The 71,421-nt window shown below is 47.6% G+C and overlaps 3 protein-coding genes across 4 annotated transcripts; 1 reads left to right on the top strand and 2 right to left on the bottom strand.

The window, feature by feature from the left end:
• The first annotated feature begins 48,742 nt into the window (after window positions 1–48,742).
• LOC125514281 (transcription factor bHLH137-like) lies at window positions 48,743–50,912 on the top strand. 2 transcript variants are annotated; one of them, XM_048679592.1, is made up of 6 exons: window positions 48,743–49,255; window positions 49,377–49,577; window positions 49,665–49,799; window positions 49,917–50,249; window positions 50,338–50,416; window positions 50,875–50,912. In XM_048679592.1, the coding sequence occupies exons 1-6, from the start codon at window positions 48,965–48,967 to the stop codon at window positions 50,910–50,912; spliced, it is 1,077 nt and encodes a 358-aa protein (XP_048535549.1). In that variant the 5' UTR covers window positions 48,743–48,964. The 2 variants fall into 2 exon arrangements, with proteins under 2 accessions (XP_048535549.1, XP_048535550.1); XM_048679593.1 differs by lacking the exon at window positions 50,875–50,912 and having other exon boundaries at window positions 48,745–49,255; window positions 50,338–50,750.
• Window positions 50,913–51,029: 117 nt separating this feature from the next.
• LOC125514282 (universal stress protein A-like protein) lies at window positions 51,030–54,672 on the bottom strand. Its single transcript, XM_048679594.1, has 5 exons — window positions 54,152–54,672; window positions 53,543–53,622; window positions 53,171–53,289; window positions 51,984–52,060; window positions 51,030–51,321 (listed from the first exon to the last, which is right to left on the bottom strand). The coding sequence occupies exons 1-5, from the start codon at window positions 54,390–54,392 to the stop codon at window positions 51,296–51,298; spliced, it is 543 nt and encodes a 180-aa protein (XP_048535551.1). The 5' UTR covers window positions 54,393–54,672; the 3' UTR covers window positions 51,030–51,295.
• A 1,118-nt stretch (window positions 54,673–55,790) lies between these two features.
• LOC125514280 (tubby-like F-box protein 5) lies at window positions 55,791–58,964 on the bottom strand. Its single transcript, XM_048679591.1, has 4 exons — window positions 57,865–58,964; window positions 57,701–57,788; window positions 56,819–56,951; window positions 55,791–56,738 (listed from the first exon to the last, which is right to left on the bottom strand). Exons 1-4 carry the CDS (start codon window positions 58,255–58,257, stop codon window positions 56,063–56,065), a joined length of 1,290 nt encoding a protein of 429 aa, XP_048535548.1. The 5' UTR covers window positions 58,258–58,964; the 3' UTR covers window positions 55,791–56,062.
• Between the last annotated feature and the right edge of the window lie 12,457 nt (window positions 58,965–71,421).

Raw genomic sequence — 71,421 nt, 5'->3', positions numbered from 1 at the left:
AAATTACAGTAATGGCAGCCCATGCATTATTTGTAACAGTAAGACCCTAGAAGACACAGCTCAGCTGCATCGTCTATACCTGTTCTTGGACAAGGTCTTTTCCGACGTATGTCTGCCGGGGCTCGTCTCACTCGACTGTGCCGCTTGACTGCCTGCTCGTGCTCGCTCATCCGGTTCCATGCATGCATACCTCCGGTTGGTGCGCAGTGGCGAACCTCCAGCTGCCGTGTCCAGTGCGGTGCAGTGTGACGATATGAACCAACTTTGTTCAGGAATCTGCAGCTGGCAGCTGTATACTTTGCATATACAGTATGCGGATTAGTGGTGGTTTCATCCATGTTCAGTACTGTGACGGTCCGTAGTTAGCCTCACATTGCGCACTAGTCATCTTTTCTCTGCCTGTTCAAGCCCCTGGTGATGCAAAGCAGGTGTAGCTAAGCCGCGGAACTAATCTTGAGCCTCCTCTATTCAGAACTAGCTAGTACAGCAAAAGAAAAGAAAAAAGGGGGGAAAATGCAGAGTTGAGAAAAATAATGTTGACAGTTGAGAGTGGCGCACACCGCACAGTGGTGCCTTTGGATCCTGCTCTGCCCGGGCCATGTGTCGCCCGGTCAAGATTCTGCAAATAATTCGTTCATCGCTCATCGGCTGCTGTCCCTGCTCCCCGATAGCTGGAGCGCAGAACGCTGACAGAGAGACAGACAGATAGATACTCGATCCTGTAAATTAATTGATCCCACAACGGGCTGGTTTGGCTGCTGCTGCCTCTCTTTTCGTCCACTCCTCCAGTGGCAGCGGCAGCGGCAGTGGAGGCCGATCACGCGCGCGCACGCTGGCCAAGTTCATCGCACCGGGGAGCCGGAGTCGGCCCGAGAAAGGGGCATCCCTTTCATTGCCGTGTGCGCGGCGAACACGCTTCGCTTTCGTGTTGGCGCCTGCGTGCCTTGCGGCCTTCGCCTTCCCCCTCCCACTCCCCCTCCCACGCTGCAACTGCATGCGACTGCGAGTGAGTGGCCATCGGGTCGGGGGCGCTTAGGCAGATTAACAAGCAGCTAAGCTAAGAAGGCTTTGTACAATGAGAGATGCTTAGGGAAGGTGCTTAGAGAAATAAACTAAGTTTTTTTAAGCATCAGTGTTTATTTGTACAGGATAGACACTTAATTAAGTGTCTCTCTTGTAGAAATAGGCACCGGTGCTTCAGAAAAACCCGGTTTATTTTTTTAAGCATTTCTTTAAGCACCTTCCATTGTACAAGGCCTAATGGAAGCGTGAGTCAGTGTGTGTGGGAGCGAGTGGCGACATGTTCTGTCTTTGACGGCCACTTAGTTCGGTTAAGTGAAATGCAGGCTTCCATCGGGTTCTGATGGATGTGGTGTGGGTGCAGGATAAGGTTTTTAGTGATTCGCCTGCTGTGCAACCAGTTAATGGCTGTGCCGACACCCCATGGAGAAAGAATTTTTTTTTCACTTCCTTTTCTTTTGCAATGAGATGAAGATGTTGATGGAAGCTTGGCGCCTCCTACGGAATGATGACTTGCAATGCATGCGATATCAAATGACCACGTCCGGATTGTGTTTGAAATTAGACCGGTAGAGTTACCTGCTTGTAAAAGCGCGCGGTAGTCAAGCCTCAAGAAATACATGCATGGGGTGGATGGTTAGCTCGTAATCCATGTGTGGTTCGGTACTTGGGTAGTACAGTATACGTAGGAGATGCATACTGGTATTCATGGGGGACTAATCATCAACAACTTGCTGGTGACTACTGTAGTAGAGTGTTACATTCGCTAGTACAACACCATATTAAAAGAGCATCTCAACATCATTAATCTTCAGACTTGAAGCACGCTAAGCTCCAATAATGCGTTCAGATGACATTTTTATTCCCCAAGCTGATCATTTTGGACGTGTACCCATCATCGTCTTAACTTTTTTATTTCTCCTGAAATCCGAGTAATGTGTACAGAAATTCCGAACGGACCCCATGCATGCATGGGAGCTCTTTGAACCGAAATGATATGGAATCGGATGCCTTGAGACCTGCTGCACGCATTGCTGTTAGTAAGTTTATTTGCCTTTTGAGAGGCTTGACTTCCTGTTCCCGTGGCCTGTGACATTGTACCTTGCCCTTATCTTCACAGCTGTGTAGAGGTAGAGGGAAGGAAGGCATCCGACACAAGCGAATGGAAGAGCGAACCACCCGAAAAGGATACCTACCAGATATCTGTTCTTCTCTCGGGGGGCCTATCCATCGTTCTGGGGCCCTAGCTAGCTCTTGGGAGCCAACAAACCTGATAAAGACCAGATGCCGCTTGCATTGCTTGCCCTATGATTGATTTAGTTACTCCATGCATGTTTCTCATACTCCACCTCAGCCCCTTGAGCAAGCTCAAACGATTGGTCATTAACTGTGTGGATGATTGCGTGTCTTATTTAGTACTCCCTCCGTCTCATAATCTAAAAGCATTTTTCTAGTAGTACAAAAACAGTCTTATATTATGAGACAGAGGGAGTATTTTAAAGGTTGGGGTTGCTATGTTTATCGGAAGAGAATCATCATAATCCTTGTCTGAAGAGTCCACCCAAAATGATGGTCATAATCCATCATTCTCATCGTTGTACTTCCTCCGTTTTAAAATAAATGTCTTGAGCTCAGTACAAATTTGTATTAGAGCTAGTACAGAGTTGATATACTTATTTTGGGACGGAGGAAGTATATTTGTTCTTCATGATCATTACCATGCAAGTTGTGATCGGATCTCTTTCAACCATCAAGAGCTAGTGGATTAATATTACGGGAATCACAAATTACCCTAGAAGAGTTATCAATATCACCTTCATTGTATTGTTGGTATGTTGAGAAAAATGCATGAGTCTTTCGAAACAAATCTTCAACCATATAATAAATATTGGAAGAAAAGCATTTGGGTTACATCGTACTGTGAAAGTAATCGACTTGTAGCAGCTGTCAGCCTTTAGTTTGTATATATAACTCCTTAATTAATGAAAAGGCAAAACTTTTGCCCGCAAAAAAATCGCTTTCAACCATATTGAGTCTAATTTCTGAGAGAACTAATTTTCCGTATCTCTGTTGTATAATACTAGTATGGGAGTGTCAATTTGTTTTTGGTGTATAAGTGTGAGGAAGTCCTGAATTAGGGGGTCTCCGGACAACCGGACTATATCCTTTGGCCCGACTGTTGGACTATGAAGATACGAGATTGAAAACTTCGTCCCGTGTCCACATGGGACTCTATTTGGCGTGGAAGGCAAGCTAGACAATACGGATATGTATATCTCCTCTTTTGTAACCAACCTTGTGTAACCCTAGCCCCTCCGGTGTCTATATAAACCGGAGGGTTTTAGTCCGTAGGACAACATACAATCATACCATAGGCTAGCTTCTAGGGTTTAGCCTCTCCGATCTTGTGGTAGATCAACTCTTGTACTACTCATATTATCAAAAATAATCAAGCGGACATAGGGTTTTACCTCCATCAAGAGGGCCCGAACCTGGGTAAAACATTGTGTCCCCTGCCTCCTGTTACCATCGCCTTAGACGCACAGTTCTAGACCCCCTACCTGAGATCCGCCGGTTTTGACACTGACATTGGTGCTTTCATTGAGAGTTCCTCTGTGTCGTCGCCGTTAGGCTCGATGGCTCCTTCGATCATCGATAGCGATGCAGTCCAGGGTGAGACTTTTCTCCTCGGACAGGTCTTTTTATTCGGCGGCTTCGCACTGCGGGCCAACTCGCTTGGCCATCTGGAGCATATCGGGAGTTACGCCCCTGGCCACCAGGTCAGGTTTGGAAGCTTAAACTACACGGCTGATATCCGCGGAGACTTGATCTTCGACGGATTCGAGCCCCTGCCTTGTGCGCCACACGGTCACGATGAGTATGATTTAGCTCTATCATCGGACAGTGCTCAGGAGATCGCACCTGCAACCGCTCCGACCCTCAATTCGGAACCTGTTGCGCCATCCATGGACGGGTGGATAGACCCCACCACGGAGGCCGTATCCTCAGCGGCGATCGAGCCGAATATCGACCTTACCCTTCACGAGAGCCGTGATGCAAAACTGTCAGATCCTTCTCCGGCCACGGACTCCGAACCGCCTGCGCCTGTGCCTATCGAATCCGACTGGGCGCCGATCATGGAGTTTACCTCCGCAGATATCTTTCAGCACTCGCCCTTCGGCGACATACTGAACTCATTAAGGTCTCTCTCCTTGTCAGGAGAGTCCTGGCCGAACTATGTCCGGTAGGATTGGGATGCGGATGACGAAGAAATTCGCCGCCCACCCACCACCCACTTAATAGCCACTGTCGACGATTTAACCGACATGCTCGACTTCGACTCCGAAGACATCGACGGGATGGACGATGATGCAGGAGGCGAACAAGAACCACTGCCCACAGGGCACTGGACGCCCACTTCATCATATGATGTATACATGGTGGACACACCCAAAGAAAACGACGACGAGGAACGGAAGGACGCAGCGAAGGGTTGTTCCCTCGAGAAGCAGTCAAAGTGGCGGCGTAAGCGCCGCTCCAAATCCCGCATCGGCAGAAACAGCGGTCATATAGACCCAGCGATAGAGCAGGGTGAACCATCACCCGACCAGGGCAACACGGAGAATCAAACCGAACAACCCGACCCCGTCGAAGATAACAGTCCGGACGATATCACACCGGATAGGCACCCAGAGTAACAGAATGCCCATCAAAGGCTGGTTGCCACTGCAAGGAGTCTAAAAAAGCAGAAGCAAAGGCTCAAGGCTGCACAAGACACACTCAGAATCAGATGGAGTGAAGTACTCAACACTGCAGCAAAGTACAGCGGTAATCGCCACACCAAGAGCTACCCGAAGTGAAAGTTGCTACCTGAATTCGATGAGGAGGCCTTAGATCCCCCGCAATCAAAAAACAAAACGGCCATCCAGTCGGATAGACGACCTCGTGGCCAACATAGAACAGCAAACGATGCCGCACATAAGCCGGTACGCGATCCACGTAAGGACTCGCATCAAGAGTACGGCGCAACCAGATCCATCTACGGGCCACGCAAGCGTGCTCCAGCACGCAATGCAACACAACAGACATCCGAACACCACGGTACACCCAGATACAGGGGTGCCGCACACCCCCTATGTTTCACCGATGAGGTGCTGGACCATGAATTTCCAGAGGGACTCAAACCCGTAAACATAGAGGCGTACGACGGAATGACAGACCCTGGGGTCTGGATTGAGGACTACATCCTCCATATCCACATGGCTCGAGGAGACGATCTCCACGCCATCAAGTACTTACCCGTCAAGCTCAAAGGACCAGCTCGGCACTGGCTTAAAAGCCTCCCTGGAAACTCCATTGGAAGCTGGGAAGAGCTCGAAGACGCCTTTCAGGCAAATTTTCAAGGGACCTATGTCCGACCACGGGATGCAGACGATTTAAGTCATATAACTCAACAGCCCGGAGAGTCAGCCCAAAAGTTTTGGAACAGGTTCCTCACTAAAAAGAACCAAATAGTCGACTGCCCGGACGCTGAAGCCTTAGCCGCTTTCAAGCACAGCGTTTGAGACGAATGGCTTGCCAGACACCTTGGCCAAGAAAAGCCGAGAACAATGGCAGCATTAACAAGCCTCATGACCCGCTTTTGCACGGGCAAGGACAGCTGGTTAGCCCGATGCAGCACTAGCGACCCAAGTACATCCGAAGTCAGGGACGAAAACGGGAAATCACGACGCAGCAAAAACAAGCGCTGGAATAAAGAAGATAGCCTGAAGAGCACAACGGTAAACGCCGGATTCAAAAGCTCACGGCCAGGTCAGCAAAAGCTGCCCTCCAAAGGCAACAGAGACGAATTGTCCGGCCTAAACAAGATTCTGGACCAAATATGTCAGATCCATAGCACCCCCGATAAACCTGCAAATCATATCCATAGAGGATGTTGGGTCTTCAAGCAGTCCGACAAGCTTAACGCCGAACACAAGGGGCAGGATACACCAAGCGAAGACGAGGACGAGCCTCGCAAGCAAAGCACTAGGGAACAGAAGAAGTTCCCACCAGAAGTCAAAACAGTAAACGTATTACACATGACAAATGGAAGAAACAAAGCGGCACTCCTAGAGACACATGCCCCAGGAACTATCACCGCGGAGTCCTGCCACTGGTCGTTCCAACCGGTCACCTTTGACCATCGAGATTACTCGGCAAGTATCCGACGTGCAGGATGGGCTGCCTTGGTATTAGACCCAATAATTGACGGATACCACTTCACTCGAGTCCTGATGGACGGTGGCAGCATTCTAAACCTGATATATCAGGACACAGTCCGCAAAATGGGGATAGACCCAACAAAAATTAGCCGCAGCAATACTACCTTTAAAGGAGCAATGCCGGGCCTAGAGGCCAATTGCACGGGCTCCCTGATAACTTCTGCAGCGAAAATTTAACCTTCCACATCGCTCCGTTCCAAAATGGCTATCAAGCACTACTCAGACGCGAAGCTTTCGCTCGCTTTAACGCAATACCGCATTACACTTCCCTCATGCTTAAGATGCCCGGTCCATGCGGCATCATTACAGTAAATGGAAATATTGAGCGCTCCTTGCGCGCGGAAGACCGTGCGGGTACAGCTATGTGTAATTGATACAGGTTTGATGGTTATACCTGTCGGTGTCAAAACCGGCGGATCTCGGGTAGGGGGTCCCGAACTGTGCGTCTAGGCGGATGGTAACAGGAGACAAGGGACACAATGTTTTTACCCAGGTTCGAGCCCTCTCGATGAAGGTAAAACCCTACTCCTGCTTGATTAATATTGATGATATGGGTAGTACAAGAGTAGATCTACCACGAGATCAAAGAGGCTAAACCCTAGAAGCTAGCCTATGGTATGATTGTCCTTCGTCCTATGGACTAAAACCCTCCGGTTTATATAGACACCAGAGAGGGCTAGGGTTACACAGAGTCGGTTACAATGGGAGGAGATCTACATATCTGTATTGCCAAGATTGCCTTCCACGCCAAGGAAAGCCCATCCGGACACGGGACGAAGTCTTCAATCTTGTATCTTCATAGTCCAAGAGTCCGGCCAAAGGTTATAGTCCGGCTATCCGGACACCCCCTAATCCAGGACTCCCTCAGTAGCCCCTGAACCAGGCTTCAATGACGACGAGTCCGGCGCGCAGATCGTCTTCGGCATTGCAAGGCGGGTTCCTCCTCCGAATACTTCATAGAAGATTTTGAACACAAGGATAGTGTCCGACTCTGCAAAATAAGTTCCACATACTGCCATAGAGAGAATAATATTTACACAAGTCTAATCTGCTGACGTATTCCGTAGTGTGTCATCACGCCACAGCCAAGCCTTTATTTGAACCGTTTTTACTGTCCCACCTCAGCGCGTTTTGCGAGGCGGTTTCCTTCGCACGTCTTGTCGAAGCAGAGATCGTGTCCCCTTTATTTACGGGATTCTCATCAATACGGACGTGGGTAACCCAATCGTGCCCGTTGGTGTGTCTCCTCGATCAAAGGCGAGTCCCAAATGGTCACGGGGAGGGCTCTTGGTATTCAACCTCTTATAAAGAGACCAAGGCCTTACTCCTTTCTTTTGATCTCAATCGAATTCGCCCTTCGCCTCGAGTTCCAACACCCAAGGCCCCAGATTTCAGGCGCTTCGGACCTTCGACGATGTCCGGCTCCGACCTTCGAGGCCGATGGACGCCTTCCTCCGTCACGGAGGAAGACGAGCTAAAGTTGAGAGAGGCCAGGTTTTTGACCGGCGAAATCTCGCATAGGCTGCCTGCTCACGGGCAGGTTATTCCTACTCCCAAGCCTGGTGAGAGCGTGGTGTTCGTGTCTCACTTCCTCCGAGGGCTAGGCTTCGCAACGGATCCCTTCGTGAGGGGGCTCATGTTTTATTATGGGCTGGAATTTCACAACTTAGCCCCGGAGTCCATCCTCCACATCTCATCGTTCATTGTCGTGTGCGAAGCCTTCCTCCATATTACTCCTCACTTCGGACTGTGGCTTAAGACCTTTAAAGTAGAGCCGAAGATGATTGAGGGACAACACGCGGAGTGCGGAGGCGCTGTTATAAGCAAGAATGCTGACGCTCCATGGCCCGAGGGCTCTTTTCAAGAGGAGTTCAGCTTATGGCAACAAGAGTGGTTTTATATCACAGCTCCCAGGAGCACCACGTGGGTGGCGCTGCCTGCTTTCCGCTCGGGTCCCCCGCCACGACTGGCGTCATGGGTCAATAAGGGGCTGGACTCGGGGTCGGCAAAGGACGTGCCCCTGTTGCAGGGCCGCATCCGAGATCTCCTAGAAAGAGACATCAGTCTGGTCGTGGTGACGCGGGTTATGTTAATTCACCGAGTTCTGCCCTGCAAACGTCGCCCCCTCCACCTGTGAGAGTTCAACCCGGAGGGACCATGAGTTCTCCAACATTTTCTTGGCATGACGCCCGTGGAAATGTACAAATTGTTCTTCGGACCACAAGTAGTGTGTCCGGATTCTACGGAGGACGCAGGTCTGAGCTGCAATCATCCGGATACTCAAGTAAGTAGCCCTGTGCCCGGACACACCATCTGTTCATTTATCACAACATCACCCTTAAAAGAGTTGTATTTGAAACAGGTGTGGGTAGCGAAGGCGAAGTTAATCAGGTGTTCGGCCCCCCTTCCCGAGACCTCGTCGGATCCCGTGTTAACCAGGATGCTGGAGATCGTGCCTTCGGAAGAAAGCGAAGGGGGGGACAAAGAAGTTGCTGCCTCCCAGAAGGAGGCTATCTGGAAAGGAGGAATTGAAAATTCCTCTACTCAGGGGAGGAAGAGGACTGCCTCTGAAGACCCGGAGTCCATGGTCTCAAAGCGGGGGAAGAAATCTTCGCCAGAGGGTCCTGTGCTGGGGGATGCCTCGGCCGTACTATGCCCTCAAGGGGATCAGCCCTCCACCGAGCCGTAAGTAGAGAGGGGAGGTTTAAAATGAGAGAAATCCTTGTTTTATTTCTGAGGAAAATAACCGAAATTTTACCTTGTAGTTCGGATCTCAGCCCTTCTCAGCAGAGCTCATCTTCGGGGGATCTTCTTCCGGAGATGATGGAGAGCGGAACGCCTCCCCCTGCCGTACCGCCTTACAAGGCGGGCGATCCTGAGATATCGTCGCTGAGGGTTTCTCCGAATTCGGCAGGGCTGGAAGGCAGTCAAATGGCCCCCCAAGGCCATCCGTGTCCGGTCTTTGAAAAAGGCCATCGAACGAGTCCGGCACTGCCTGGTGCTCGGTCGGATGAACTGAAGGATCTTTTAGGGCGAGCGTCTATCTCAGAGGAACACCGTACGTTGATGGGTACAGTAATTGAAAGGATTTCGTCCGCTGAAAGCGGGTTGCACAAGGCCGTCAGGAGTTTACTGACAGGCTTTGAGGTACGCGAGGTGATGTACCTTTTGACAGTTCTGCATATAAGATGCGCCCTATGTAGATAGTAGCCCCTGAGACTCTGTGTGTTGTCGAAGATGACAGCACGCAGAGGATCATAGTCCCAGGTGTAATTTTGCCGCCTTCCTATGTAGGTGGCGAAGTGTTCGGTGGCCAGCCGGACTGATGAATTTGCCAAGCTAACGCAGCAACTTGACGTGGCAGATGCCGACATCGCGCTTGTCAACAAGCGGCTTGACGAGGCACAAGGTATGTAATTTCTCCGGAGACACCTGGTAAGAGGAGCTTGATGCCAGTATCTTACAACGTGTGCGCTTGATGCAGATGGGGCCGCTGCCATGGAGAACCTTCGGGCGGAACTTGCCCGAGCCAAGGAGCAAGCCAAGAGAAGTGATGCGGCTGCCGTAAAGGCAATTGAAGAGCTGAAAGCCGAACAGGCTGCTCACTGCCGAAGCAAGAAGGAAATGGCCGAAATGGCTGTGAAGTTAAAGAACGCTGCTGACCGCTGCAAGCTTCTTGAAAAAGAAGATCGGGCGGAGCGGACAGACCTGGAGAAGGCCACTACAGCGGCCAAGGATGCTCGTTCTGCGATGAGAGCGATGAAGGAGGAGCTGCGTCAGGCCGGAGATATCGCGGCTGGAAATCCCTTTATGCTGTGGATGAAGTTGGGAGATCCTAAATACGCTCCGTTGGACCGGATGTGGAGTTCGGCGGACGCATATCTGGATTTAGCTGCGAGTGCCAGTGATGCGGCCGAACATTTCCGAGATCAAAAAGATAGCGAAGTGGAGAAACTCTTCTGGTCACAATTCAACAATCCGGAGCATCTGCTTCCATTGATCGATCATTTGGCCGAATGGGCGGAACTGAATAGGTTGTCCGGACTCGCCATGAAGGATGTCGTTAATCATCTGTGGCCGGAAAGGCCAAAGCCGAACAGTTATTTTAGCTTGGTGCAACAGTTCTTTGGTGCCATGCCGCATATCAATGCGATGAAGAGGTCAGCATGCATAGAGGGTGCGCGGATGGCCCTTGCCCGTGTCAAGACATACTGGGCGAAGATGGAGGCCACTGCTGTTGCATCCCAAGATTTGGACGGAGGCCGAATACCTGCTGAGCACTATTTTCAGGAAGTTCTGCAAGGCGCTCGTTTAATAGAGACGCAGTGCTCGAAGGATATTATGTTCGAATAACGTGTATTATTGTAAAACAATATTTTGATGAATTGTAGAAGCTTTTTATACTTGTGCCTGCAAGTATTATAATGCCTCCTGTGCGGCCGTTGAGGTATATGTGTATATAATCTGAAAGATGGCAGTCGTCGGCTTCAGCCCCCACGCATATAGTGCGGGGGTGTTCGCAGAAGGCGCATTCTCACACTTGATCCAACGTCTTGGTCTATGAAGGAGGTGATAGCGCAGCGAACTAGGCAATCGGACTATAATGGTTTATCACTTTCACTTAGCCATAGGAGTTTGACAGGGGGGCTACTATATAGCCCCTGGTGGCGCCGCGCTCGCCTGAACTCGGGGTGCGTGTGTGCCTGGCCAGGAAACGACCCTTCGTTAATGCGGAGGAATCCTGAAGACTCCGATAGGTCATCGAGTGGTTGACCAGTCTCACGCTATATCATGACAGTCAGTTTTCGGCTTTCTCTACTGAGGTACTCGCCTGGCTGAACCGGGGCACAATCGCAGTAGTTCTCCTGGTGCCGCCTTAGCCGATAGAGCAGAACGTAAGGCAGCAAAACACAGGAGCCGGGCAAACCCAACATTTGACCAAAGACATGATTCAGAGCTGATGCATATAAGGCCAAACTCGCGACGCCGAACACTCCCTAAGGTATTCGGTCTTTATAAAAATGGGCTGAGCAGTGCCCATGATAATAAGCCCCTGGTGTCCAGGTACGTGCGAAATTCTGACGTGGCCACATGCCAAGACGCCAGCCTCCTCCTCGGTTATACTGTGAATCCGGGGGATGTGCATCAACAAGAGACAGTGAAAAAGGTTTACGCAGGGTCTTAATCTAAAGAGAATCCTTGGGACGGGTCCCTGCTGCGCCTGTGTCTCCATTGCGCCGTGTCTTGGACAGGTGTAGCACGGTGTTCATCTGTAAAAGAGAGGAACTTAGTTGAAAGAACAATAGCCGTGCGAAATATATGTTAAACTAAGTAAACAAAGTATAATTCAAGATGGGGAAATTTGAGCCTTATTGTCGCTTATTTTACATATGCGGAGCCCCTTGTATAGGGGTGTACGGCTACAAAAACCTTTATCAATTATAAGTTTTCTCCGGACTCGCCTAGCCGTGTCCGTGGTCATAATGACCTGTTAGATGCTTTTTTGGTGAAGCTGTTTTAATGTGTGGCTGTCAAGGCAGCCGTATAGTCTTCTGCGCGCGAGGAACATTCAATATTTCCCTTTAGTGAGATGATGCCTCGTGGGCCGGGCATCTTAAGCGTGAGAGATGCATAATGCGGTATTACGTTAAAGCGGGCGAAAGCTTCGCGTCCCAGTAGTGCTTGATAGCCACTTGAAAATGGGGCGATGTGGAAGGTTAGCTTTTCGCGGCGGAAGTTATCGGGGGAACCGAACATTACTTCTAGAAGGAGAGAACCCGTGCAATGGGCATCCGGGCCTGGCGTTACTCCTTTAAAGGAAGTGTTGCTATGGCGAATTTTTGTTGGGTCCATCCCCATTTTGCGGATTGTGTCCTGATATAGCAAGTTTAGACCACTACCGCCGTCCATCAGGACTTGTGTAAAGTGGAATCCGTCAATTATCGGATCTAATACCAAGGTGGTCCAACCTGCGTTTCGGATACTTCCGGCGTGATCCTGATGGTCGAAGGTGATCGATTTTAACAACCAGTGGCGAGACTCCTTTGTGATAGGCCGCATGGCGTGTATCTCTATAGGCGCCACTTTGTTTTTCCCTTTTGTCACATGAAGTAAGTTTACTGTTTTGACTTCTTGTGGGAAATTCTTTTGTTTCCTGGTGCTCTGCTTGTGGGGTTCGTCATCGTCCTCACTTGGTGTATCGAGCCCCTTGTGTTCGGCGTTGAGTTCGCCGGATTGCTTGAAGACCCAACATTCTCTGTGGGTATGGTTTGCAGGCTTCCCGGGAGTGCTGTGGATTTGACATATTTTGTCCAAGATTTTGTTTAGGCTAGATAGCTCGTCCCTATTATCCTTGAGGGGCAGCTTTTTCTGACCCTGCCGAGAGCTTTTGCATCCGGTGTTGACTGCCATGCTCTTCGGGCTGTTTCCCTTATTTCGGCGCTGGTCCTTGCTGCGACACGGTTTCCCGTTTCCGTCCCTGACTTTGGATGTACTTGGGTCACTGGTGCTGCATCTTGCCAACCAGCTGTCCTCTCCCGCGCAAAAGCGGGTCATGAGGCTTGTTAATGCGGCCATTGTTCTTGGCTTTTCTTGGCCGAGGTGTCTGGCGAGCCATTCATCTCGAACGCTGTGTTTGAAAGCTGCTAAGGCTTCGGCGTCCGGACATTCGACTATCTGGTTCTTTTTAGTAAGAAATCTGTTCCAGAGTTTCCGGGCTGACTCTCCGGGCTGTTGAGTTATATGACTTAAATCGTCTGCATCCGGAGGCCGGACATAGGTCCCTTGAAAATTTGCCCGAAAAGCATCCTCGAGCTCTTCCCAACTTCCAATGGTGTTTTCGGGAAGGCCTTTAAGCCAATGACGGGCTGGCCCTTTGAGCTTGAGGGGTAAGTATTTTATGGCGTGGAGGTCGTCTCCTCTGGCCATATGGATATGGAGGATATAGTCCTCAATCCAGACTCCAGGGTCTGTCGTTCCGTCGTACGCCTCTATGTTTACGGGCTTGAATCCCGCTGGAAATTCATGGTCCAGCACCTCATCGGTGAAACATAGGGGGTGTGCGGCACCCCTGTATTTGGGTGTGTCGTAGTGTTCGGATGTTTGTTGTGTTGCATTGCTTACTAAAGCTTGCTTTCTTGGCCCGTAGATAGATCTGGCTGGGCCATCTTTTTGATGCGAATCCTTGAGTGGGTCGCGTGCTGGCTTGTGTGCGGCGCCTCTTGCCGCTCTATATTGGCCATGGGGTCGTTTATCCGACCGGGTGGCTTCCTTATTTGTTGATTGCGGAGGTTCTAAAGCCTCCTCATCAAATTCAGGCAGGAGCTTTCGCTTCGGGTAGCTTTTTGTGTGGTGACTGTCGGCGTATTTGTCTGCGGTGTTGAGTACTTTGCTCCACCTGATTTTGAGTGCATCTTCCGCAGTTTTGAGCTTCCGCTTCTGCTTTTTCAGGCTACGCGCAGTGGCGACGAGCCTTTTGTGGAGGTTCTTCTGCTCCAGGAACTTGTCCAGCGTGAGGTCGTCCGGACTATTATCTTCGCCGGGGACGGGTTGTGCGGTTTGTTTATCCAAGTTGCCTTGTTCGGACGGTTGCTCGATGCCATGTTTATCGTTCGCCGGCTCACCCTGCTCTGTGGATGGGTCTGTATGACTGCTGTCTCTGTCACGGCGGGGCTTGAAGTGGCACTTACGCCGCCGCTTTGACTGCTTTTCGGAGGAACGACCCTTCGTTGCATCCTCCCGTTCGTCCTCGTCGTTTCCTTTGGGTGTGTCCACCATGTATACATCGTAGGATGGGGTGGCTGTCCAGTGCCCTGTGGGCGCTGGTTCCTATTTGCCTCCTACATCGTTGTCCATGCCGTCGATGTCTTCGGAGTCGAAGTCAAGCATGTCAGTTTAATCGTCGACAGTGGCTACGAAGTGGGTGGTGGGTGGGCGTCGAATTTCTTCGTTGTCCGCATCCCAATCCTGTTGGCCATAATCCAGCCAGGGCTCTCCTGACAAAGAGAGAGACCATAGTGAATTCAGAATGTCGCCGAAGGGCGAGTGCTTAAAGATATCTGCGGCTGTGAATTCCATAATCGGCGCCCAATCGGATTCAATTGGCAAGGGCACGGAGGGTTCTGAGTCCAGAGCAGGGTCCGGCACCTTGGAGTCATGGGCTTCGCAGAGGATAAAGCTGGTGTTTGGCTCGATCGCCGTTGAGACTGCAGCCCCCGAGGCGGTGTCTAGCCACCCGCCCTCGATCGGCGCAGTTGGCTCCGAGGGTCGGAGCTGTTGCGGGTGCGGCCTCCAGGGCATTGTTCGGTGGTAGAGCTAAGTCATGCCCATCGTGACAGTGCGGCGCGCTTGGTTGTGGCTCGGATCCGTCGAAGATCAAGTCTTCGCGGATGTCAGCCGTGTAGTTCAAACTTCCAAATCTAACCTGACGGCCAGGGGCGTAGCTTTCAATCTGCTCCAGATGGCCAAGCGAATTAGCCCGCAGTGCAAAGCCGCCGAACACGAAGATCTGTCCGGGGAGAAAGGTCTCACCCTGGACCGCATCGTTGTTGATGATCGGAGGAGCCATCGGGCCTAAAGGTGACGACACAGAGGAACTCTCAATGAAAGCACCAATGTCGATGTCAAAACCGGCGGATCTCGGGTAGGGGGTCCCGAACTGTGTGTCTAGGCGGATGGTAACAGGAGACAAGGGACACAATATTTTTACCCAGGTTCGGGCCCTCTCGATGGAGGTAAAACCCTACTCCTGCTTGATTAATATTGATGATATGGGTAGTACAAGAATAGATCTACCACGAGATCAAAGAGGCTAAACCCTAGAAGCTAGCCTATGGTATGATTGTCCTTCGTCCTATGGACTAAAGCCCTCCAGTTTATATAGACACCAGAGAGGGCTAGGGTTACACAGAGTCGGTTACAATGGGAGGAGATCTACATATCCGTATTGCCAAGCTTGCCTTCCACGCCAAGGAAAGTCCCATCCGGACACGTGACGAAGTCTTCAATCTTGTATCTTCATAGTCCAAGAGTCCGGCAAAAGGTTATAGTCCGGCTATCCGGACACCCCCTAATCTAGGACTCCCTCAATGCCCCTATTACAATACAAGGGGCTCAACGCGCGCACAAGTGGCAGTCAGGCTCAACTTTACTTATTTTGAACTATATATTGTTTATTTAGTATAACGTACCTTTTGCATGACAACTTGTCAATTAAGTTCCTCTCTTTTTCAGATGACCATCGTGCTACACCCGTCCAGAATACGGCACAACAGAGACACGGGCGCAGACGTGCAGCAGGGACCCGTTCCAAGGATTCTTTTTAGATTAAGACCCTGCGTAAACCTTTTTTACTGTCTCTTGTTGATACACATCCCTCGGATTCTCAGTATAATTGAGAAGGATGCTGACGTCTTGGCATGTGGCCACGTCAGAATAATGCACATACCTGGACACCAGGGGCTTATTATAAAGGGCACTGTTTAGGCCCGGTTTACACCATAAAGACCGAATATCTTAGGGAGTGTTCGGCGTCGCGAGTTTGGCCTTATATGCATCAACTCCGAATCATGTCTTGGGTCAAATGTTGGGTTTGACCGGCTCCTGTGTTTTGCCGCCTTACGTTCCGCTCTATCGGCTAAGGCGGCACCAGGAGAACTACTGCGATTGTGCCCTGGTTCATCCGGACGAGCACCTCAGTAGAGAAAGCTGAAAACTGACTGTCATGATATAGCGTGAGACTGGTCAACCACTCGATGACCTATCAGAATCTTCAGGAATCCTCCGCCTTAATGAAGGACCGTTTCCCGACCAGGCATGTACGCACCTCGAATTCGGATGAGTGCGGAGCCACCAGGGGCTATATAGTAGCCCCACTGTCAAACTCCTCTGGCTAAGTGAAAGTGTTAAAGCATTATAGTCCGGTTGCCTAGTTCGCTGCGCTATCACCTCCTTAATGGATCAAGACGTTGGGTCAAGTGTGAACACGCGTCTTCTGTGAAGACCCCCGCATTATATGCGTGGGGGCTGAAGCCAACGACTGCAATCTTTCAGGTTATATACATATATCACTGTTCAAGATATCTTCCGATATTCTGATAAATCGGCCGATTTATCGCTTACCGTGGTCTGACCAATAAGATAAATCAGGCGATAAATCAGCCGATATGGCGATAAATCGGCCGATATGCCGATAAAATGGCCGATTTACCCCTTATCATAGGTCGATCGATATATTCCCGATAAGCGATATCCCCAACATTGACATATATACATAAACAGCCGCACATGAGGCATCATAATACTTTCAGGCAAAAGTATAAATACAGCCTTGATAAACTTAATAAAACATTGTTTTTACAATGGGTATAAATGTCACTCAAATATAATATTCTTCGAGCACTGGGCCTCTATCGAACGAGCGCCTTCAAGAACTTCCTCAAAATAGTGCTCGGCAGCCACTCGGCCTATGGCCGAACCCTGCGCCGCAACAGTGGTGGCATCCATCTCCGCCCAGTATGTTTTGACACGGGCAAGGGCCATCCGCGAGCCTTCTATGCACGCCGACCTCTTCATCACATTAATGCGCGGTACCGCACCAAGGAACTGCTGCACCAAACTAAAATAGTTGTTCGGCTTTGGCCTTTCCGGCCACAGATGATCCACAACAGACCTCATGGCGAGTCCGGACAATCTATCCAGCTCGGCCCATTCGGCAAGCCAATCAGTCAATGGAAGCGGATGCTCTGGAATGATAAATTGTGACCAGAATAGCTTGTCCACTTCACGATCTGTTTGATCTCGGAAGTATTCGGCCGCATCGATAGCACTCGCCGCCAAGTCCAGATATGCGTCCGCCGAACTCCACAGCCGGTCCAGAGGGGCATACTGAGGATCTCCAAACTTCCTCCGCATCATAAAGGGTTTTCTAGCCGCGATATCCCCGACTTGACATAGCTCCTCCTTTTTCGCTCTCATCGCAGAGCGGGTATCTTTGGTCGCCATCGTGGACTTTTCCAGGTCCGTCGCCTTTGCCCGGTTTTCTTCTTCAAGAAGCTGGCAACGGTCGGCAGTATCTTTTAACTTTACAGCCATTTTGGCCATTTTCTCTTTGCTCTCGCAATGCGCGGCCTGTTCGGCCCTTAACTCTTTGGCCGCTTACAAAGCAGCCGCATTGCTACTCCTTGCTTGCTCCTTGGCTCGGGCAAGCTCCGCCCGAAGGGTCTCCACGGTGGCCGCTCCATCTGCAGTCACAACATATTAAAGATATTGGCATCATGCTACTCTTATTATGTGACGATCACCAGAAAGGCCACTCACCATGTGCCTCGTCAAGCCGCTCGTTGACAAGCACGATGTCGGCATCTGCCGCATCCAACTGCCGCTTTAGTTCGGCATACCCATCAGTCCGGCTAGCCACCGAAGCCTCCACCACCTTCACATAAAGGCAGTCTGGTTATTACCTGGGACTATGATCCTCTGTTTGCCGCCATTTTCGACGATAACCAGAGTCTCAGGGGCTACTATCTACACAGGGCACATCTAAAAATGTGCTGTACTTTCAAAAATATACATCATTTCATGTACCTCAAAACCCGTCAGTAGACTCATAAAGGCTTCATGCAGCCCGCTTTTGGCGGACGAAATCCTTTCAATCACTGTACCCATCAATGTGCGGTGCTCTTCTGAGATAACCGCCTTCTCCAGCAGATCCCTCCGTACATCCGACCGCGCACCAGATGATGCCGGACTCTTTTGGTTGCTCTCTTCGAGAGCCAGATACTGAGGACTTCGGGTGGCCATAGGATTACCTTCTGGCCTTGCCGGATCAAGAGAAGCCCTCCGCAACGACACCTCAGGGTCGCCCGCTTCGTAAGGCGGTGTGGCAGGGGGAGGCGTTTCGCTCTCCATCATCTCCGGAAGAAGATCCCTCGAAGACGAGCTCGGCTGAGAAGGGCTAAGATCCGAACTGCAAGATAAATACTTCGGTTATTTTCCTCAGAAGTAAGGTAGGATATCTTCACTACTAAATACCTTTTGATTACTTACAGCTCGTTAGAGGGCTGATCCCCACGGGACATTGTGCGGCAAGTACACCCTCCGAGGCAGGACCCTCTGGCAGAGATTTCTTCTCCCGTTTGGAAACCTTGATTTCCGGATCTTCGGAGGTAGTCCTCTTCCTTCCCTGGGGTGAGAGAATGTCAGATTCTTCCCCTGGGTTATCCTCCCTCACGGAGGTGCTCATTCCCTCGGTTGGAATAGGTAGCGGTGGAGGCCCGCTTTCGCCATCTTTATTCCCCCCCCCCCTTCATCTTCCTTTGAGGGCACCAGGCAAGGTGCTGGCTCGAGCATCTTTTTCAGCACCGGATTGTCCAAGCCTTCAGGAAGGGGGGCCGAACACCGGATCATCTTTGCCTTTGTTATCCAATCCTGGTCAAAGAGTGATTCTTCAGAATGATGTCACGATAAATAAAAGGACAGTGTGTTCGGACATGGGATTACTTACTTGGGCCGCGGTGCGGTTGCTGCTCAGGCCCACGTTCTCGGTAGTGTCCGGACACTCTATTTGGGGTCCGAAGAACGATTTGTACATCTCCTCGTGCGTCAGGCCGAGGAAATTCTGAATAGTGCGCGGTCCTTCCGAGTTGAATTCCCACAAGCGGAGGGGCCGACGTTTGCAAGGCTGGACTCGACGAACCAGCATGACTTGCATTACCATAACCAGACTAAAATCTCCCCCTGCTGATCTCGGTTGCGGCTCTGCAGTATGGGCACATCCTTGGCTGGACCCCAGCTCAGCCCCCTGCTGATCCATGACATCAGTTGTGGTGGAGGGCCCGAGCGAAAGGTGGGGGCGGCTACCCACTTGGCACTTTGGGGAGTTGTGACGTAAAACCACTCCCGTTGCCACAATCCGGACACCTCTGGAAAGGAGCCCTTCGGCCATGGAGCGCTAGCAATTTTGCTTATTAGAGCACCTCCGCATGCTGCGTACTACCCCTCGTCCATCTTCGGCTTCACATCAAAGGTCTTGAGCCACAGAACGAAGTGAGGGGTAATGCGGAGGAAGGCCTCACAAACGATAATAAATGACGAGATGTGAAGGAGGGAATCCGGGGCTAGGTCGTGAAAATCCAGCCCGTAATAGAACATAAGACCCCTAACAAAGGGATCCAGAGCGAGGCCTAGTCCTCGGAGGAAGTGGGAGACGAACACAACGCTCTCGTTGGGCTCGGGAGTAGGGATGACCTGCCCTCGGGCGGGCAGCCTATGCGAAATTTCGGCGGTCAGGTATCTGGCCTCCCTCAACTTCTTAATATCCTCCTCCGTCACGGAGGAAGGCATCCACCGGCCTTGAAGGCTGGATCCGGACATGATTGAAGGTCCGAAGCACCTGACCTGGGCTTTGGGTGTTAGAACTCAAGGCGGGGGAGGGATTCGATTGAGCACGGGAGAGAAAAAAGTAAAAGCCTTGTCCCTTTATAAAGAGGGTGAATATCAAGCGTCCTCCTCGTGGCCGTTTGGGACTTGCCTAAAGTCTAGGAGTCCTAGGCACGGTTGGGTTACCCACGTCCGTATTAATGAGAATCCCGTAATAAGGGCAACACGATCTCTGCTTTGACAAGACGTGTCAAGAAACCGCCTCGCGTTATGTGCGGGGCTAGTTAAGGAAAAACGGTTCGAATAATTAACGGGCCATGGCATGATGTCATGCTGCCAAAACGTGTCAGCAGATTGGATTTGTGGAAATATTATTCTCTCTACGGTGGTATGTGGAACTTGTTTTGCAGGGTCAGACACTATCCTTGTATTCAAACTCTTCTGTGGTGTATTCAGAGGAGGAACCCGCCTTGCAATGCCGAAGACAACACTGCGCGCCGGACTCATCGTCATTGAAGCCTGGTTCAGGGGCTACTGAGGGAGTCCTGGATTAGGGGGTCTCCGGACAGCTGGACTATATCCTTTAGCCGGACTGTTGGACTATGAAGATACGAGATTGAAGACTTCGTCCCGTGTCCGGATGGGACTCTACTTGGCGTGGAAGACAAGCGAGGCAATACGGATATGTATATCTCCTCCTTTGTAACCGACCTTGTGTAACCCTAGCTCCTCCGGTGTCTATATAAACCGGAGGGTTTTAGTCCGTAGGACAACATATAATCATACCATAGGCTAGCTTCTAGGGTTTAGCCTCTCCGATCTCGTGGTAGATCAACTCTTGTACTACTCATATTATCAAGAATAATCAAGCGGACGTAGGGTTTTACCTCCATCAAGAGGGCCCAAACCTGGGTAAAACATTGTGTCCCCTGCCTCCTGTTACCATCCGCCTTAGACGCACAGTTCGGGATCTCCTACCCGAGATCCGCCGGTTTTGACACCGACAAAGTGCATCGCCCATCTTTTTTCATCAGTTTAGGGGGTGTTTGTTTCCAGGGACTTTTTTGCGTAGGGACTAGAAAAAGTCCCTCTTAGAGACTTTTTTACCAAACGGGAGGGACTTTTTAGGGACTAAACTAGGCATTTGGGACTAAATGAAGAAGACTCTCAAGGAGAGTCTTTTAGGACTTTTCCAACAATGCCCCTCCATGCACCCATTGGCCCGCCACCCCATGGTGTTGTTTGATTGTTATTTTTCCATATACTAGGGGCAACATGGTCATTTAATAACCTCTAGGAAGGGACTAGGGACTTTTTAGTTTCTGAAAACAAACAGGGAGAGACTTTTTAGGGACTAGGGACTTTTTAGTTGGGACTAGAAAAAGTCCTAGGACTAGAGAACCAAACACCACCTTAGACTTTTGAATGAACTCACTATTGCATGCAATTCCACATTATATAGGAACGAAGAGGTCTCTAGCTCAAGCAAAAGACGCAACAACTGCAATTGAAAATATAAAGAAATCTCCGAGTAAGTGCATTGCTCACCTTTCTCATTTCGGATTTTTGGGTGAACTGGCTTGTGCACCCAATTCTATATTGCTAAGTCGATTAAGCAAGTCTTGTTTCTAAGTCAACAGTCACAATCATTGATTATTTTATCCAATAAAAACTGGTAGTTACACATTCTAAAAATTTTAAACTTCAATTTTCAAATGTCAAGTAGATAGTTTGATGTTTCTACATCTAAAGTTAAACAATGTATCTTGTGTGCAACTCTATATCACATAATGTGTAATTATGGTCAACATAGAGAAGTACTTAATCTATAACAACATATGATCCTACATACGACTTCTATATACCGCTGACCTAACTGCACCAGATGCAAGAACATAAAAGAAAACTAGTCTATGAGGGGAAAACAATATCAAAAGAAAACAATATACAAGAAATTCCAACAATTTGAGAACAAATTGTCAGAGTTGATTCCGGCAGATCCCTTCATAGGGTATCCTGGCCATGTGAGTAGACCAGACGATAAAGAGAACGCGTCAAGCACGCATAGAGAATCAGATTTGCACACGAGACGAACGATTTATCCCAGGTTCAGGCAATATGCCTACATCTTGCATGTTTGATCTTTATTGATATTAGAGCTGTCTCGTATGAGAGGTCGGATCTCTAGGATCCCGTGGGTTATGAGGTGTCGACTTGAGAGAGCCCTACCCCTCCTTATATATGTTGACAGAGGTAGGGTTACAAGAATCTAAATCAGATTACATGGCTTGAAGCACAAATAAGGTATACGTATTGCATTACAAGTAACGAGACATCTTTACGCACGAGGCCTACGCGTCGGATAGTAGGCCAGGGCGGGAAGCGGCATGGGCCCATGGCCGGCCTACTCGGGCCGACTTTCGGTGGCTCACGGTACCCCCTGGTTCATAACATCGTCATAACTCATATCGGACTTCCTTAGAATTAGCTTTTTGTACGCCCACGAGAGCAAACTATATACTCTAGAAATCACTATGATGGTATCTTTAGACTATACAGTGTAGATCTCCTTGAGAAAATATTTACTAATCCTAAAGTGACGCAAACACATAGCAGTATATGAACTATAATTCGTTTAAGGGGCATAATTATCATCTTTTCAGTTTTTCTAAAGTCCAAGAGGGTCCAATTAACAAATGGATATTAAAGATTGTTAAGTATAATGTTTATTAGGAAAGATGAGATAGACTAGAATTTGTTCTGGCTTGTGTTGTACCTCAAATAGATGGTTGTACTCCTATATATATGCCCATGAGGCTCAAGCAATACAACAAACAATTCTATCAAATCCCTCTCTCCCTTCTAACATGGTATCAGAGCCGCCGTCAGGGGCAACGTCGCCCGTACCTAGGGTTTGTCCGCCGGCCATGTTGGCCGGCTGCCCTAGAGAGTCTTTTTCCAGATCCTTTGATCCGGGTTTTCTCTCTCGCCAGTCGCTTTGATCGGCGTCTCCTTTTTGGTTTTCCGCTCTATGTGATCCGGTTTGCGTCGCCCACCGCCGCCGTCGACCCCGTGCGCCTCTACTCCAACACCGGCGGTGATCGGCCGGCTTCTTCACCGACCCGGCGGCCTCGCGCGTCGTCCGCGCATGCCCGTCAGTCACCCCGACCCAGCGGCCTCGCGTCATGCAGCGGCCCTTCACCGCCGCCGTTCACGCAATGGCCCGTCCGTCGATCTACGCCGGCCGTCACCGCCCTGCTCCGACCGGGACTCCTGCATCACCCCATGCGGCGGCCAATCATAGCCGCCCTGCCGCCCGCCGCCGCCGGCTTCATCTCGGACTCCGCCGCCACCACGCCTACACAAGCGGCGTCCATGACCTCGCGCGCGATCGGCTTGATCACCCACTCGCCGCCGCGATCCGCCTCATCTCCGACGCGCGACCGACCTGGCCCGTCGGTTACGCGCGCCTCCGCAGGTCCCGTGAAGATCGCCCCCCGAGTTCAGTGTGCCTCTCCACCGATCGAGCATCGGGCTGCCGCTGCGTCGCCCCATCGGGCTGCAGCACCGCCGCCCCGTGGTTCTCCTCGCGGCTGCATCGACTCGTGCGTCGCCGTTGCGTCGCCCCTTCGGGTCGTAGTGCCGCGATACACGGTCCCCGCCGCTGCCCCGAGGCCGTCCCCGCGGCTGCGTCGACTCGCGCACCGCCGTTACGTCGCCCCTTCGGGCCGCAACGTCGCGGCGCACGGTCCCCGCCGTCGCCCCGACCCGCCTGCCGCCGCTGCGTCGCCCCTTCGGGCCGTAGCGCCACGGCCCGCGGTCAGCTCTGCCATCACCGCGCGTCGACCTCCCGTGGTATGCGTCGCGCCGTCTTCCTTGGCGCGGGAACACCACCGTCCGCGCCGGTCTTCCTCATGCTGCCAGGGTCTTCGCCTACTTCGCGCACCGCCGCCGCACTTCTAACCTAGCCGTCGCCGCCGCCGCTCTTCTTTGGCCGCCGCCGCGGCTACGTCCGTAGCAGTCGCCGCCGCCCGTCCACCCCGTTCATCTTCGTCCAGCACCAGCCCGTCGCCAGCGTCGCCGTCATCTACCCCGAGCACTTCGTCTACTCCGACCACCGTTGGTGACATCGGCACCACGACGATGGACGCCGCAATCATCGTCGAGTTCTTCTCTGCTGGTGTAACACCCCGGATGTAACTTTCCATATTTGTATCCAACTCTTGCCGTTTCCGGCGTTAACTTATATTTATTTCTCGGGTTCGGGTCTTCGTCTCCGTGTGTTGTTTTTCGTTTTTCGTGCATCGCATATCATGTCATCTTGTGCATTGCATTTGCATACGTGTTCGTCTCATGCATCCGAGCATTTTCCCCGTTGTCCGTTTTGCATTACGGCGCTTCGTTCTCCTCCGGTGGTCATTTCTAGCTTTCTTTTGTGCGTGGGGATTGAACATTTCCGGATTGGACCGAGACTTGCCAAGCGGCCTTGGTTTACTACCGGTAGACCGCCTGTCAAGTTTCGGGTCATTTGGACTTCGTTTGATACTCCTACGATTAACCGAGGGACCGAAAAGGCCTCGTGTGTGTTGCAGCCCAACACCCCCAAATTTGGCCCAAAACCCACCAAACTCTGATGCATGTCCTAGAGTGTTCGATCACGATCGCGTGGGCGAAAACCGCACCTCATTTGGACTCTCCTAGCTCCACTTATGTCTATTTATACCCCCTCCATTTCGGATCCCGTCTTCCACCTCGAAACCCTAGCCAAAAAAAAAACAGATCCCCGCGTCGCCGGACAAAACGTCCACCGACGGACGTGTACGAATCGCCTCTCCGCCGCCACGTGGCGCACCACGGTTCGCCGCCGCCGCCGAGACCACTTCGCCGCCTCCCGCCGCGTCTGGCCCGCGGGGCCCGCGTCTGGCCCGCGGGGCCCAACTCCCTCCGCCGCCTCCTCGCCCGCAAGTCGCCCGCGCCCGCGCCGTCTTCTCCGCGGCCGGTGGTCGGGCCACCTCGCCGCGCCGCCGTTGCTTCTGCCGGCAAGGGCGCCGCCGCCCCGAAGCTCCGCCCGGCCCCGCCGCGCCTAGGGAGCCGCGCCGCCGCCCGGACCTCGTCCTCTCCACCGGCCGGCCAAGTCCCTCTCCTCCCTCGACGCTGGCGAGCTCAAAGTCCGGCCGTGAACAGTAACTCCGGCGAAGCCTCGGTTCCCGTGCGATCTGGATCTAGATCCAAAAATATCCAGGTTGACTTTTATCTCCTAACCCTAATCTTTTATGCTTACTTTGACCTGTCGTAACTTTTCATCCGTAGCTCCGATTTGAACATATGATATATCAAAATCTTCGTCTCGACATGTACATCATTCCATTCCATTGCATCATTTGCATTTGAGGTCATCTTGTTGCCCAAAATGCTGTTATAAGGAGGCTTCGTGAGTTAAATTGCAGATCCGTTAGTTCATCATGCACTTTTGTCATTTTTGCCATGTTTAATTCGTGCATGATATGTCTGTGCCCCTTTGGGATGAATTGTTAAGCATTTTGTCTTATTTCCAGAGGTGCCACCCATGCATTTTTAGGATGTGTGTGTTGTCTTGTGCAAGCTTGCGAAGAGAGGTACCTGAGATTGCAGATTTCAGGGACTTAGTGATTTTCACGAAGTCTGGGATATTTTAGTTCATGATGCTATATGTCCAGCTTGTTTCCTAGTGATCCGTGCCTCTTTTGAGGATGATCAGTAAGGGAGTTTTGATATTTATGTTATGATCTATCCATCCATGTCTTTTTTTGCATATATGGAGTGCTCTAGGTTGACTCAATCGAGCTCAACTTTTGCTTCGTTGTTAATCTGGGCAGATCGTCAACTTGTTTGCGATTTTGCCGATGCTACCGTTAGTGTTCCATGCATGCTATGCCTTTGTTCTTGCCATGTGTAGCTAGAATATTGTGTCTTCTTTCTGGATATATGCTTGCCTTGCCATGACTTGCACCATAGTGAGTGCATCGAGCTCGTTTATATGCCTTCGTGAGTTATAATTTCAGCATGTCTTAGTTTTCACTAAGTCTGAAAACTGATTGTGTTCGAGCTATGTTCGTGAGCTCGGTAGAGTATTTTTTGAACCCTTTTGGCCCCAGGTCACTTTGGGTGTTTTGTTAAGCTTGTTGAGTAGCTCCATTCCATGTTCTTACTTGTCATGTTCAGGTTTTGTATCATGTTGTTTTGCTGCTCCAAAGAGGGCTTCGTGATCTGAAATTTCAGGCTAGTGTTAATTTCACTAAGTCTGGAATCTGTTTTGCATATTCATTTTTGCCATGCTTGTTTGAACCTCTTAATGGATGATTTTGCCTATGGCTCAGTGCTAGTGTTTTGTTAACCATCTTGTGTACATCACTGCCATTTATTTTGTTTTCATGTTTGGTGGCTGTAGCATGTTCATTTCGTTGCGTTTAGATGCCTACTTGCTGTAAATCGCAGACCGGTGTCATCTTAAAACGCTCGCCATTTCCAAACCGTAGCTCCGATTCCTATGATCTTTATATCGTTTTCAAGCGATTTCATCCCCTCTATCCAGTGGCACACTTGGTTTTCCAAGTTGAGGCCAGGTTCATGCATTTCCTGTCATATCTTGCATTTTGCATCCCGCATCGCATCCCGCATAGCATATCATCATTTCATCATATTGCTTGGTCTTGCACGTGGTTGATTGTGTCCTTGTTGCTTGTTTGTCCTGTTGGGTAGAGCCGGGAGACGAGTTCGCTACCGAGGAGCCCGTTGAGTTTGCTTGTGAGGATCCAGTCAACTCTGACAACGGTGCAGGCAAGATGACCATACCCTCGAAATCACTACTATCTTTGCTATGCTAGTTTGCTCGCTCTTTTGCTTTGCCACTGCTACGATGCCTACCATTTGCTTGTCAGCCTCCCAATTGCATGATTGAACCTTTAACCTACCATTGTCCTAGCAAACCGTTGATTGGCTATGTTACCGCTTTGCTCAGCCCCTCTTATAGCGTTGCTAGTTGCAGGTGAAGTTTGGAGGCCGTTCCTTGTTGGAACATCATTTATTTTACTTGTTGGGATATCATTATATTGCTATGTTATCTTAATGCATCTATATACTTGGTAAAGGGTGGAAGGCTCGGCCTCTCGCCTAGTGTTTTGTTCCACTCTTGCCGCCCTAGTTTCCGTCATATTGGTGTTATGTTTCCGGATTTTGCGTTCCTTACGCGGTTGGGTTATAATGGGAACCCCTTGATATTTCGCCTTGATTAAAGCTTTTCCAGCAATGCCCAACCTTGGTTTTACCATTTGCCACCTAGCCTTTTCTTTCCCTTGGGTTCTGCAGACTCAAGGGTCATCTTATTTTAAACCCCCCGGGCCAGTGCTCCTCTGAGTGTTGGTCCAAAACGTCAGCCGCCGGTGGCTACCAGGGGCAACTCTGGGCTGGCCTACCGGAAGTTTAGACAATCTGAGTGTGCCCTGAGAAAGAGATATGTGCAGCTCCTATCGGGATTTGTCGGCACATTCGGGCGGTGTTGCTGGTCTTGTTTTAACCTGTCGAATTGTCTTGTTGTACCGGGTTACCGAGTCTGATCGGTGTGTCTCGGGTGGAGGTCTTATCCTTCGTTGACCGTGAGAGCTTGTCATGGGCTAAGTTGGGACTCCCCTGCAGGGATTGAACTTTCGAAAGCCATGCCCGCGGTTATGGGAAGATGGGAATTTGTTAATGTCCGGTTGTAGATAACTTAAACCTTTATTAATTAAAATGAATCAACTGCGTGTGTTGCCGTGATGGCCTCTTCTCGGCGGAGTCCGGGAAGTGGACACGGTGTTGGAGTAATGCTTGCGCAGGTTGTTTCTTCTAGTTTCTCGCTCGCGCTTTGCCTCCTCTTCTCGCTCTCCTGTGCGAATAAGTTAGCCACCATATACGCTAGTCGCTTGCTGCAGCTCCACATATACTTTCCGTATCCTGTCCTATAAGCTTAAATAGTCTTGATCGCGTGGGTGTGAGATTGCTGAGTCCCTGTGGCTCACAGATACTACAACTCCAGATGCAGGTCCAGGTGATTCCGCTCCAGGTGACGAGTACGAGCTCAAGTGGGAGTTCGACGAGGACTCTCAGCGTTATTATGTTTCCTTTCCCGATGATCAGTAGTGGTGCCTAGTTGGGGTTATCGATTCAGGGCCTTGTCGCATGTTGGGGGTCTTTTCTATTTGGCACCGTAGTCGGGCCATGAGTGATTTGTATGATGGATGTTATTTATGTACTTTGATGTGACGTGGCGAGTGTAAGCCAACTATGTACCTCCCCTTTATATTATTTATGTACATGGGATGTGTGATGATTTCCTGACTTGCGACATTGCTTTCAATGCGGTTATGCCTCTAAGTCGTGCCTCGACACGTGGGAGATATAGCCGCATCGAGGGCGTTACAAGTGGCCCCTCTGACTTCTCTGACATGGCGTACAGCTCGTGCAGGCCCCTCGTTTACGCATGCCCGGTGCACCCCGACTCGACATCGACCATGGCATTCTTCGCACGGCTACCTCGACCACGGCTCCACCACCCATGCTCTCGGCTACATCGACAAACGGCACAAAGGGCTACCTCCTTGCTTGAGCAACCTCGTCGGTTGCCACTCCAGTCACGACTCCGCGATGCGTCGGCCGTTACGACTGTGGGAGGGTGTCCGTCGGCTTGCCTTCGGATTCTTCTCCAGTCTCATCGTCTGCGTCGCTACCATTGTGACTGCGGGGGATGTTGAGTATAATGTTTATTAGGAAAGACGAGGTAGAGTATGATTTGTTCTGGCTTGTCTTCTACTCCAAGTAGATGATTGTACTCATATATATATGCCCACGAGGCTCAAGCAATACAACAAATAATTCCATCAAATCCCTCTCTCCCTTCTAACAAAGATGAACATCTCACAATAAAATAACTAATGTAACCATCCTTGAAAAATACTATTCATATAAGATACACGATTGCGTCGAGCTCTATCGTATCATCGAAGAGTCATGAAGGCTTCCACACCTTTAGTAATCAATTCATCAGCGGGGGCATGATAACTCTATGTGGTAGTTTATCTCTTCTATTCAGCCGAGGAAGTCGCGGGAGACTCTTATTGTTTTTCTGAAGCATAAACATGCTTAATTTAGTGTACTACGACTACGACGCAATACTAAACATAAAACATGATGCAACTTTGGACTCATCAGCTCCGCATCAAATCCATTCCCAAGTTCACCTTGTGGGCATCTTCATGATTTGGTTTGTGTCTCTTTTTCTGCGGGTGGTTTGTGTCTAACATTTGTACCACACACGATGCACAATTTTGCGTGCATTTGTACCACACACATCGCTATTCTGAGTATGCATGTGTTGCAATAACATGAAAGACACGTGTTTGCAAAAAAGAACGAAAAAATAGATAGATATTTGCAAACAAATAAGAAACATTTAACAAGCAATGGAAAGAATTCAACAACAAATCATCTAGACATCTCAAGAATCAGCTAGCTATTTACACACATGATACAGAATTCTATACTCTAGAAACCACTACTGAGATATTTGTTAGACCACATAAATAAATATCTACTCTACAAGATAATTAAGAATCCCGAAGCGAATGATAACACATCTCAATATATAAACTATAATTCCTCTAAAGCATAAACTAATCCACTTAGTCATATGATTATTCCCTTTTCACTTTTTCTCACATTTGAGAGGGTCCGGTTAGTGTAAGGTTGTTAAAGTGCATTGTCTCGGTATAAAAATAATAATCTACCTATCTCTGCAAAATGCAATTCAAATTGAATGCAAGCATGCTTACAATGATAGGCGCTAAAGTGTGTAACAAATAACAACTTACCTTAATTTTCAGCAACATTGTTGCATGGTTAATCTTGATTTTTAATAGAAAGATATGTTAATCTGGATTTGTGTTGTGCTAAAAAAAATAGAAAAGATGTACTACTTGGGATCATGCGTGGATAAAAAGAAATAAATGTGATTAATTTTGCTAAGTGTAAAAAGCAAATAGGCTGGCTACAACTCCATACACACAAAATAAGTTATAAATAAGTAAAAAATGTGATTAATTTTGTTAAGTGTAATGGAAATTTATGCTAGAACTGATTGTATGCTGACAAAATGAGTTACAATGAAATAAAAATGTGATAATTTTTGCTGAGTGTAATAAAAGATTGTGTTGGTTACAATTATATGTACATTGGATGGTTATAAGGAGTTAAAAATGTGTTTACTTTTGCTAAGTGTAATAAAAATGCATTAATCTCCTCTAAAAAGAGCATTTAATGGAGCATAAATATGGATAGATTGTGTTGATTTAGAGGAAGCTCGTGTCAGCATGATGGCATAGCTAAAGTATTGAGCAACTCAGCTGAGTCGAGGGCACTGACTTAATATGCATTCTTGTTTTTTGAATATTGGTCAAAAATCATGGATATTTAGATAGTAATTCCTTAGTAATAAAAAATACATATTAATTGGCTATGTGAGTTTGTATATTTCACAAGAACGAAGGGTTAGCGATGTCTTCTTATGTCATGAAGGATTTTGTAACAAGGTACATAACTACATATGGGCCAAAAAAATTATCTACCACGGCACAGGTGGTGCGCTTCCAACGTCCCCTCTAGTACACATATTCCAGGTTAACGGAACATCACACGCACCCTCCGTTCCACCTGACGGACTGTTGATCCGTCACCTGCTTCTTCTTCGGTATGTTATACGTACATATGCATACCATCTGCCACCTGTAACATATTACCATGCAAAAAAACGGATACGTCCAAAATATAAAGAGCATTTGGAATCCATATCCAAAGCGCCCCTTCCTGTTTTTTTCTCTTTCTGAGGGAAATGGTCCTGAAGCAAAAAAAACTTTGCAATGCCATTATATGTCTTGTTGTCTTTTTGCACCATAGACGGGCACTGAGTAGGGAGCGGGACAGGAGTGCAATCTCTCACTTGGCTCGGTTTTGGCAAGTCATTTAGGGCATTTTCAACGCTGACTCTCAAATCACCCACAATCGTTCAAATCACACGGTCTGAACATATTTTGGCATCCAACGTGGTCATGTATCGGTCCGTTTAGCGGTCCAAACATCATTTTCCCCGCAAACCAAAACCAAACCGGGAAGGGGGGCTATGCGGGCGTTCAGACCGCTGCCACGCCCGCTTCCGACAAGCCTGGACCACTAAACACCCTCTCTCGCATGCCGCACGCTTTCCCGCCCCAAGCCAGGTGCCTGCTTTCATGCCGCTCTAGAGCGGATGTGACTTCTCACTAGCGCCGGCATTGAAGTGGCTCGTCGGCTGAGGGCACCAATGCCCATCCACCCGTCTGCCGCCATTAAACAGGCTCGTCGGCTAAGAAACCAACTTGGATGCTCGCGCATTGACGCACCCGGACGCTTGCCCTCACCGTAATCCTCTATTTAAAGGTGTCCACACCAAGCTCAGAAACACACCACAACACATCCTCTCAACATCCTCCTCCGGTGCACCCCATTTGTCATGACTGTGGGCGGGAACACATTGTGGGACAACCTCTCGACGTAGCAGAATCACAAGGTGGCCGCCTGGCGGAGCCGACGTGCCATGCGGATCGACATTGGCATGTCAGCCAACTCCCCGAGGTCTCCGGCGACGATCCTACAATGGAGACGGGCTCCGACGATGACTTAGCATCGGAGCCCGCGCCGGTGCATGCCGGCTTGACTATGGAGCAAGCACAGGCGCACTTCATCGCCGCCATGGCAGAGGAGCAGCCTGCGTCAGCGCCTATGTTGTCGTTCCGACAGGCGCAGGAGGAGCAGCGGTACAACTGAAAGTGCAACTAATCCCCGGGTGATTTTGGTAATTAATAACGACATATATGTCATTGATCTAATGCACATTGATAATAGATTTCAGAGAAGATCCATGATTGGCATGGCAAGGACTAGTGGATGTGGACCCCCCCAAATACTAAGGATAAAGATTGGCAACGCTTCAAGACTCTACATTTTCTGGTTAAGTGATCCAAGATCACATTGAGTCCATAGGAAAAGCCAATACTATTAAAAGGGGATAAGATTTTTATCATGACTTAATTGCTCAAAGTGCTTAGTGATATTGCTCCAAAACTCTCAAATACTTCTCCACTCCATCCTATCCAAAACCCTAAAGTTGATCTTGGTCCCACTGAAAAGCTCTCATCCGGACCCATCGAGATTACCATATACACTGTCACATGCCAAACCCTAACTCTTCGGTACAACCGAAATGGATCTCGGTCTCACCGAGATGGCCTGGCCAAGTCTCTGTAATGAAGTTGCTTCATTTCAGAATTACCGAGATGAAACGATCAGAATTCTCGAAACGAGGTCTTTCCCTAGCCATTGCACTTTGGTCTCACCGAGATGGTATGATCGGTCTCACCGAAAAGCCTAACGGTCAAGTCTTTTACACTCGTCGGTCTCACCGAGATTTCATGTCGGTGTCACCGAGTTGGGTCAAAGGCTTGTAATGGTTGGATTTTTGGTGCTGCTTATTTATACCCCTCCACCACCGCCAACTCTCTAAGAGAGCCATCAGAACGAAACACAACTTCCACTACTCATTTTTGAGAAGAGAGCCACCTACTCATGTGTTGAGATCAAGATATTCCAATCCAACCATTTGAACCTTGATTTCTAGCCTTCCCCAAGTTGCTTTCCATTCAATCACCTCTCCTACCAAAGCCAAATCTGTGAGAGAGTATTTGAGTGTTGTGTAGACTATCATTTGAAGCACAAGAGCAAGGAGTTCATCATCAACAACACCATGTGGAGTTAAACCAAGGAGTTTGTAAGGGCAAGGAGATCGCCTACTTCATGAAGATTTACCCGAGTGAGGCTAGTATATCATGGACGTAAGCCATGATGGAATAGGCAAGGTTGCTTCTTCGTGGACCCTTCGTGGGTGGAGCCCTCCGTGGACTCGCAAAACCGTTATTATCCATGGATTGAATCTCCATCAGTGTGGATGTACGATAGCACCACCTATCGGAACCACGTCAAAAATCACCATGCCTTGATTGCATTTGAAATCTCCAATCTCTCCTGTTGGTGCAATATTTTCCCTCTTGTGTTTTGGAGATTGTTGGCAGAGATAGGTATGGACTGATTTGTTTGCTAGTGCATACAGAGATAAATAGTCCATGCAGAACCGAAGAGAATGTTGTCTCCGGTGTCAAGTTCGAGGAACTTCACCAAAGAACATCTGCGTTGCAGAGAAGAATGAGCTACATCTATTGAAGATATGTAAGCAAGAAGATTGATGTGAAGGAGTTAGCCCCTCGAAAAATTATTGCTGACGTGAAGGGATTGTTGCAGAGATTCTATCGAAGGAATATGACTGCAACGAATGGAAGTCGAAGACAAAGTGAAGACGTAGTATTCATTTCGTTATTCTTCTTTCGTATATTTGAGTCATATGACCTCCGTACTATTAAGAGGGGTATAGGTTCTCGAATCTTAGATCCACTGTGACGCTTAGCCCAAAATCTATGAAAGATGCGAGAGAAATCTCTTTATACTTCGAATGATTACCTGGCAGCAGTAGACGTTGTTCTTCGTGCTGCGGGAGGTATCTTTCAAACTGAGGAGTTAGCTTTACTTGCTCCGCAAGTAATATTACCGTTGTGCTTAAATTCCGACTGTTGGACTCGTTTTGTTCGGCCATTGGCTGCTCCACATGTCCAATTTGGTCATTTCCCTTCAGGGAAGGCTGGGACTATAAATAGCCGCCCCGCTCCAACGTTGTTCGTTGGCTGCTCCGCTTAAGATTTCTGAGAAGATTGACTGAGCATCTGAAAGTGCAACTAATCCCTGTGGTGGGTTTGATAATTCATAACAACATATAGCTCATTGAACTAATATCCATTCAAGTTAAATATTTCAGGAAGTTCAATGATTGGCATGGCATGGACTAGAGATGTGGACCCCTCAAAATGCTAAGGACAAAGATTGGTAAAAGCTCAAGACTCTTCATTTTCATTTTAGTGATCCAAGATCACATTGAGTCCATAGGAAAGCCAATACTATTAAAAGGAGATGGGGTGTTGCTTAATGGTCTACTTGCTCAAAGTGCTTAGCGATATTGCTCCAAAACCCTCAGCCACTTTCGTATTTCCACACATATCCAAAACCCAAAGTCAAACTCGGCCCCACCGATTTGATCTATCCGGCGCCACCGAGTTCAGTTGACATAGCCAGTGCCAGAAACCCTAGACAATTCGGTCTCACCGATACGGATCTCAGTCTCACTGAGATGTCATTGCAAACTCTCTGTTTTCCTTCATAACATTTCAGTCACACCAAAATGAGCAATCGGTCCCGCCGAGTTTGCATGACAAACTCTCTGTTTCCCTTCATAACATTTCAGTCTCACCGAAATGAGCGATCGGTCCCAACGAGTTTGCCTGACCAACCCTCTATTTCCTCTTTGCTAAAATCGGTCTCACCGAGTTCATGCAATCGGTCTAACCAAGATGAGGTTTTTCCCTGGCCCTAGCACATCGGTCCCTCCGAGTTGATCATGTCGGTCCCACCGAGATTCCTAACGTTCACATTTTGAACTGAATCGGTCTCACCGAGTTCTTCTATTCGGTATGACCAAGTTGGGTCAATTGTGTCTAACGGTTGGATTGTGTGGAGGCTATATATACCCCTTCACCCCCATCTCCATTTGTGAGAGAGCCATCAGAACGTGCCTACACTTCCATTACCCATTTTCTGAGAGAGAACCGCCTACTCATGTGTTGATACAAAGACATTCCAATCCAACCACAAGAATCTTGATCTCTAGCCTTCCCCAAGTTGCTTTCCACTCAAATCATCTTTCCACCATAGCCAAATCTGTGTGAGAGAGTTGAGTGTTGGGGAGACTATCACTTGAAGCACAAGAGCAAAGAGTTCATCATCATCACACCATTGAAGTCTACTACGAAACTTTATTCTTGTAGACACATGTTGGGCCTCCCCTCGCCGCATCATCATCGTGAGAATAACACATCTAGCATGGAAAATATTGGCCACCCCTCACCGCCTCGCGAGCGGTACGAGCACACAAAAGAGAAATTTATTTTGAAAATTTGAGATGGCACATACAAATTTGCTTAGAACGGCAAAAGAATACCGCATATAGGTAGGTATGGTGGACTCATGTGGCAAAACTGGTTTAAAGGATTTTGGATGCACAAGTAGTGATCATACTTAGTGCAAAATGAAGGCTAGCAAAAGATTGAGAAGCGACCAACCAATAAACGAATAATCTGATAAGCCAGCATTGAGCATAGTTAACACCGAATAATGCACCACAAGTAGGATGTAATTTCATTGCACAACTATTGACTTTCGTGCTTGCATAGGGAATCACAAACCTTAACACCAATATTCTTACTAAAGCATAATTACTCATCAACATGACTCACATGTCACATCATCATATCTCAAAACTATTACGAGGAATCAAGTTTATTTTGTCCAATGATCTTCAAGAAAGTTTTTATTGTATCCTTCTTGAATATCTATCACTTTGGAACTAATTTTCATGTATTGCTTTTGATAAGCTCAAACAAATATAAGTGAAGATCATGAGCATAATATTTATTTCTCTCAAATTAATTTAAGTGAAGCAAGAGAGAATTTCTTCAAAAATACTAAAGCACACCGTGCTAAAAAAGATATAAGTTAAGCACTAGAGAAAATGACGAGCTACTAAAAAAGATATAAGTGAAGATCAACCGAGTAGTTAAGTAAATAGGTAGCTATTTGAGGACTCTCTCTTATTCAAAAACTTTCAGATCTAAGCATTTTATTAAAACAGCAAGCAAAACAAAATAAAATGGCATTCCAAGAATAGCACACATGATGTGAAGAAGCAAAAACTTAGGCTCAACCGATAGTAACCGATAATTGTTGAAGAAGAAAGGTGGGATGCCTAACGGGGCATCCCCAAGCTTAGATGCTTAAGACTTTTTGAAATATTATCTTGGGATGCCTTGGGCATCCCCAATCTTGAGATTTTGTGTCTCCTTAATTCTTCTCATATCACGATTTTCCTAAATCTCAAAAGTTTCATCCACACAAAACTCAACAAGAACTCGTGAGATAAGTTAGTATAAACCAATGCAAAAACCTTATCATTCTCTACTGTAGCAAATCACTAAAATTATTATTCAACATTGAATACTAAATGCCTCTGCATATTTAATACTCCTATCCTCAAATAGGATCATTAAATAAGCAAACATATGCAAACAATGCAAACATAACAGCAATCTGCCAAAACAGCACAGTCTGTAAAGAATGCAAGAGTATCAATACTTATTAAACTCCAAAGATTATGAAAATTTACCACATTGTAGAAAATTTATCATATATTATTTTTCAAAAAGTTTCAACATTTTATCACATTCTTAATTTTCTAGGGAATTTTTGCAACAGCAGTAAATTTTCTGTTTTCAAACAGCAACATGTAGGCTTGCAAAATAAGCATAGTAGAGGCTATCATTGCCATTTTTATTGAAATAACAGATGCAAAAAATTATTCTAAATAAAAGCAAGAAAATCCTACCAAAACAAAATGATTCTCCAAGAAAAACACATATCATGTGACGAATGAAAACATAGCTCCAAGTAAGGTTACCGATAATGTTGGAGACGAAAGAGGGGATGCCTTCCGAGGCATCCCCAAGCTTAGTTGCTTCGATATTCCTTGAATATTACCTTGGGGTACCTTGGGCATTCCCCAGATTAGGGTATTGTCACTCCTTATTCTCCTCATATCGACATCTCACCCAAAACTTGAAAACTTCAATCACACAAAACTTAACGGAACTTTGCGAGATAGGTTAGTATGATAAAGAGCAAACCATTTCACTTTTGGTACTGTCAAAGACAAGATTCATAATTATTATCACACAATTCCTACTGTAGCATATCATTTTCCACAATTTATATTGAGCAATATAAGCCATGGAAACTAGAAAACAAGCAAACTATGCATTGAAAACGGAATCTGTCAAAAACAGAGCTGTCTGCAGTAATCTGTACTCAAACCATACTTCTGCTACTCCAAAACTTCTGAAAAAATAGGAAAGCCTGGTAAATTTGTCTATTAATCTTCTGCAAAAATAATCAGTATTTTATCACGCTTCTGTTAAAAATGAGAATTGGTTCCCTGAGCGCAAAAGTTTCTGTTTTTCAGCAAGATCAAATCAACTATCACCATAGATCATCCCAAAAGCTTTACTTGGCACTTTATTGAAACAAAAGCAATAAAACATGATTACTACAGTAGCCTAATCATGTGAACACGCAAAAACAGTAGGTAAAAGTGTTGGGTTGTCTCTCAACAAGCGCTTTTCTTTAATGCCTTTTAGCTAGGCATGATGAGTTCAATGATGCTCGTATAAAAGATAAAGATTGAAACACAAAGAGAGCATCATGAAGCATATGACTAGCATATTTAAGTCTAACCCACTTCCTATTCATAGGGGTTTTATGAGCAAACAACTTGTGGGAACAAGAATCAACTGGCATAGGAAGGCAAAACAAGCATAACTTCAAAACTTTCAACACATAGAGAGGAAACTTGATATTATTGCAATTCCTACAAGCATAGGTTCCTCCCTCATAATAATTGTCAGTAGAATCATGAATAAATTCAACAATATAACCATCACATAAAGCATTCTTTTCATGACACAAAAGCATAGAAAACTTATTACTCTCCACATAAGCAAATTTATTCTCATCAATAGTAGTGGGAGCAAACTTAAGAAAATAACTATCATGAGAGTGAAAATTAAAATCATGATGACAAGTTTCATGGTTATCATTATTCTTTATAGCATACAAGTCATCACCATAATGATCATAGATGGCAACCTTGTTCTCATAGTCAATTGAAACCTCATCCAAAATGGTGATTTCATCATTAAATAAAGTCATGACCTCTCTGAATCCACTTTCATCATTATAATCATCATAAATAGGAGGCATGTAATCATTATAACAAATTTTCACATCAAATCTTGGGGGACTAAAAATATCATCTTCATAAAATATAGCATCCCCAAGCTTGTGGCTTTGCATATCATTGGCATCATAAATATTCAAAGAATTCATACTAACAACATTGCAGTCATGCTCATCATTTATACCAAACATTCTATTGAATTCTTCTTCTATCAATTGAGCACAATTTTCCTTTCCATCATTTTCACGAAATACATTATAAAGATGAATAATATGATGCAACCTCAATTACATTTTTATGTAGTTTTCTTTTATAAACCAAATTAGTGATAAAACAAGAGACTAAAAGATTTAATTGCAAGATCTAAAGATATACCTTCAAGCACTCACCTCCCCGGCAACGGCGCCAGAAAAGAGCTTGATGTCTACTACGCAACTTTATTCTTGTAGACACGTGTTGGCCCTCCAAGCACAGAGTTTTATAGGACAATAGCAATTTTCCCTCAAGTGGATGATCTAAGATTTATCAATCCGTGGGAGGAGTAGGATGAAGATGGTCTCTCTCAAACAACCCTGCGGCCAAATAATAAAAAGTCTCTTGTGTCCCCAACACACCCAATACAATGGCAAATTGTATAGGTGCACTAGTTCGACAAAGAGATGGTAATAAAAGTGTAATATGGATGGTAGAAATATATTTTTATAACCTGAATAAATAAAACGGAGCACAAACGGTATTGCAATGCTTGTAAATGGGGCCTAGGGTCCGTACTTTTTCTAGTCCAATCTCTCAACAATGGTAATATAATTGGATCATATAACCATCCCTCAACATGCGATGAAGAATCACTCCAAAGTTCCTATCTAGCGAAGAACATAAGAAGAAATCGTTTGTAGGGTACGAAACCACCTCGAAGCTATTCTTTCCGATCGATCTATCCAAGAGTTCCTACTAAAATAACACCAAGTAATTTTAGATTCATAATACTCAATCCAACACAAAGAACCTCAAAGAGTGCCCCAAGATTTCTACTAGAGAAACAAAGACAAGAACGTGCATCAACCCCTATGCATAGATTACCCCAATGTCACCTCGGGAATCCGCGAGTTGAGTGCCAAAACATACATCAAGTGAATCAATATGACACCCCATTGTCACCACGAGTATTAATTTGCAAGACATATATCAAGTGCCCTCAAATTCATAAAAGTATTCAATCCGATAAAACGAAATCTCAAAGGGAAAACTCAATTCATCACAAGATAGAGAGGGGAAAACACCATATGATCCGACTATATTAACAAAGCCCGTGATACATCAAGATCGTGATATCTCAAGAACACGAGAGAGAGAGAGATTAAACACATAGCTACTGGTACAAACCCTCAGTCCCGAGGGTGGACTACTCCCTCCTCATCATGGTGGCCGCCGGGATGATGAATATGGCCACCGGTGATGATTTCCCCTCTGGCAGGATGCCAGAACGGGGTTTAGATTTATTTCTCGTGGCTACGGAGGCTTGCGGCGACGGAATTTCTGATCTAGGTTAACCCCGAGGGTTTTTGGAATATTTGGAATTTTATAGGGCAAAGAGGGGGTGCGGTAGGCCACCAAGGTGGGCACAACCCACCTCCCGCACCCCAGGCACGCCCTGGTGGGTTGTGCCTCCCTCGGGCCACCCCCCAAGTGTTCGGACTCTGTTTGATATTGATTTCCTGCGATGTAAAAAACAAGCAAAAAACAGCAACTAACATTGGGTAGTGGGTCAATAGGTTAGTCCCAAAAAATGATATAAAATTGCTATAAAATGATTGTAAAACATACAAGAATGATAATATAACAACATGGAACAATCAAAAATTATAGATACGTTGGAGATGTATCAGCATCCCCAAGCTTAATTCCTGCTCGTCCTCGAATAGGCAAATGATAAAAACAGAATTTTTTATGTGGAATGCTGCCTAACATGTCATCTCATATTCTTTTCTTTGTAGCATGGACATTTGGACTTTTATATGGTTCAAAGCAATAGTCTAGTTTTGTCATGAGGACTTTAATACTCAAGCATACCAACAAGCAACCATGTCTTTCAAAATATCAACGCTAAAATAAGTTATCCCTGGCCCATCATGCTCAATCATTGATCCATCCATGAAACACACTCGCATATTAACTACACCCAATTCTCAAGTACGATCACAGTACCCCTAGTTGGTGCTTTATAAGAGAAGATGGAGACTCAAATTAAAAATAAAAATTGCATAAAGTAAAAGAAAGGCCCTTCGCGGAGGGAAGTAGGGATTTGTAGAGGTGCCAGAGCTCAAAGCGAAAATTGAGAGATAAAAACATTTTGTGAGGCATACTTTTCCCACCAACGAAAACGACTTAGAGCTCCCAACACTTTCCGTGCTAGATATATCATAGGCGGTTCCCAAATAGAAAATAAAGTTTATTCCTTTTTCCACCATACGTTCACTTTCCATGGCTAACCGTATCCACGGGTGCCTTCCATACCAACACTTTTCAAGGAATTTATTATTTGACAACATAAAGTAAATTCATTTTTTATTTCAGGAGTGGGAATCCCTAATACCTTTGTCTTACTCTCGTGCAATGACAAGTGAATAAATACTCATCGTGAGAATAACACATCTAGTATGGAAAATATTGGCCACCCCTCACCGCCTCGCGAGCGGTATGAGCACACAAAAAAGAAATTTATTTTGAAAGTTAGAGATGGCACATTCAAATTTGCTTAGAACAGCAAAAGAATACCGCATATAGGTAGGTATGGTGGACTGATATGCCAAAACTGGTTTAAAGGATTTTGGATGCACAAGTAGTGATCATATTTAGTGCAAAATGAAGGCTAGATACACTCTTGGAATTACATGTGTAGGTTGATTGCTTGACTTGTGCTAAGTTGCTAAAATCTGCCAAGACTTAAAATTGGGAAAAGGCTAGATTTTTATTTGGTAAAGTAGTCTAATCACCCCCCCTCTAGTGCTACTTTCGATCCTACAACATCCCCTCTCCGAGTGATTTGAGTTTAAGATCCACCGAGAGAAAAAAAATCAAGAGCCCAAACTAGATCTGAGTAAGAGTACTTGTACCTATTACTCTTGAGAGCTGCCCACTCTCTAGATGATAGGTTTCGGCTCGAGTGTTGAAGAGTTGTTGTCTTCACCAAGCTAGATCTTCAACAACCAAGAGTGATTGTGGTTCACGAAGTTCGACCGAAGGTTTGGACATCGCCGACAAGTATCTACCACGAGTGAAATCAACTAGAGTCTGATCAGCTCTGGGTTCAAGGAGAATAGGGCGAAGAGAGTTTATCTTCCGTGTTAAGTCACAACCCCTCCAACCAGACGTGGTCCTTTGGCAGAAGGGCGAACTGGTCTGCCAAATCTCTCTATCGCCATCGAGCACCGCTGGTTCAATCTACTTCACTTCATTACATTCAGCAGTTTACGTTCGTTCTCTGTGTCGATAGTTTATCTAATCTATTATTGCAAGTGGCATATCTCTCGTCTTTATCATCTATTATCTTTCGTCGTTTGCTCTGTTGCTTTCTCCTCATTCAGTGTAGTCATTTCAGTCACTTACTCTGCTACTCATATGTGTTCTATCTTGTGCATATCTCTGTGTTGTTTTCATTCACCCTGTAGTAGTTCTTTCTCGTGGTTATCTTTCATTGTTCCACACTTTGTTTATACCTCATGTTGTTACAACTGGTAGCATATTGCATTACCATCGTCATTGTCCGACCTGCTATATTGTATGCTCGTACCATCATTAATTACCACTTTCATCGATAGATAAGCTCCTAGATAAAGTGCTTGTTTAAGTTTGTATCTACTGAACCTTATTTCCGCTGCTGTGTTTGAGATCAATTCGTATCATCCGAAAAAAAATTGAATCTCCCATTCACCCCCCTCTATTCGATATACTCTCGGTCCTAACACCTCCGTTACATTCATATACAAAGTCTTTACTTTCCGCTAAGCAACTCTTAGACTTGCCTGTAGGGTGTGCTTGACTTGATAAAATTGCTAAAACTTGCCTACAACTAAAATTGAGAAAAGGATAAGTTTTTATTTGGTCAAGTAGTCTAATCACGCCCCCCCCCCTCTAGACATACTTTTGATCCTACAACAACATGTTCCTCCTCGAACAACACCGGTTGGCAGAGGGCCGAATCTACGGCGAGCGAGGAGGCCGTGGCGGCCTTGGCCGTAGCGAACCCCAACTTCGACGCCGAGCAACGGGGGGTCCATGAGTCCGCGCGAGCTTAAGCTGCCACTCGCAACACACAGTGGCGCAGCCGGACGCGGAAGCGACATCGGCGATCAAGGAGGTCGTGGCAGCCATGGTCGTAGTGAACCCCAACTTCACCGTCGAGCAGCGAGCGATCTATGAGGCCGCGCACGCTCACGTTGCCGCTCGCAACACAGAGGTGGCACAGCCGGACGCGGAAGCGGCATTGGCGATCAAGGAGGTCGTGGCCACCATGGTCGTAGTGAACCCCAACTTGACCACCGAGCAGCGGGCGATCTATGAGGCCGCGCGCGCTCACATTGCCGCTCGCAACACAGAGGTGGCGCAGCCGGACGCGGAAGTGGCACTAGCGATCAAGGAGGCCGTGGCGGCCATGGCCATAGCAAACCCCAACTTCACCACCGAGCAGCGGGCGATCCATGAGGCCGCGTGCTCAAGCTGCCGCTCGCAACGCAGAGGTGGCGCAGCCGGACGCGGAAGCGACACTGGCGATCAAGGTCGAGAATGCCGCTAGCTACGCGTCCTACGCACCGCCACCAATTTTTCGGGGGCACATGTGGAAGGATGACAGTGCTGGCCCATCCACGTCCATCATCGACCTCACGTCCACTGGCAACGGGTAGGTCTCAGACTCCGATGAGGAGAAGTAGAGCGTGGGAGGCAGCGGGGCCTCGAGTCCCAAGTGGGCGGTCTGTCTCCCACGTTCTACTCTTCCTTGTCGGAGATCGCACTTTCACTTCACGGGTCTTACCCTCGTCGCTCATAAGGACCGTAGAAGGAGGACATGATAACCAAAAGGGAACAACAAAGATTTGGACGACTGGTGCCGCCGTAGGCTAGATTTAGGTCTGGTCCTTTTTTAATGAAAACTGTCTAAAATGTAATGGATGTGCTCCAGTTTATATAAAAACCATCTGGTTTGCATACAATTCGTTCGGTTAGTTGAAATCCGGTTCGAAATGTATGTGGCTACGGTTGGATGGATGGCTACTGCATCAGTGTTCGTGGATGGATGTATTGTCCGGTTTAGGACATCCTTAGCTACCCCGCCACCGGATTCGAGTAATTAGGTGCACAACTCTATCATTTTGTTTTCCTTTTGGGCATGCCTCGATAATGCCGCACATGCTTTTATTTTCTTATTTGGAACCTTGTTTAAGGCCCCCTTTGATTCGTAGGATTCTCAAAACGTAGGAATAGAAAAATAATGGATTGAAGTGACATGCCGACTTGAATTTCGTAGGATTAGCACACAGTGTTTGATGCCACGGAAAACCAAAAGAAATGAAAAAAGAGGTTGAAGTGGATACTAGATTTTCAATAAAATCTAGTACACATGATTACATAGGAAAAATTCTTATAGAATTCAATCCTATGAATCAAATGACTAATAGAAAAAACATAAGAATTCTAATCCTTTAAAAATCCTACGAAATTCCTTTTGAATCAAAGGAGCTCTAAACATGCGGGGTCTTGTGCTTCACGTATAAATAAAGCGGGATAAAGCCGTGTTTCATGAAGTATCCATCGGCAACTCTAAAACAAAATGCCGGTTTGACCTCTGGTTTACGGCCATCTACACGCATCCTAGTCAGACAGAACTAAAGCAAAGATTAACATGCTGCCAAGCCGGGGCTGCATCGCGACAAAAGGTTAATTTCAGTGTCCACAATAACCAAGGCAAGGTGATCCGCACCAGCAAACAGGGGACGATGAGGATCAAGCAGGCACTTGCGTGCAGCGCAGTAATCCGGCCTGTTTCCATCAGGTCGAACGCGTCCAGAGCGAAAGCATGGTGCTGCTGCTGGATCTGCGATGGCAGTTCCACATCGCTGGTCACTTTTGAGCGACTGATGATAGGCCAGCTAACGGGAAGAGCTGGTGACGCAGACGCGCAACAATTGAAGCAGGGAGAGGATCGGCCGATGGTGGAGCCGGTGCAATGCATGCACCTCCCTAATGCTCCACTAGCTAGTTCCTCCATGTCCTGTTTGTTAACTCTAAACACATACGTATATTTTGTTCCATTTGTCTTTCTGATAACCTCCCCATCTGTGGCGTGTCAATGCATGCTTCCCTCCCGGACGATCAAGATTAATAAAGCGCCTGCGAAGGAAGGTGATGCCGGGCGTTGGCACACCACCACACGGGACAATGGGGGGCGGGGCGGAGGCGCATGTGGGGTGTCTGCTCACCGGTGGTTTTCAGGGGCCCTGTTGGGCGCACCGGCAGAGATCCCCTCTGCCGCGCCTCCCGCCGGCAGCGACAAATACAAGACAAGCCACACACAACCCACCTCCCCCACCCCCACCCCCACCCCACCCCGCAGTGCATGCATGCATTGCATCGCATGGGCCTGACAGAAGCCCATCCATCCATGCATGTACCTGCAGTTGATACGAGCAGCCTCATCAGATCAGAGTGGTTCAGACTTCAGAGTCGGGGCACCTGCACCTGCACCTGCACGCAGGTACTGGCATGCCTCTGCCTGCCCGAGGAAAGTCGATCTGCTTGAATCTCCGGTCGACCTGACTCTGACCGTGTCTGCCCACAAGAGGAGGCGGAGGACACGGGGACGCCGGCCCTTTCCCGAACGGAACAGGAACGGAACGGAGTACGTTGCATGCATGCATGCATCGTCTGGCGCTGGCTGCTCCGGAGCAGTGGCGGACTGCAGGGCCGACAAGGTAGACTTGAGGCTTGGCTGGGTTGGTGCTATGCATGAGGATGATGGATTGATGGGCATGCGATGCAGTGTACGTATGGGGCTAGAGCACGCACGTAGCCAGCCGCGGCTACTGCGTGGCGCTCGCTCCATCGGCCTGTGTGGTGCGGGCGCTGGACGCGTCCATGACTGCGACCACGCCGGGGGGAGCAATGCAAACCACCAACGGTGACTTGCTGCTAGCTCATCGACTAACCAGTGACCACGAGCTGGAGTACGTACGTAGGTCCTATCGTATGGTGACACTCTCATTCTTCCCATCACACCTTAGCTGAAGCCAGCCGTTCGACCGTCTAAAAACGGTGACTACTAACTGCCCTGCTAATTAGGAAACTTCAGAGCCTTCAGGTAAGCAATTTAACAGGTGTTTGCTACTCAAGGTCCAAGGCCTCTGCATATTCATCTCTACTAAAGCAATGTAAAAATCATCAGATTGTTATACTCCCTCCGTTCCTAAATATAAATCTTTTTAAAGATTTCAATAAGGAACTACATACAGATGTATATAGACATATTTTAGAGTATAGATTCACTCATTTTGCTCCGGATGTAGTCCCTTATTAGAATCTCTAAAAAGACTTATATTTAGGAACGGAGGGAGTACAAGTGAAGAAAACAGACGATAATAAGGACTACATAATAAAGACGATAATTACATAACAAACATGAACAGCCACGATTTCGCATAAATATCACAACATTCCGAAGATACTGCAAATACTCTGGCCGTGAAAACAACAGATGAATTAAAAAAATCACGAACATTGACAAAAACCACTACACTGTCGCGGGTCTCATCCATCATCATCGTCAGTACTGGTATCAGAAGAGGACTGATGGTGCCAGAGGAATTAAGCCGACGTGCACGTATACTGATCATCGTATTAGCGACAACGCAAAGCACAATTTCCGACAGTAATGGCCAAAGGGTTGTTATCATTAATCCGGCGATCTCGCCGTCTTAATGCAGTGTACACGTGGCGGATGTGCCTGGCGGTGGTAGGGGCCAGTGTGCGAGTGAGTGCACGCAGAGAGGAGAGGATAGAGCTGTCCATGCGGTTATTGCAGCAGCTGTCACCTCGCCAATCGTCCTTTTGTAGCCTCGGTCAAAACTCAGAAAGCGGCCCTCTCGTTTCACTGCATGCACAAAGGGGTCCTTCAATTTTACCTCTGGTTACAAATAAGTTCAGCGCATCACAACATAGTTCAACAGCCACGGTAAATTATGGAAGTGAAGGATTTAGGCACATTATATCAGTGGCCATGTCAGTAATTGTGAAATGTAGTAGTATCATTTCTTTAGACAATAAATTTAGAGTAAATTCCGGTTTTTACCCCCTATTTTGACAATTTTGAAACTAATTACCCCATTTAGCAGGATTTCATCCATTTTACCTCATTTAGTATTAGTGTTGCCACAATTTACCCTGTTTAATATTTTGTGAGCATTCTAACCGGCAGGTCCAATTGTGTTGTGCCAATTTACCCTGTCTAATATTTTTTTGGAGTTGATGGTATTCTCCTATTATTTATAAAATAGATCATTCTTTAATATTTGCAACAGATCATGGAAATAAAATGCGAAAAAAATGAGTTATGACAACTATTTTTGCCTATTTGTTCCCTGGGTCATGATGTCAATTCATCTCCTGATTCATGGATCATGCTGTTAAATTATCTCTCGTTTGTCAAACAGATCGTATTTATGCTTCACACTACTGTCAAAACTGATTAATATAGGCTACAGACCGCTCTGAATTCACATATTCAAAACAGGATTGAATAATGCTTCCCATTTATAGATAGCACTAGGATCTTACAGTACAGCCGAATAATACCACATATATAGATAGCTTCACTAGTTCACAACTACACAAGCTACAGAATACACCAAACAGTGGCAGTGGCAATGACAAGCTACACAAGCAGCGGCACAAACACCTTGTCAGTCTTCACCTTTCTTAGCTCCTACACGCTGCAGAAGGGTGACATGTATACACATGATCTTCAATAAGCATCTTAATTCTGTCCGAATGAAACGCCTCGCCGGCTAGTGCATGAGTCGGGAAAATTTCAGACACACAAATTGCTATGATAGAGATGGTCAAAATCTTGTGGAATGGGGTACGACTGAGAGGGCTTGTTTGTTCACCAACCTCACTAGCTTGTTGGACCAGCCATCGCCATAGCCCTGCCATCAACTGAGCACAACCTCATGGGCGGAGCTACACTTGAAAAGCTGGGCGGGCCAAACTGAAGGGAAATCTAACTAGTTTACTTTGATAACCCATTTTCATCTCATATCCTAGGGAATTACCACTGAGCTGGGCGGGCCATGTCACAGTTTTGCTTGGCCATAGCTCCACGAGTGCTCATGGGATCCCTGTTATGTCGCCAAAGTAGTAAGAAGAACTGGGCACAGCCTCATGGGATCATGTACATGGACGCGCCTATGCCAACGTCGGCGAGCTTGACAGAGCCATCGGATTCCACGGGGTCATTTCTTGCTTGGATGCCGCGGCCATACAACCCTCTGCTCGAGGAGGTATGAAATCGCATGGCCGGCTGCTCAGCACTCGTTGCCGCCGCCACCGTCATCGTCACCACTGCCTGACAATCCCAGACCCTAGGTTCGAGCGAGCCTGACGTGTGTGTGGGTTGGAAGCCTGGACGTGTGATGCAATCGATAGGGGGTAGGCAACGCAAGCGAGAACAGACTAGAGGCAAGCGTGGCTCACGGCCGACTCGGGCATTGTGCGTTGGATGCGACTCGAGCGACCTCCATCGGGCTGGTCCCGGTCCCGGTCAAGAAGAAGCTGGGAGGACCGATCCAGCAGGAAGAAAGTAGGCAGGAAAAAACCGTCGATGTGGCATGCTAGCTGGACCTGACAATTGGGACCTGTCGGTCAAAACGCTCACAAAATTTTAAACAGGGTAAATTATGTCAGAACTTTTGTTAAATTGGGTAAAATAGATGAAATCTCGCTAAATGGGGTAATTGGTGTCAAAAATGTCAAAATAAAGGATAAAAACCGGAATTTACTCATAAATTTACGTCCCAGCTTATGTTGAAAACCTGAGAAATAATACTATAATCTTCTGCTCATTCAAGATCCCGCTCGAGAGGCTCGAATTTTCCCCATTTAGTGTGGAGGTTGAGATATTTCATGTGAAGGTGTGCGTCCTCGAGGTCGGTGTGAATGCCGGAGTGGCAGCCTGGGAGGGCGCATTTGTGTTGTTAGGTGTCGAGTTTGGTCACTTGGGTGGCAGAGTCGTCGACTCATCGGGTGTGTGGCCTAGGGGATGATGTGGAAGTCGAAGCCGCGATAGCTCCGAAGAGCGTCCGTGCCGTAGGGTGTCGATTCTGGTAACACGGCTTGCCGCGTTGTTGGCTCGTCTAGTATGCAACCTCGGGCCTGGTGTGTGTTGTTGAGGATTGTAAGCTAGAACGGCAACCCGGGTCGTATTGTAGGGTGGCGACTATGGTCGCTTGGGCGACATGGTCGCCGGCTCGCTCGAGGCGCAAAATCGCCCCGAGAGCTGAACCAAAGCCGATCATTTCGAGACCATAGAGCTTTGGCTGGTGTGTGTAACGCGGTTGTATCGGTTTTCGGTCTGTTTTCCTTGTTCAACTGTCAAATTTCTTCTTCTTTATGAAAAGGCAGGGCTACAGCTGGTTGCTCGGGAGAAAAAAAGTTTCGTATACCCATTTCTGATCAATGGCTACCGTTCACACATCATAGCCAGCCTCACCGGTCGACAGCGCATCAGGCTTACAAATTAAGGCAGATGTGTGAACGAGCCACTTACCAATTTGCAGACAAACGGAGGGGCCTGAGCGGGACTTGCTAGCCACTGCACTGCATGCATCTGCCAGCCCAAACACAGGGCCCCGGCCCTCCCTCCTTTACTTACCCAGCCCCCGCCCTACCTCACATGATCACACCTAAAGGAAAGGGCCCAATCCAATCCAATCCCGCGGGAAAAGTACGATTACTTCCTACACATTCCCTCTATATATATGGATTAGGAAAAATTCCAGGGAGCACGAAAGAGGGCCGGGGGAGGGAGACAGGGACGCGCCAGCTTCACACACAAGCCCTACGCCGCCTCGCCTCGTTGCTTGTCTTCCAAGATCCGTAGTTAGCTGCACTGCGCCAAGAAGAATCAACCAAAGCTTCGCCCCGACTTAATCGCCATCCCTTCTTGTTTGGTGTTGTTGAGCCTCGATCGATCTTGGCGCGGTGGTGGCTAATGGCGCACTGCGGCGGCGGTCAGGCGGCGTCCGTGGAGAGCCATTTCCAGGGCCTGCTCGACGACGACGACAAGTACCGCGCATTGTGCGGCGCCTTCGGGTACCTGCAGCAGCAGGAGTGGCCGGACCTCAGCGGCGCGTGCTACTCGGCGTTCGGCGCGCCGCCGCCGCCGGGTGCAGCGACGCAAGCGACCAGCAACGGCGCCGGCAACTCCTTCACCTGCAGCGGTAGCGCCAGCAGCGGCGGCGGGTCCGCGAAGAGAAAACCTGACGCGTATGTGGACGCAAAGGTGAGTGAGTCGGACGATGTTTTTGTGCATGCGCTGCGAGCCTCTTGTCTCTGCGTGAGCCTCGAGCTGTGCTCTGCTTATTGGTGTGCTGGTCTTTGACTGACAAAAAAAGCTTTGCCAGGACGACTGCAAGAGGCCGAGAGGGAAGCAGCAGCTGTGCGATCCTGGCGAGGCTGGAGGGGCGGCGAAAGGGAGGCCGGAGAAGCCCAAGGCGTGCGCCAGGAAGAAGCCGGAGCCGGCGGCCGCCGGCCAGAAGACCGACTACATCCACGTCCGGGCCCGGCGCGGGCAGGCCACGGACAGCCACAGCCTCGCCGAACGGGTATGCATTGCTACTCCGGGAGGCCGGGGAAATAACAATTGATCTTGTGTATGTATGCACAATTTGATCCTGATGCGCGTGATGCAGGTGAGGCGGGAGCGGATCAGCGAGCGGATGAGGTACCTGCAGGAGCTGGTGCCCGGCTGCGACAAGGTCACCGGCAAGGCCGGCATGCTCGACGAGATCATCAACTACGTCCAGTCCCTGCAGAAGCAGGTCGAGGTACGCACGCACGCATCAACCATACCAGACCAAACCAGCTTGAATCTGTTTCTCTCGCTGTCCGTTCATCGGAGATCACGTTGCATGCTTCTTACTTTTGGGCATGGCCGCACGCAGTTCCTGTCCATGAAGATCGCCGCCTCCAACCCGGTGGTGAACTTCAACATCGTCGACGACCTCTTCGGCGGCAGGCGGATGAACCAGGCGTGCGGCCCCGCGGCGGCCCTGCCCGCCATGACGCTGCCGATGCACCAGGGGCAGCTGGACCCGTCCTGCCTTCAGATGAGCAGCGCTACCATGCAGCAGATGCAACAGCCGGCTGCTGGGTTCGGGCTGGACATGCTCGTCAGCAGCTCATACCCGGCGGCGCAGAGCGCGCCCCCGGCGGCGGCTGCCACGCCGGTGTCGATGTCGGCGTCGGCCACCGCGTCCGTCGATTCATGCCTCGACGTATGTGCCTGGAGATCGACCGTCCCTGCATGATGTACGGTTCTGGTAGATGATATTCTGAACTTCTTTTTGCTGTATTTTGCTGCAGGTGAACGGAGCTGCTGCTTGGGACATTGCGTCTCAGCATTTGTTCAGTGGGTTCGACGCACAGTTTCAGTCAGTTCAAAGTGAGTAGCTGCTTCTCTGAAGCAAAGCTTGCAGGGTTTACCTTGTACTGATATTCTTATGTGAAAAAACATAGATACAGAGTTAGCCAGGGAAAAATAAGATGGTGTTACAGTTAAGATGAGGCCAGTGGCCATCACGTACCTGCTATACTGACAGAAGGTTAAAGAATCTCATTACAGAACTCTGACAAAAAAAATGCGTCAAACAGTTTATTTCATTTGTACTCGGCTAAAAATGAGTACAAATTTGGAAGATGCATGTGTATAGTCAGTTGAGCACAGGAAGCATATGTGATGAACACATTGAAACTTGAGTGAGCGGTTATGCTGAACATTTTCCTGAATCCAGCTTCTACTTTTAGTACGTAATGCAGTGTCAGGACTGAAGTGTCCATTTGTGCTATTTCTAGCTTCAGAAGAACATGTTCCCTGAATCAAGATGCTACTTTCCCTTGCAGGTGACTGTTTGCTAGACAACCTCAAAATGGAATTGTAAGCAGGATTAATTCTCATTCCTGGAGTTTTAAGTGCAACTATACGTGTGGCTGAAGATTCTTTATTCATAGCAACTGTACTAATGCAGTATTCTGTCAGCAATGAGAACAGAAGCACATTTGTGCGTGAAGTGTTATTCTTGTATTGCTAGTGTACCAAATCATAAGCGATCCACAATTCTTCACTACCAAGCTACACAAAGGATTCAGATTACAGAAAAAGCATTTATAATATGTTCTCGCTACCTTGCTCAGAATAAATATTCTCACTACAAACCAATCCAGAACAACAACATGCACACGTCTTATCAGATAAATTACATTAAACTGAAGGTGCGACACCAAACCAGTGCACCGCTGTCTCCTACTTGTCGCCGTCCCCTCTTCAAAGCACAGACTGTTCACCAGCTTCTGCAAAGACATAATTCAACCTTACTTATACTCGAAGTAGAAGATAACTCGTGTGCACATCATCGCTGGCAATAACTTCTGATGAACATAAGTGCACCCAGATCCCTCTCGAGCAAGGTATATTGTTTCAGATTTTCATGGGTACTACTCAAATTTCAATCTCTCTTAAACCATCAAATATGTTTTGCCACAAAAAAGCAACAGCATAAGATAACTATGCTCTCATTGTGACTCGATCAAGAAAGTTACACTAAAACATTTTTTATCAAGTGGATATTTTGCCATCACAAACAAATACTGAATTAAAGAATTGTTTTAAGGAAAACAGAATCATCACCAACATTACAGTGTGAGTGTGAAAAGGAAAATGAGCCTTTTTAACCGAGCGCGGATTTGATGTGAGGAACGGCAGAAATTACTCTCTGAACACAAGGCGGACTTGTAGAGAAATGGCAAAATCATTTGCTTGAATATCTACTGGCAAAAAATTCCTCACAACTAAAAGCTGCTAGAATTATCCACTTGCATCCACCAATGCATATCAGTATGGGCATACACAGATGCACATGCTAAATTTGGCATTAGCACTTCTGTTTGACAGTCTTTATTTCGTGTAATGGTTGTGGACTATCATGATTCATGAAGTAAGAACTCGAACTAACCTTTGCCTGGGACAATGATAACTGGTGCTGCTTTACAGTTGTGGAAGCAATACTCACTGACACTTCCCTGCAACACACTATAGTAAAAGGGCAAAGTTAAAGGTGTACTTGACAATATATCTTCAGCTCATGGGCGACAATAAAATATGTCGATACATCAAATGGTAGAAACAAGAAACAACATTGAACATTTTTTAGCGCCTTTGTGATTTGACAACAAATACTCGAGCTATCACACATATTCTCTTAAAGAGCACTCAAAGTTGATGTTCTTTTCATGCATTAACTGAAGCATGCCTAGGCACTATCAGGCCTGATTCTGCAAACACTGAATTAGAGATCATTGGCTTGGCAGTTCTCGTTTCACAACAAACTAGTACTAGACTTGCTTGTAGATAGTAAATTAGTGAGAAAATTTATATGCCCAAAAATCAAGTATGACCTGCACTTGAACTATGCAAGGGAAAGTTGTGGCTGTGTGGCCATACAGTTACACCTCTTATCTAGACCATCCACTTTTGCATCAAAATTTGTACGCACAAACTTCTTCTTTTTGTTTCTCTCAAATAAGGAAACATTTGAAATTGAAACTTTGCAGGTCAACATCACACAAGTACTAACATGTGCAGATTTTTTCAGCGAAATAAAAATACTTAGAGTAGTATATAAAATGATAAAACTGATTCGAAATTTATAATTTGACAAATTTCTGTTGCATCACAAAATCATAAACATTTTATTCAGAGTGGGACTTGTGTTGCATTGACCAGCAAAGTTTCAAGGTCAAATGTTCTCTTTTTTTTAATAACAAATGTTCTCTTGTTTCGAAGAAAAAAAAAGAGAAGTTTATATGTAAAGACAGCCCGGATCTTGATACAAAGATGGCTGGCCAAGATAAAAGGTATAGATGGCCAAGATAAATCCACACTCGCTGTGTAACAATGCCAATACTCAAACGAAGATGTGTAAACTGAACAAGAACAACAAAAGGGCTTTGACGATACACCTCTGATGAACTCTCATATGCAAACCTTATGCTGATGGGATAACAGTACAATTATGCTTCCGAAGTACCAGATATTATAATGTTAGCCAAGGCAATTTAACTACGGAGCTAACTCATAAGCTCCTCAGGTTATCAAAGTTTGCCGCAGATGTCACTGAACTGTGGTTTAGGAGTCAGATACCTCTGAATAAGACTTCGACCACGTGTGCCAATAACGACGGCTGCTGGCTTCAATCGCTCTGCTTCTCGGCAAATAACCTTTCCGGCATCCCCTTCAACAATCCGTGCCTTGGTATGGACCTTGTAAGTTTCCCAATCAAACTCACATGTATCAATTCCTTATGGAAAGGAAACAGAACATAGAATTTCACAAATATGAAGACTGCACGAGAAATAGTCTGCGTAGCTTTCACTAAAAAAGTGCTCATAGCATTGCAATTTAAGCTTGCGTCGCAAAAGAACATGAGGTACGCTAATGAATCCGGTGCGCAAAGTGCTCATTTGCAGCACGAAACCACACACGCAGAGACACAGGGGTGGTAACAGGGCATACCAGTGACTCCTTGAATGCCTCGACGGCCAACTCATCCATCAGTTCCTGGCTCTTGTTGTATACCAGATCATTTTGCACACCTGCAGAAAATCGAATCACATTCAGCCCCATTCTCAGTTGATTACAAAATGTGGACCGATATCCTGCATGTTCAGATGCTTGGATGATCTCACACTAATTCAGAATACAACCAAGTTCCCCTGGTTTTATTTAAGACTGAAACCAACCCTCCTATGCTATCATGGCATTCCCATCATTCTAGCAACATGGATCCATGATAACCAGGATACCAGCCAACAACTTTCCTGATTGCGGTTCCTCTATCTAGGTGGGGTCGTGAGGGCATGATATATGCGCCAATTGACCCTTCTTTCTTTCCTGGCAACATTCAAGTTGATGAGGTCGTGGGGCACAAAATGTTAATCCAAGGATGGTGCCTCATCACTGCTATAAAGAGACGATCATATTCCAACCCAAACTAAAATGTGCCACAGTTCGGTGGCTGGACCGCCCTAAAAATTACTAGTATACTGTACTGTGTTTTGTTATAACATTAGTAAATAAAAAAATCGAGCAACCCTAGAGAAGCGCGCGATTCGGGGACTCAACTGGAGACGGCGTGGACGAGGTGGAGGGTGTCGGCGATGCGCGCGAGGTGGGCGAGCGCCCAGCGGAAGGCGTGCCTGGAGTTGGGGCCGAAGTCGACGGCGACGAGCAGGTCCCTGCCGCGGCGGCGCTCCCCGGTCTCGCGCTCGAGCTCCGGCGCAGCGTGGGGCACCACCGGGATGAGGCGCGGCAGCACCACCTCCCTCCAGCTGTACTCCTCCACGTCCTCCTCCACCGTCTCCATCGCCTCCGCTCGGTGGTCGGTACCGCTACCGCCGACGGCGAAACCCAACGCCGCCCGCCCGCTCGCTCGCCTCCACCTACCCCTTTTCGATTGCTTTTGCCGCACTCACTACGTACGTACGTCGTTCTGCTAGCAGCTGAAGTAAGTACTAGTAGCAGCAAAACGTTAACCGTGGTGCTCGTAGTATATTTATGTTGGCCGGTGACGACGGCGTTAAGCTCGGTCTGCCGGTGCCGGGGTATCGTGCTGGCGCGGTCGCCTCGCCGACTACACCTCCTCCCTCGTCCTAGTTCGTTTCGTGCATCTTCGTCATGAGTTTCTCGCCATGTAAATTCAGAGGTCAAGCAGTAAATCTTGATTTCATCATGGATCCATCCATTTACCGTGGTCGCTGGCTGGTCCTTCTCCTCCTCCTCCTCCTCCATGTAGGCGGAGTGGTGCTACGGCCAGATACGGTCAAAGGGCCACGTGAAGTGGGGAAGAGGGGGGAAGAAATAGGCGGCCAGGGGCCCAGGGCCCATCCGTACGCCGCGGGTTTCAATCTCCCAGTGCTCACACATTTTCCTCTTTCTTTTTCTTTTTCAGAGGACGCCCGCACCTTCTAGAAGGCCAAGAAGATTCGGCGGGGATCACCACGCCACGCAACGCAAGCGAGGACGAAGGCGGTGTGTATATGACATGGACAATGACGGAGTTGGAAATGCTTCCTGCCCAAGCCTGCTGCGGTGCTTCTCCGCGGGCGAGGGAACCCACGATTACCCAAGAAAAGCAATCTGGTTCGAGGTTTATCTGCTGGCATATACGTATAATGGTTAAATGAACTCTTGGATGCTTCTACTGTTATTATCACTTTCTCACTCTTCAAGGTGCCTTCAAAGAAAAACATTCTTCTCTGGCCCTCAGGCAGCGTAGATCATCAAGATATGCAAGGTCCAGGGAAGCAGATATGCAAGATAATCTACTCTAGTCGGAATATCTGGGGACTTACCCTGAAAAAAAGGGAATTTCTGGGAACTATAATCAAACTACGCGTGGGACACATGCCACAGAAAAAGAAATGATTGGAGGCTGAGATTATGGGCACTACTTCCTCTGACCGAAAATGTATTTATCAAAAGTTACGTCCTTTTAAATCTGTAATCAGTTTACACTTGTAGCATTTCAAACAATATATTTTGCCCTTGAAGAACGCATCGATTTTCAGGTCTTCACACGTTTCTGACTACAACGTTTTGCAGTAAGATCTCAGACCGATTCAGCACAAACCCTCCCAAGTTCGACACAGATCCTAGAAAACGTGGTGGCATGAGAATGCTGACAGCCGCCAATCGCAGTAGCTAGCAGGAGAAAAAACACTCAAGAATTTCTGGGGAGAGCAGGCGAAGATGAACAACAATGTCCATAAAGGCAGTGATATGTCACTGCTAAACATTCCAACAACAACAACAATAATACATACCAGTCGCTTACAACAGTTGGCCCAAATCATCCTGGGGGGTCTGCCAAGATACGGGGATATCATTGCCCCCATCTTCATCCGGCAAAGCTACCATCAATCTACCACCTACCATCTCCCCAGGGGCATTCGTCCCGAGAGTCGAAGCAAAAGATATCAGAATTTACAGCATCCAAGGGGGCAGGCAACACGTCTCCGCTGGCCCGATTAACGCCTATTCGCAGGCCGGTTTCGTGTCGAAGCTAGTCAGGCAGATCGCAAAGGCCTGGAACGCCGACAGCGGGTATCTATAATCCATTGTGAATATGTCTTTCCCGATCTTCCCAAACTGGAGGATCACCTTTTCCTGCTCCGCCGCTGGGACGCCCAGGGAGGGGTCAACCGAGGCAACGAGCTGGAAGTTCTTGACCGATGCTACGGTGACACGCCCTCGGAAGTTGAGGCACCAGCACTGCAGCTGCTCGTGCCAGCGGGGAGCTTTATTCTTCAGAAGCAGAGGCGCTTCGCTGGTGGAGATCGGTCCGGATAAATCAGCGCTGAGGCTTGTTGACGAGAATTCGATGTTTGGTACCTTTCCTTTGCCACTAGTTGATAAGGTAGACACTTGTTCGTCGAGTGAGTGGACCATGCCAGTAGGGGTCGGGGCCTTGCCACCTTCCTGAATGCACACGGCTGGTATCGAGTGCATGGTGCACTGCATTCTCCTTGGTCCTCGATTGCGCAGGACAGTGAGCTCATATGAGACGGTCGCAACATTGTAATTGCCTAGTGGCAGTCTTGGTGATACTTGCTTCGAGTGCCTTTTGCTTGGCTTGTTGTTAGGCAACACCGCAGCATCACAAGGAGGTTGGCTATCAAATATTGTGAACTTTGTGCCAAGGAAGTTTGGTCTGATTCAGGAGAATATAGTATGATTAAAATGGCACAGTAAAGTAATCATATTACTTAGCCAACAAAATAGTAAGCTTACTTCAGTTTGCCAACATAGGTGCTGCTGGAATGAGAAAAATCATCAGACATGAGTGATATCACAAAAGAAGTTCTGGCTGCACGTCTGATCTTGCGGGCCGCAAGCAAAAGCTTGTCATTTTCCCCATGCAGAGCTGCATTGCATACACAACACTAGTCAGTGACATTGTTGGGCATATTTGAACTTTGGTAGATTTGTGTGTCTGACTAAATCTCTGTAAATGAACTAATCTTAAATAGGACGTGGTGCAGGTTATCTTTCTGGATGCACCCTGCTCCACTGCCTACCAAGCTTGACGTGGACTGACCCTAAAAAGGGTTTGCTGTGGACTGCACAAGATATCTAGCTTATTCTGGTAAAAATTAATGCACCGCATCAACGGTTGAGTTCAGCTTCTTCTCCTGCTACACTTGCTAAGAATGAGTAACCCAGGTCCAATTTGATGCAGCAAGAAGGGAGTTTTACTATGGTATACCCTCACTTAATTGATTACAGTGTTCGAAATGATGTTAACCAGTAACAGTTAGCTTCCTTCTCAATTTGGAGTTCAGGACTAGCAATGAATAAAGCTTTTGCAGTAGTGGGAAAACCCTTAGATTAATTGTTGTTTATTATTCTGCCGATTCTTCTTAAAGGAATGTAGTACAAACTCTATGATACAAACTGAACCATTTATCTTCGGTGCCATCCCATTAAGGCATTAGCGGATACAGATTCCACTAAATAGAATAAATCGTGCATCGACTCGCCTTGCATGGGCCAGTCATACTAACTCACAAGGAAAAGTATGAAGCAATACATTATACATCTTGATGCAATGGTAACAGAACAAAGAAGGAATTCGAAACCATGTGTTCAAGCAATCAGGCAAGATCGACTTACATGGGCTGAGCCCCAAGTAGAGGAGATAGGTGGACGTCGCCCTGTCCCTCCTCACAAAGCACTGCACCGGAGAATCACGAGGCCCCGGCTGCGACAAATCACCGAGTCAAGCATCCAAACTCACACCATGATGAGCAAACAGATCATGGGGAGACGGGAGATACCTGCTTTAGGGAGATGGGGAAGGTGATCCTGCTGCACTCCTCGAGGGTCTTCACCACATCCTTGGTGACCTCGCGCCACGACCGGCAGACGGCGGCGCAGGCAACGACGTGGCGCCGCGCCGGCCAGGCCACCTCGCTGGCCTCCACCCTCTGTATCACGTCGATGAGCAGCTCCGGCGGCAGGTTCGCCCACTGCCCCTGCTGCTGCGGCTCCTGGCCCGGCCGCGGCGGCTGCGGCTGGGGCTCCGGCCACAGGCTGGGCCAAGAATGCCGCGACCCCCCGCGGCCGTGGCCGTGGCCGGCGCGCCCGTCGGTGACGCCGCCGCGCCTGGACATGCTCCCGATGCCGTCCCTCATCTCCTTGAGCTCCCGCACGATGCTCTTCAAAGACATTGCGACTTACGGGGCAGCTGCTGTCGCTCTCGCGGAAAGAGGCCGGCCCCCTTACTGCGCCATGGCAAGATCCGCCATTGCGGGCGAATCTACTCCAAAAATGGCAGGAGACAGCTCATAAAGTAGTCGCCGCCACTCACGCATCCACCCCAGCTAAACAAATGGGCTTTTTTTTTGAGAAAGATCTGAAGCACGCGGCTCCGGAGAGACCCAAAGAAGCTGGAATTTGAGGAGACGGCGAGGGCGAGGATCCGGCGTTTCCTCGCCCGGCGGCCCGGATCTGGGGAGGAGGCAATGCGGCAACGAGGCACCGGAGAAACCGAGGATTCACGCTCGGGCGGCCTCGAGATCCAGAGCTTCCCCGCTTTCGCGGCTCAGAGAATCAAGAAAATCGGCTCAAGGACGGATCCGTTTCCCTCATTTCCGCCTCCGTTGGATCCCCAGCTCCTTCCTCCTTCCTTCCTTCCCCCGCAAGAGCTCCAGATTACGGAGCCCCCCCTCGCTCGCCTTCCTCCTCTAAGCTCTGGGTTTCTCCACAGAGAGCTTCTCCCTCCGCTCCCTCCCTCTCTCGCTCTTCTCTTTCTGTCTCTCCGCTGCAGCTCCTGTGAATCCCGTGTGTTCGGGCGTGGGTTTTGTATTAGGGAGAGGATAACAAAAGGGGCCTTGGAGAAATAAAAAAATGAACGGGGACGGGGTTTTTTAAGCGGGTGGGGACGGCCTTTGTGGGGCGCTCTTTTTTCCTCTCGTTGAGTTTTCACCTTTCAAGGTGTGCAGGTACTGGTACTCGTCGCGGCTCCCCAAAACCCACAGCTGCCCAACGGGAATCCTATGTATCGGCACGGAATGTGCGCCGCTGTGGGACTCACGCTCTGGTCTTGGGGTGAGGTTGGGCTGCTGCTCCGGTGAGGTGAGGTGAGGTGAGGTGAGGTGGTTGCAGGGCAAGTTACATGGTGAAGAGACCCTAAAAGGCACTTTGTGTTGGGAGGAAGACTTTCCCTCTGGGATGCAATGGATGGTTGATGGAATGAAAAGGTGTCATGGGGGTTTAGGGGGATCAGAGATCCAATCTGTCAAATTATCAAAATGATAGTGTCAAGGTTTTTTTTAGGGGTTCATGGCTTCAACCCATGAGAAATATCGACATATCACCCCCGACATCTATGGATGCACTCCCTGTGTATTTGGAAGACGGGCGTGAAATCCTTGGCGCCAAGATCAAGGAGCAATGAAAAGAGTTCAAACCTTGCCATTTTTTTTACCTTCAAATTGAATTAATCTCTCCTAACCCCAGTAACGTGGGCTCCTCACTTCCACCAAAACTACTCTTCTCGGTCACATGTCGGCATGCAATTCAATAGCGAAGATCCACCTGTTTTCTGATTGGTGGGCAAGCAAATGAAAAGATTGCATTGATTTCGCTCAATTCTTACTCTCTGATTTTTGCATGCAGTTATTGCTCTCCGATTCCGTAGTGTCATGAACAGATTATGGTGTACTTTGGGCACATCACGACTTTCTTTGCTCATGGTGGCGTTCTTTTATGGGAAGGGGGAAGAAATATACTTGTCTTTATTTCGTGACATTAGCAATGATTTGTACCGATCAAAGATCAAAAAGAGGTGTTACACATATGTGTGTGTCCACACATTTTTGGCTGTAGCATAAATTTGGTTTACGCACAAGGTTGCTCTATCAAAAATTTGGCTAGCCCCAATTTTAGTTGAGATTTTTCTTGAACATGAGTTGAACAACATTGACTAAAAAATAAACCAGAACCGCTAAAGGAGCATTGGTATGCCAAAAACTTGCCATCCACTGAAACAATGAATATTTTTTTGGTTGTTGTCAAAAGGAAATGGATAATACACTTCGGCCATAATCCAAAACATACCCTTAAGTCACTATGCATTGTGGTAATTTTGGTTGGGCTTTTTGCTTGCACATGAGTTGAACAACATTGGCTAAAAAATAAAAGGACAAGTTGGTCCATGCCACTGCCGAAGTTGCACATTCGAATTTTGTCACTCAAACTTGTGTGTTTTGGTTTGTGACATTAACGCTTGTGAAGAAATTAGGTCCATGCCATGCCACACCGCTCCGACAGTTGTCGTTAGTTTGTCGTCAACTTTCGTTGTTTCATCACATTTGAGACTAAGCGCTTCGTCGCGTCAACTGCGGCGAGGAGGCGACTCAATTGATCCTTCCGGTCGATGTGGGCCCCATAGTTGATGCTATAGTTTCAATTCTACCACTCTGGTAGTACTACGATGTGGTGTGGCCTGACTCTTCAGTCATCCCTACAGATGTAGGGGCGTGCCGTTGAGGCCATAATTTCAATTGTGCTACTGCGATGTGAGCCATCTGTGGGGCCACCTACAACGCTCGATGTAAGTGCATCTAGTGCCCCTTAGTGATTTTGGTGTATTGAAGACTTATAGGTTAAGGGACTAATGCATTTGTGAGTGTACACAGGTCTATAAGTCTATGAGAAGCTTGATATTTACAGAGAAAGTCGACCCCTAAAAATGAAGTTCTTCGACTGAAGACTTTGGATCTCTGAAGACTTTCTGAAGACTTTGAAAGTGAAGAAATTAGTGTGACCTTGAAGACTTGGTATTCATTCGAGGAACATGAAGCGTGAAGACTTTTGTTTTCGTAGTTTCATTTTCTCTTTCTTGAGTCATAGGAAACACCGCACTGTTAAAAGGGATCGAGGAAATACTAAAAAAAATTCATGTTGTGTTCAACTCAAAATCCTACACCTACCAATCCCTTCGAGTGAAGCCATTGGAAATCTCATACAGTCCAGTCATATTCTTCAGTGACAGAGACGAAGTTCTTCTGGTCTCTGAGGAATTTGTTCTGACTGAGGAGTTAGGAATTCGCCAGTGCGGATTGCCTACACAGCGAGGAACATGATAGCCCTGAGAATTTTGCTACTCAAAATTCCGATGCGCCAGCTGTCTCAAAATATCTATCCACCTAACGGTCATATCATTGAAGGGCATTTATGTCTTATCATGTCGGACTGCTCCCTAGGCTATAAATAGCCGCCCCCTACAACCACTAGCTGGTTGGCTGCTCCGAGAGAAACTGACACTTGTCATTTGAGAGCAACCCATCCTCTGAGGACTTTGAACAAAAATCATCAAGTGAGGAAAAACCGAAACCCAAACACCTACAAACTCCAAGTGATTGAGCATCACTGAAGAGATTGATCCTGCGTGGATCCGACGCTTGTTACCTTTAAAGACTGTGATTCTTCCAGACGGTTAGGCGTCATGGTCTAGAGCATCCAAGAGGAATTGTGGATCGCCGAGTGACCAAGTTTGTGAAGGTTCGGAAGTCACCTGAAGACTTACCACGAGTGATTGGACGAGGTTTGTGTGACCTTAGTTCAAGGAGAATACGGTGAGGACTTGGTGTCCTGAGCTGCGTGTTCAGGACTGGGTGTCCGGGACTCTGTGTCCTCGAGTTTAAAACTTTAAATACTTAGCCGCTCCAACCAGACGTACAACTGAGACAGCAGTTGGAACTGGTCTACCAAATCATTGTCTTCACCAAGCTTACTGGTTCTATTCCCTCAACTCTTTCATTTTCTCATAACTGTGTTGAGTGTTTGTTCATATCTGTGTTTGAAGACTTTGACTGAAGACTTTCTTAATTTCCTCAGTTCAATTTCTTCAGTCTGTTTGTCTTCATCCTGTGTAATCCTGTGCTTACGCTTTTTGTACTCTGTGCTTGTCTTCATTTCATCATGATGACTATGTTTGTGTTCTGTTATGTTTACTATTGAGTACTTATTCCACTGCTAGTAGGTGTGCAGGTACTGGTACTCGTCGCGGCTCCCCGAAACTCACAGCTGCCCATCGGGAATCCTATGCATCGGCACGGAGTGTGCGCCACTGTGGGACTCACACTCTGGTCTTGAGGTGAGGTTGGGCTGCTGCTCCGGTGAGGTGAGGTGAGGTGGTTGCAAAGCAAGTTACATGGTGAAAAGCCTCTAAAAGGCACTTTGTGTTGGGAAGAAGACTTTCCCTCTGGGATGCAATGAACGGTTGATGCAATGAAAAGGTGTCATGGGGTTTAGGGGATCAGAGATCCAATCTGTCAAATTGTCAAAATGATAGTGTCAAGGTTTTTTAGGGATTCATGGCTTCAACCCATGAAAAATATCGACATATCACGCCGACATCCGTGGATGCACTCCCTGTGTATTTGAAAGACGGGCGTGAAATCATTGGCGCCAAGATCAAGGGGCAATGTAAAGAGTTCAAACCTTGCCATTTTTTACCTTAAAATGGAATTAATCTCTCCTAAACTCCAGCAATGTGGGCTCCTTGTTTCCACCAAAACTACTCTTCTCGGTCGCATGTCGGCATGCAATTCAATAGCGAAGATTCGCATGTTTTCTGATTGGTGGGCGAGCATAATGAAAAGATTGCATTGATTTCGCTCAATTCTTACTTTGATTTTTGCATGCAGTTATTGTGTTCCGACTTCGTAGTGTCATGAACAGATTATGGTGTAGTTTGGGCACATCACGACTTTCTTTGCTCATGGTGGCGTTCTTTTGTGGAAAGGGAGAAGAAATATACGCGTCATTATTTCGTGCACGCTGGGGTGTAGTATGACATTAGCATTGATTTGTACCGATCAAAGATCAAAAAGAGATGTTATGCATATGTGTGTATTGACGCAGTTTTGGTTTTAGGGTAAATTTGGTTTGAACACAAGGTTGCTCTACCAAAAATTTGGCTAGCCCCAATTTTAGTTGAGATTTTTCTTCAACATGAGTTGAACAACATTGACTAAAACATAAACTATACCGCTAAATGAGCATTGGTATGCCAAAAACTTGCCACCCACTCAAACAACGAATATTTTTTTGGTTATTGTCAAAAGGAAATGGAGAATACACTTCGGCCATAATCCAAAACATACCCTTAAGTCACTATGCATTATGGTAATTTTGGTTGGGTTTTTTGCTTGCACATGAGTTGAACAACATTGGCTAAAAAAATAAAGGGACAAGTTGGTCCATGCCACTGCCGAAGTTGCACATTGGAATTTTGTCACTCAAACTTGTGTGTTTTGGTTTGTGCCATTAATGCTTGTGAAGAAATAAGGTCCATGCCATGCCACGCCGCTCCGACAGTTGTCGTTAGTTTGTCGTCAACTTTCGTTGTTTTTATCACATTTGAGACTAACCGCTTCGTCGCGTCAACTGCGGCGAGGAGGCAACTCAATTGATCCTTCCGGTCGATGTGGGCCCCATAGTTGACGCTATAGTTTCAATTCTACCACTCTGGCAGTACTGCGTTGTGGCGTGGCCTGACTCTGTTGACTCTTCAGCCATCCCTATCAATGTAGAGGCGTGCCGTTGAGGCCATAATTTCAATTTGTGCTACTGCGATGTGAGCCACCTGTGGGGCCACCTACAACGCTCGATAGTGGCACATTCCAAATATCTGGACAGAGCGGTCAATATTGACACGCAGATAATTATTTGTCGGGTAGAGCCCCTTTCTTCCCACCACTTCCAGTCACGTCGACCCCTGCTCGTTCAACGTCGCCACCTCTGGGTCGCTGCTTGATATGTTTCAAACGTATATATAATATATTTTTATTGTTTCAGGTTATGTTTATATCATTTGACATAGTTTTGGCATTATTTTTTATCTTTTTTTTGACTAACCTATTAACTCGGTGTCTACTGTCTAGTATCAGTTGATATTTTCTGCATGTTTCAAAACTTGCTGGAAAATTAAGTGTAAGCTCCAAAAAAACACAGAAAAATCAAAGATGTTTTGAGTCGGTAAGCTTCCTGAGATCTCGAGCCCTACTGGTGGGGAGCCCGGTTGGCCCCATGCACCCCCCACCACACAGCCGGGGGGTGGGGGCGTGTGGCCGCCCTGGTGCTCCGTTCCACCACCCCCTCGACACCTATGTTTTTTCCACTCTGGAAACCCTAACCATCAAGGAGTTTTTCTGTTTCCGCTGCAACACCTCTATGTGTTTGTGACGACCTAATGTGTAGGCCTTTTCCGGTAATCTCCATTTACTTGAAGGGTCACCATGATCGCCCGTGAGTAGTTTTGTTTGGACTATGGGTCCATAGCAGTAACTGCATGATTTTCTCTCCATTATTTCTCAATACAAAGATCACATGAGTTGCCCCTACATAATTGTGATCCATCTGATGTAATACGTTGGTGTGTTTGCTGCATAATGTTTGTTCTTTGGCCAAGTTTGATGGGTGGTCTTCAAGAGGGAGTTGTGTATGATAGTTGGTTTATGCTGCTTCCGTTCCTAAATATAAGACCTTTTAGAGATTTCAATACGGAGCAAAATGAGTGAATCTACACTCTAAATATCTCTATATACATCTGTATGTAGTTTGCATTGAAATCTCTAAAAGGTCTTATATTTAGAAACAGAGGAAGTATCTTGTAAGTAATTTATCACAATGACAGAAAGTGGCAAAAATTGTATTGTGCTGTTGTCACTAGGGAGAAAAAAGTGATTCCAAAGTTGTGCTTTGAACGCGGAGTGAAGACAGTATATCATCTACTCCACGTTATCATACTTAATACAATACTCTGTTTTATGTATTCTCTATACTACGATGAGTGATTGTTAATTGATTGTAAGTTTCTGTCAAGAAAAAACAGAAAATGGGAAATTTGTGGATGAGAAAAGGCCGCATGCTGCATTCCAGATTCCAGACATGAGTGCTTGGGTAAGTTACGTCCTCAGCTTCAGGAATATATCCTGGACAAAGAAACAACCAAAGTAGTTCCACGCCATAAAAAAAGAAAACCTCGGACCCACGCTGGACGGTCTTGCTGGCCATCGGAGCTTCAGGTATAAAACCAAAATCTCGGAGAAAAGTTGATGAGTGAATTTATCCTGTCCATAAATATCTTTTTCTCACATGACTCCTCCCAGACCATAAAGTATTTCTCTTCGAAAGCAACCCCAACGTATTCTACAGTGTGTAGCGGTAGCCATCGCCGCATAGATTGAGCAAGGTACGCACATACATTCCCATGTCGCACTAGACTAAACTAATATCCATAACACGTCCTCAACAACACTGACCCTGCGCGGAATGGCAGACACGCGCACGAGGACGACAGCCTTGTTGGTTCCCGTTGGCGGGTCACATTGGCATCGCCGCACCTGCAACCACGCCATCCAGGCCGTCATCAGCAGCATGGCTCGGGCCGGGCCGGCGTGGAGGCCACGCCTGCCGCACCATCTTCCTCCCTCCATGGCACGCCTCCGCCTCCGCCGGGCGCCAGGGGCCGGCACGGCTCCCTTCTTCCCCCATGTTCGGCCGGCGTCCCCGTGGAAATGTTCTGCGGAAAACAATCATGCGGTGGTGGTGGTGATCATCAGCCGGAGCGGCAACGGCGGTCCGCGTGGAGGAAAGTTCGTCTCGGAGACAGTTTTCTTTCCGGCGGAATCCCGCCGTGGTCCATGACATCGAGCGTGGTTTGGGGGCTTGCGCATCATGAGGCGCTCGCTCAATCATGGCCTGTGCATGCATGGATGGATGGCCGTCTTCATTTTCCCTGCCCTTTTTGACCCAGCCAGCAGCGTACGTGAGGGATGGAGGTTGGGGGTTCGGGACCATGTGGAAAGTATCGGGTGCTGGTGCTCCAATGTCAATAAAACAGTTTCAAATGTTTCAAAAAGTTCCAGAAAAATATCTGAATGTTCACAAGAGTGTCACCACAACCTCTAAAAAATTTCAGCTTCAAACTCGAAATGCACATTGAAAAGCGAAAAAACAAATCCAAATATGAATAGTATCAATCTTGCTTTTGTTTTTTTAATTATTCATGCTAGATTTCACATTTTGTTTCTCAATGTGTGTTTCGAGTTTGGACCTGAAATTTTTAGGGATCGTAGTCACATTCCTTGTGGACATTCAATTTTTTCTGATTTTTTAAAACATTAAAAAATGTTTTTTGACGCGAGAGCACCGAGAGTACCCAAGGGTGGGAGCACCCAATACTTTTCAGAGGGCAGGGACCCTGAAAATGGGCGAGAGTTTGCTTCTCTTTTCGTTAGAGCATCTACAGCCAGATTTTACAAATCCGCCCCCTCAAACGCCCGTGGACGTGTCCGGTCGCATCCGCGGACACTGACCGAACACTTCCTAAATTCGCATTTTCATACCCGCGTATCTCATATCCGGCATCTTATATCCATACAAATTCATGCAACATAGTACGTACATCACCAAACAATCAAAATCGACGAGGAACAGACGTACAAACCAGTACCGAACAGGCATAACCAAGATCACCAAACGAGCATAGTTCACACAGTTTAACGATCTGCCACATTGTAACTATATACTATAACTAGATTATATAGAAGCAGAGGGCGGGCTTCACCACTTCCTCGCCGGCTCTTTGCCCTTTCGGTGGCCGGCGCTGTCCGCAGCAGGAGGTGGGTCGACGTTGGAGCCGTCGGAGTCGGACCCGTCAGAGGAGGAGGAATCGGAGATGACGATGTAGCTTTGCAAGCGTCGGACGATGCGGTCTTGCTTGCGCTTGCGCTTGGCCACCCTCGCCGCCGTCTCCCGCTCCGATTGCTCAATGCCGAGCCGAAGCTGTTTGGCGTTGATCCTTCGGAGCCGCCGGGCGACCGTCTCCGCCTTGGTAAGTGACCGACGGCACACCCACTGGAGGAGACACTCCTCCTCGTCGGGCACCAGCATCACGCATCGTCAGCGCGCGGACTGCGCAGCCGCGTCGAACCCGCCCCCATCTCCCTTACCCTCTGTCTCTCGCGGCGGGCGGCACGTGCCTCCGACTCCGGAGTCCGCATCCGCGGCGCCGGCTGAGCGGGCACTAGAACCCACCGCTGCCTGCGCGGAGCGGAGGCCGGAAGAGCCAGCTTCGGTGTCAGCGCTGTGGCAACGGGCGACAGGAGGCGTTACACCGGACCCGGAGCCGCCGCCCGTATCGACCCGCGAGTGCTCGAGTGCGATATGAAGCTCCATCTCGTCCTCGTCTTCGGAGCTGCTGCCGGAGTAGCTGTCGGTGCTTGACATGCTCGTTGGCGCCGGGGATTGGACGGATTAGGGAAAGAGGAGCGTCGGGAGCGGAGCGGAGTGGAGTGAAGGGAGCTAGGGTTTGCTTCGGAGGGGAATTTTATGGGGCCGAGGTGGGCTAGCGGTAGGCCAGGCTGATATGGTGGACGCGTCCGGGTGCGACCGGCCTACCTCATATCCATCTTATATTTAGGCTAAATATGAGGTGTACTGGTCAGTTAGGACGTTTATCCACGGTTTAAGAGCCCCGATTAAGTCGGAATTTTTTGACTAGTCAATGACCGGACGTATGGGACGTGTTTAAGAGGTCGGAGTATAGATGTTCTTATGTTCAGGAAAAGAAAAGTTGGGTTGTAACTTTCGGAACTTGATTGTTCGAACGTGTCCAACGGGTTATAGTGGATGCTTTACGCAAGAAAAAGAAGGAGAAAAAAACATACGTGGATGCTGCCCGAGCCAACCTTCCGCACGCACGCAGCACCGATCAAGACCGGTACGGTGGCACAGTATAGTGACTTGGCTGAAGTGTGCGCAAGCGACGTTTTGTGGTCACACCGCAGGGTGGGCGAATCGTCGAGCGGAAATCGTGTCTGCAATATGCTGAATGATACCATAAGAGCAAGTCCAACGAGACGATTCAAATGGACGCACGTTTTGTTGTTTTTTATTTATTTCGGTCGGCTAGGTGGACGTCGGCGTCCGTATTTTAAAATGGGTTGGTTTGACCGTCCAACGGGGAGGCCGACCCAATGTGGCGGCATGAAAAAAAAACAAGTTGCATGAAAATAAACATAATTAAACATAAAAGTGGCCTGTCAAACGCCGGCCAAAGTCCACCTACATCTAATAAACATGAGAAGTGGATGACGAGGCGCCGGAGGCGCCCTTCCCCTTGCCATTGCTTTTGCCGAAGAGGCCCATGACGCGCGCTAGGGTTTGCGATCGCCGGCGAGGAAGCAAAGGAAGTGGTGGGGGCCAGATATGGACGGGAGAAGTGGATGAGGCCGACCCCGCCGCACGCGTGGTTAAAAAAGGACGCGCGCATTGGCTGACGCGTGGGCCCGTTGTCGGTGGTCGTCATAAATAAGACGACCGGTGGCGGTTGGGTGGCCGCCAGGTGGGGACGCGGCGGACGGCGAGGAGACGCGCGGCGCGTCCGCTTCACATCCGCGCCGACGCATTCCAGGCGCAATTTTGGGCCGGAAATGGGTCGGTGCGGACGCCGGACGGACACGATTTGAGTTTGGATCAGCGCGTTGGACCGTCACTTTTGTCCATGCCGATCCAAACGGACGCGGGCGGACGAAATGGGTCACCCTATTGGAGTTGCTCTAAGGTGAGGTGCTATGATCGATCATCAAGAGCTAATCTGTTCAGCAACGGGCAAGGTTAGGAGCAGGACCATCGACCCCTTAATCCCATTCCCATCATCGTTGTCTGAGAGGGTGCTTGGATACATTTTAGTCCCATGACTAAAAGTAGTGGGACTAAAACTTGCTAACCTCACTCATGCTTGGATCCAAATACTAAAGAGACTAAAATCAAGTTATTGAGCATTTATTATCCTCCAAACCCTCCAATTCAGAACTCGTATGTGTTAAAGAAGAGGAATTAAATGAGGAGAGAGAAGACTAATACATATTTTAATAGGTTTCCTATGACTAAAAATTTTTAGCCTCAAGACTAGTCCTAGCCTTTATTTAGTCAGGGGTACTTGAAACTTTAGCCTTTAAAAAAGACTATTTTTAGTCAGACTAAAAATAGTCTCTTGAATCCAAGCACCCTCTGATACTCTGATATGCTTGATTTCGTGCGTCACGGTGACCACAAATTCCGCTTCAGGAAGAAGCAGGGTGATGGGTGATGAGTGAGGAGGACAACCAAGTGGACAACCATGTTCCTCCTTTTAATTGAAAACTGACGCAGACAACCAAGTTGACATGCACTTTTCCGCCGCCCCTTAATTTGATCGATAAGTTGGTGCTGTTAATACTAGTACATACGAAATAGTGTCGTTCTTATAGCAGCGGTCCGAACGAAACGAAAAGGCCTCAGTGGAGGGACGGAAACTCGGTGCTTACGGGTTCCCGGCGCCCTATAGGCGTCAAAAAATTTAGTAATTCAAAAAAAGTTTTAAAAATTTCAAATCTTTTTTGGAATCAAATATGATCAGGTATTGTACTCGCATAAAAAGTTTGAACCCTATTGACTTCAGAGCAAAAAAGATAATTTTATGACGACAATATAGCGTATAGAGTACTTGTGTATAGTGTTTTTTTTTGCCGAATCTTCGACCCAAGATACAATAAAAGTCTTTCTCTGACGAATCTTTTTATACAACTACAATATTTGATCATGGTTGATACAAAAAAAGTTTCAGGATATTTTGAACATTTCTTGAATTACTAATTTTTCTTGCATATAGGGTGCGTTGGTGTCCAGGTTCTGCTTCGTATTTTCCCTCAATGGAGAGTCTTGACTTATTCCGTGTAATAAACTCATTGGTTAAGACCAACTTTAGCAGATAAAACCTTGCTGGGTCGCTTTTTTGAGGCAGATTTACGAGACAGTCCAAGAAAACGGCACGACCAGGTCCTACAAAAATGACCCGGCCCATAAAAAATTTACGGGAGGCCCGTAAACCGCCCCCCAATCCGCTATATATGCCGGCGCCGGGTCATTTTAGGGTATCCGTTCACCTTTTCCTATATCCTCTTCCGCTGCTTTTCTTCTACTCCGGCGACAAATCGAGCGAGCTCCGATAGTGTTTTGCAGCGAGTAGATCCACCAGAAGCGAGAGGAGATGTCGTGCACGGGTGGAGGTCGGGGTGGCCGAGGGGGCTCGACGGCCGCTGCGGTCTCGGCAGTAAGCCGCCTCGCAAGCGCCGCAACGACGCTAAGGTCGGGAGCTCCTCCCTCCACCCATTAGTGGAGGAGTGGCGCAAGGAGCAGGCGCGCACGCGCTGCGCCTGTGGCACCGGAGCACGGGCATGGACCCATTTCGATAGGACCGCCTCTTCTCCCCTGCGCTGAAGCGTCTCCGGGCGGCGGAGATCGCGTGGTTCGAGGTGAAGGAGGCGGCCGCCCCCGGAGACGAAGTTGCAGTGGCGCGGGTCGCGACACTCAGGGAGGAGTACCAACTCACCTTCCTGCTCTCCAACTCCATGATGGAGCACCACCTCAGCGTCGGCGAGTCCGGTGATGGCAAGTCCGGTGACAAGTAGATCTAGTTTAATCTCCGTTTTATGCTAGTGTGAAAGTTGTTTCATTATGAACTCCGTTGTTGCTTAAGTCCGAACTATGTTTTAAGTATGAACTCAGGTTATGTTTTATGTATGATGGACTTCGGTGATGTTTTAGGTGGCGTGAACTGTGAATTTTAATATGTGGTATATGTTTGAAGGATCTATTTTGCCTCAGCGTCCGTCGTCCTGCTAAAATCATTTTCCGAATAACATAACCGGTTTTTCTGAAATGGGCACCAGAGTTGCTCTAAGCTGTAAGCCTACTTACCTCTATAAAAGCCCTCACTCACTCACTGTCACAACAGCTGGGGCTGGATGAACCTATTTTCTTTTCTTTTTGTTTGCAAGTAAAGGCTTGATGAACTCTGTACGTACCCAGAGGACAGTAGGTGGACCATTTCCACGCCCATTCCTATTCGGCGCTCAAGGCGCCACTTAATTATAGACAATTCGGTATATGGCGCGCTGGTACCAACAGGACAGCCCATGTAATACAACAGTAGTATATATATATACATTCCAGTTTTGGGAAGCTTCTAGCAGCTTCTGGGTTCCTTTTTTTTCTGCTGGGTTGTTTGTTTTGGTGGTTTTTCTTAGGGACTTTTCATTTTCTTTATTTCTTTTTATTTTTTATGTGAACTTCTTCAAATTTGTGAACATTTTTCAAACCCATGAACTTTCTCAAATTTATGAACTTTTTTTTAAGTTTGTGAACATTTCTTTGAAATACGGAACTAATTTTCAAATGCATGATCTTTTTTTGCATTATATATAATTGTTGCATTTAAATTTCATATTTTGGTCTCACATTTATTGAAATGGACGTGGCATTGAAACTGGTTTGGT

This window comes from Triticum urartu, chromosome 6, assembly GCF_003073215.2.
Source record: "Triticum urartu cultivar G1812 chromosome 6, Tu2.1, whole genome shotgun sequence".
NCBI classification, from domain to species: Eukaryota; Viridiplantae; Streptophyta; class Magnoliopsida; order Poales; family Poaceae; genus Triticum; species Triticum urartu.
The sequence above is the reverse complement of the archived record's forward strand: the minus strand, read 5'-3'. Positions and strand labels throughout refer to the sequence as shown.

Bases quoted from the DNA above. Each gene is read 5' to 3' on its own strand.
- LOC125514281 (XM_048679592.1), top strand. From the start codon at position 48,965: ATGGCGCACTGCGGCGGCGGTCAGGCGGCGTCCGTGGAGAGCCATTTC. The intron at 49,800-49,916 runs GTACGCACGCAC...GGCCGCACGCAG, and splicing joins CCCTGCAGAAGCAGGTCGAG to TTCCTGTCCATGAAGATCGC. The intron at 50,250-50,337 runs GTATGTGCCTGG...ATTTTGCTGCAG, and splicing joins CCGTCGATTCATGCCTCGAC to GTGAACGGAGCTGCTGCTTG.
- LOC125514282 (XM_048679594.1), bottom strand. From the start codon at position 54,392: ATGGAGACGGTGGAGGAGGACGTGGAGGAGTACAGCTGGAGGGAGGTG. The intron at 52,061-53,170 runs GTATCTGACTCC...CTTTTACTATAG, and splicing joins GGTCGAAGTCTTATTCAGAG to TGTGTTGCAGGGAAGTGTCA. The intron at 51,322-51,983 runs GTTAGTTCGAGT...ATGTCTTTGCAG, and splicing joins TATCATTGTCCCAGGCAAAG to AAGCTGGTGAACAGTCTGTG.
- LOC125514280 (XM_048679591.1), bottom strand. From the start codon at position 58,257: ATGTCTTTGAAGAGCATCGTGCGGGAGCTCAAGGAGATGAGGGACGGC. The intron at 56,952-57,700 runs GTAAGTCGATCT...TATGCAATGCAG, and splicing joins CTACTTGGGGCTCAGCCCAT to CTCTGCATGGGGAAAATGAC. The intron at 56,739-56,818 runs GTAAGCTTACTA...CTCCTGAATCAG, and splicing joins ACCTATGTTGGCAAACTGAA to ACCAAACTTCCTTGGCACAA.